This window comes from Alligator mississippiensis, chromosome 11 (genome assembly GCF_030867095.1).
Source record: "Alligator mississippiensis isolate rAllMis1 chromosome 11, rAllMis1, whole genome shotgun sequence".
Taxonomy (NCBI): domain Eukaryota; kingdom Metazoa; phylum Chordata; order Crocodylia; family Alligatoridae; genus Alligator; species Alligator mississippiensis.
Window position 1 is genome coordinate 71,419,029 of NC_081834.1, and position 60,948 is coordinate 71,479,976.

The window sequence follows — 60,948 nt, forward strand, 5'->3', positions numbered from 1 at the left end:
TACGGTGGATGGCGAATTGGCTAGAGGGTCGCACCCAAAGAGTTGTGGTAGATGGGTTGGTCTCGACCTGGAAGGGTGTGGGCAGTGGGGTCCCGCAGGGTTCGGTCCTTGGACCGATACTCTTTAATGTCTTCATCAGTGACTTGGACGTGGGAGTGAAATGTACTCTGTCCAAGTTTGCAGATGACACAAAGCTATGGGGAGAAGTGGACACACCGGAGGGCAGGGAACAGCTGCAGGCAGACCTGGATAGGCTGGACAAGTGGGCAGAAAACAACAGGATGCAGTTCAACAAGGAGAAATGCAAAGTGCTGCACCTAGGGAGGAAAAATGTCCAGCACACCTACAGCCTAGGGAATGACCTGCTGGGTGGCACAGAGGTGGAAAGGGATCTCGGAGTCCTAGTGGACTCCAAGTTGAACATGAGCCGGCAGTGTGACGAAGCCATCAGAAAAGCCAATGGCACTTTATCGTGCATCAGCAGATGCATGACGAATAGGTCCAAGGAGGTGATACTTCCCCTCTATCGGGCATTGGTCAGACCGCAGTTGGAGTACTGCGTGCAATTCTGGGTGCCACACTTCAAGAAGAATGCGGATAACCTGGAGAGGGTACAGCGAAGGGCAACTCGTATGGTCAAGGGCCTGCAGACCAAGCCCTACGAGGAGAGACTAGAGAAACTGGACCTTTTCAGCCTCCACAAGAGAAGGTTGAGAGGCGACCTTGTGGCTGCCTATAAGTTCATCACGGAGGCACAGAAGGGAATTGGTGAGGATTTATTCACCAAGGCGCCCCCGGGGGTTACAAGAAACAATGGCCACAAGCTAGCAGAGAGCAGATTTAGACTGGACATTAGGAAGAACTTCTTCACAGTTCGAGTGGCCAAGGTCTGCAACGGGCTCCCAAGGGAGGTGGTGCTCTCCCCTACCCTGGGGGTCTTCAAGAGGAGGTTAGACGAGTATCTAGCTGGGGTCATTTAGACCCAGCACTCTTTCCTGCTTATGCAGGGGGTCGGACTTGATGATCTATTGAGGTCCCTTCCGACCCTAACATCTATGAATCTATGAATCTATGAGTTCAAACCCAGACATAATGGGGATTACAGAAACGTGGTGCTCTATGTCAAAGAACAATACACATCCTCTGCCAGCAAAATGGGGTCGGAGGAGGGGCAAGCTGAAGTGCTCTGGGTCAAGATATAGGGGGGTCATGGGTAGAGGGATTTAATGGTGGGGGTCTACTACAGACCCCTCAACCAAGGGGAGGAGTTGGACAGGGAATTTTTGGGCCAGCTTGCAGATGCACTTAAGGCAAGAGATGTAGTTGTCATGGGTGATCTAATTCACCCAGACATCTGCCGGGAGGAGCAGTCAGCCAGGTCGGACAATTCCAGGAGGTTCCTGGCCGAGATACAGGACCTACACTTAACCCAGGAGGTGCACAGTCCCACCAGAGGAAATGCCCTGTTGGACCTGGTCCTGGCCACAGGCAATGATCTGGTAAGGGGGCTCCAGGTCCTTGACCACCTGGGTGATAGCAATCATTGCTTGCTGGAATTCATCATCCAGCACAGGGTGTTAAGGGCCTGCAGCAAGGTGGTAGCCCTAGACTTCAAGGGGGCCAACTTCAACGGGTTGAGGAGATTGGTGGGAGAGGCGCTGGGATTCTCAAGGGCAGGGGAACTCAGTGCCCAAAATGAGTGGTCGTTCCTTAAGGAGATGATACTCAGGGCCCAAGGGGTGATGATCCCAACAAGAAGCAAGGGGGGCAAGAGTGCCCAAAAGCCTCCCTGGCTCACCAAGGATGTCTGGGAATGCCTCGTTGCCAAAAAGGCATTGTACACCCAATGGAAGTGGGGGGGGGGCTATCTTCAAAGAAGATTATACCTCCGCTGCTTGGGCCTGTAGGGGGGCTGTTAGGAAAGCTAAGGCAGACATAGAGCTAGGACTAGCGTCCAAGATCAAAGATAATATAAAGTCCTTTTTTCAAATATATAGGGAGGATGAAGAAGGTGCCGGGAAACGTGGGGCCCCTGCAAGATACTCTGGGCAATCTGGTGGTTGCGCCAGAGGAGAAGGCAAACCTCTTTAACAAGTTCTTCACCTCCGTTTTCTTTTACAAGGACTGGGACTCCCCCACCGTGATTCAAGATGGACTCAAAGGGAAAGCCTCAAGACCTAAGGTTGAGGAGGACCAGGTTAGAGTGCTTCTGGAGGGGCTGGACGTGTTCAAGTCAGCAGGTGCAGATGCTCTCCACCCCAGGGTGTTGAGGGAGCTAGCAGGGGTTATTGCAGGGCCCTTGGCACAGCTTTACGAGCACTCGTGGTGCTCAGGCCAGGTGCTGGATGATTGGAAGATAGCCAATGTGGTCCCCATCTTTAAAAAAGGGAGGAGGGAGGACCCGGGCATCTATAGGACCGTCAGTCTTACCTCAATCCTGGGGAAACTCTTTGAGAAGATCATCAAGGAGCACATCTGTAATGGGCCGGCATCAGGGATGATGCTCAGGGGCAACCAGCACAGTTTCATTAGGGGCAGGTCATGTCAGACCAACCTGATTGCCTTTTACGATCAGGTCACAAAAGAATTGGATGCAGGTGTCACCGTGGATGTAGTCTTTCTGGACTTCAGCAAGGCCTTTGACACTGTCGACCACCCCATCCTCATTAAAAAAAACTAGGCAACTGTGGCATTGATGCCTACACAGTCAGATGGATTGCGAATTGGCTGAAGGGTCATACTCAGAGGGTGGTGGTGGACGGGTCATATTCGACCTGAGGGGAAGTGGGCAGCAGAGTCCCCCAGAGCTCGGTCCTTAGGCCGGTGCTGTTCAATTTCTTTATCAGTGATTTGGACAACGGGATGAAAAGCAACCTGTTCAAATTTGCTGATGACACCAATATATGGGGTGAGGTGGGCACGCTAGTAGGGAGAGAAAGACTGCAGAAAGACCTGGATAGGTTGCAGGGGTGGGCTAACAAAAACAGGATGCGTTTCAATACTGACAAGTGCAGGGTGCCGCACTTGGGCAGTAGTAACCAGCAGCACACTTATAAGATGGGAAAATCCGTTCTTGAGAGCACGGAGGCAGAAAGGGATCTTGAAGTCATCACTGACTCCAAGATGAACATGGGCCGGCAATGCCAGGTCACGGTCGGCAGGGCTAACCGGACCCTATTGTGCATCCACAGGTGCATCTCAAGTAGGGCCAAGGAGGTGATCCTTTCCCTCTATGCGACACTGGTCAGGCCACAGCTGGAGTACTGTGTCCAGTTCTGGGCACCCCACTTCAAGAGGGATGTGGACAACATTGATAGGGTCCAGAGGAGGGCCACCCACATGATCTGGGGACAGCAGGGCAGACCCTATGATGAGAGGCTACGGGACCTGAACCTGTTCAGCCTTCACAAGAGAAGGCTGAGGGGGGACCTGGTGACGGTCTATAAACTCACTAGGGGGGACCAGAAGGGTTTGGGGGAGACCTTGTTTCCCCTAGTACCACTCAGGATAACAAGGAATAACGGCCACAAGTTGTTGGAAAGTAGGTTTAGATTAGACATCTGTAAGAACTACTTCACAGTTAGGGCAGTTAGGATCTGGAACCAACTTCCAAGGGAAGTGGTGCTGGCTCCTACCCTGGGGGTCTTTAAGAAGCGGCTTGATGCCTACCTGGCTGGGGTCACTTGAGCCCAGTTTCCCTCCTGCCCAGGGACAGGGTTGGACTTGAAGATCTACAAGGTCCCTTCCGACCCTACTTCTATGATTCTATGATCTAATCTGCAGAAATCCACAGCACCACAGAGGCAATGGAGTCCAAATGCGGGAAAATGATATTTAGGAAAGTCCAAATGCGAGAAAATGATAGTCAGGCAAAGCCAATGTGGGAAACTAAGTTACAGATGGGGCTTTGATATGGCTGGTCAGAAGAGTTGCATTAGGACATTTTTCTGTTGGAAATTGTCAATGAACTGAGAGTGAAATTTTGCATGGGGATGTGTCTGTTTTGACAGAATCTGGTTAAAAAACATAAATTAAGAGTGCTCCTTGTAGAGCTGAATGTTTTGCTTTTCCACTGCAGTACATGTTTCTAATGTTTTTCTTCTATATTTTGGAATTTCCCAGGGGAGCTGGGGTTGCAGGAGGGCCCCAGGCTAAAGGAGAGGCCCACTTACCTCCTGCAGAGCCCAAAGAGCCGGAGGAGACATGCGTGGTGAGACCACCATTGCGGATGATTAGCTGCACGTATATTCAGCTGCGGCCGAGCAGCGTGGACGGGAGACACCTCCCAGCGGAGATAAAAAGTGGCTCCGATGATGTGGCGGGGCAGCTGACGAGCAGAGGCTTGAGGGGAGAGCCCTCACCCAGAGGGCCTGAGCCGCCACTCCTGGCAGCATGGAGAGTAGGGGGCGGAGTCTGGAGAGGCTCCAACAGGAGAGCCAACAGAGTCGGCAATGATGCCAACAATGGAGCAGGCAGGAACATGGGCAGGAACTTTAAAAGAGAAGCCGGCAGCGAGGCTGGCAGCAGAGCTGGTGGAGTGGCAGTGACTCCACTTGGGAACCAGCAGCGGGAAGGAGAGGAGTCAGGCACACGTGTGTCCCGCACGCACGTGTGCCCCTTTACCAACTGACTGACCGGAGGCGGTGGCAGCGGCGGTGGCAGCAGCAGCAGCAGCAGCAGCAGAGGAATCGGCAGCGGGGGCAGCAGCAGCTGATCCCCCGAAGGTAAGTGGGGTGGAGGGACCCGGCGCAGCTGAGCCGGATCTGGAGGGGAAGCCCCCCGGGTCCCATATAGCTGAGCCGGTAGGGAGCCGTGCTCCCGAGCCGTGCAGCGCAAACAGAGCGCGCAAACAGGTGCTCTCTGTAAGAGCACACCGGCGTTTTCGCAGGCGTTCGCACCGGTGGGCAGGCAGGAAGGGCCAGGAGTGAGACTCCTGTATGGGTAGGGCGTAGACACCTCACAGATCTACAAACAGCAGCTCGGAATGGTGTCTACGAGGAGTGCTGCTAGGGCCTCTGCCCAGGGGGACAAGGCTACCCAGGGCTGGCCTGAGGCCTCCACCCAGACCGAGCCCATGGGGGAGCTGAAGTCCTCCTACCTCCTGGCCTGTGGGGGATCCCCAGCAGGGCCAGGGGGGCAGAGATTGGGGGCCCCCACACCTGTCCATCAGGTGCCCGTCTTAGGGCTCTGGAGGCGCAGGTGAGGGAGCTCCGGGAGGAGGTTAGCAGGCTGAGGGGGATCAGGGAGGCGGGGGATGAAATTGACAGTTATTTCCTTTCCCTGCAGGCCCAGGCACCGAAGGAAGAAGCAGCCCGGGAAGTGCCCTCCACAGCAGAGTGGCAGACGGTCACAGCCAGGACCGGAGCAGCTCGCAGCGAACCGGTACCAGCTTCTCCAGTCCGACTGGTGAACAGGTACGAGGCCCTGGCGACCCTGCAGGAGATGGAAGGGGAGGAGGAAACCCTTGGGCAAGAAGAAACACCACGTTCTTCACACTCCGAACAGGTCAAGAGATTCACGAGGACCCAGAGAAGGAGGCGACGAGTGCTCGTCATAGGCGACTCCATCCTGAGAGGTACGGAAGGACCCATCTGTCGCCAGGACCCCTCAGCATGAGAGGTATACTGTCTCCCTGGAGCAAAGATTCAGGATGTGACGCAGGTAATTCAGGCCAGGATCAAGCCCACTGATTACTATTCCATGGTCCTAGTCCATGTGGGTACTAATGATGCAGCCAGGAGAACCCCCGATCACCTGATGGCGGACTACAATGCTCTGGGCGGCGTGCTGAAGGAGTTCGGTGCACAGGTGGTTTTCTCTTCCATCCTACCAGTGACCGGACGAGGAAGACGGCATGAGAACTGCATCCGAGAAACCAACTGGCGGCTTCAGCAGTGGTGTCTCGAGGCAGGCTTCGGCTTCCTGGACAGTGACCCACACATCACGACGAGGGACATGCTTAGCTGGGATGGGCTTCACCTGTCCCCCAAAGGTAAGTGTGTGTTTTCTTCTAGGTTGGCGGATCTCCTCCGGCGGGCTTTAAAATAGGCTCGTCGGGGGGAGGGGAGTACGAGGGCAGGGGAAGCTGTGGACCACCAAACCATGTGGCACCCACAAGGACAGACCAGCCTGAAGAAAGAGAGCATTGGAAACCTGAAAGCCATGGGGAGACCAGCACTACAGAACAGGTAAGAAACAAGAAGGTAAGAATCAAAGGGCCCCTTGGGACTCGGAGCGGGGGGGGCAGCAAAGGCACCAGTCGCAGGGCTCAAGTGCCTATATACTAATGCTAGGAGCATGGGGAACAAGCAGGATGAACTAGCGCTCCTGCTTGCAGTAAACACCTATGACTTAGTGGGGCTAACAAAAACCTGGTGGGATTCATCCCACGACTGAGCGGTACATATTGAGGACTATAGATTGTACAGAAAGGACAGGTCGGGGAAGAAGGGGGGGGGGGGAACGCACTTTATGTCAGTGAGCAATACACATCAACCCTCATCAAGACAGAATCCAAGGTTGAGGAAGTAGAAGGATTGTGGATTAGGCTACATGGGGGGCAAGGAGAAAGGGATTTGGTGGTAGGGGTCTCCTACAGACCCCCACACTAAGGGGAAGAAATAGATGCGGGGCTCCTGAGGCAACTCTCGGAGACCATAAAAGCTAAAGAGGAGGTAGTCATGGGGGACCTAAACTACCCGGACATCTGCTGGGAGACGCAGACAGCAAGGTCCCATCGCTCACGCAGGTTTCTAACCTGTATACAGGACCTCCACCTGACACAGGAGGTACACGGTCCCACTAGGGGGAATGCCATACTGGATCTGGTATTGGCAACGGGAGATGACATGATAGGGGACCTCCAGATCGGTAGCTATCTGGGAGACAGTGATCACCTTATAATAGAATTCAACATAAGACGGCGAGTGGGTAAGGTAACTAGTAGGGTGAAAGTGCTAGACTTTAGGAAAGCTGATCTCAATGCACTCAGGTGATTAGTCAAGGAAGCACTGCAGAGTAGGAGTTTTGAAGGGATGGGAGCCCAAGAAGGGTGGCTGTGCCTTAAGGAAACGATCCTTCGGGCACAAAGCAAGACGATCCCCGAGCGAGGCAAAAGAGGGAAAGGGGCCAGGAGGCTTCCCTGGCTGACCAGAGAAATTCAGGGCAGCCTAAGGGCCAAAAGGGGAGCACATAAAAAGTGGAAACAAGGTGAGATCAATAAAGATGAATATACCTCCCCTGCTCGTGCTTGTAGGGAGGCAGTTAGACGGGCCAAAGCTACCATGGAGCTGAGGATGGCAACCCAAGTAAAAGACAACAAGAAATTGGTTTTTTTAGATATCTTGGGAGTAAAAGGAAGGCCCAGGGAGGAATAGGACCCCTGCTAAATGGGCAGAAACAATTGGTGACAGACAGGGGGGACAAGGATGAACTCCTCAACGAGTTCTTTGCCTCAGTGTTCCTAAGTGAGGGACACAACAAGTCTCTCACTGGGGTTGTAGAGAGGCAGCAGCAAGGCACCAGACTTCAATACGTAGATTCTGAGATGGTGCACAGTCACTTGGAAGAACTGGACGCCTTTAAGTCGGCAGGCCCGGATGAACTCCATCCAAGGGTGCTGAAGGCACTGGCCGACATCATTGCAGAGCCACTGGCGGGAATATTCGAACGCTTGTGGTGCACGGGCCAAGTCCTGGAGGACTGGAAAAGGGCTAACGTGGTCCCCATTTTCAAAAAGGGGAGGAAGGAGGACCCGGGCAACTATAGGCCAGTCAGTCTCACCTCCATCCTTGGTAAAGTCTTTGAAAAAATTATCAAGGCTCACATTTGTGAGAGCCCAGCAGGGCAAATTATGCTGAGTGGAAACCAGCACGGGTTTGTGGCGGGCAGATCGTGCCTGACCAACCTAGTCTCTTTCTATCACCAGAATACGAAACGCCTGGACATAGGAGGAGGGGTGCATGTCGTATACTTAGACTTTAGGAAGGCCTTCGATACGGTATCCCACCCCATACTGGTGAACAAGTTAAGAGGCTGTGACGTGGATGACTACACAGTCCGGTGGGTGACGAATTGGCAAGAGGTCTGCACCCAGAGAGTCGTGGTGGATGGGTCGGTCTCGACCTGGAAGGGTGTGGGCAGTGGGGTCCCGCAGGGCTCGGTCCTTGGACTGATACTCTTTAATGTCTTCATCAGTGACTTGGACGAGGGAGTCAAATGTACTGTGTCCAAGTTTGCAGATGACACAAAGCTATGGGGAGAAGTGGACACGCTGGAGGGCAGGGAACAGCTGCAGGCAGACCTGGACAGGTTGGACAAGTGGGCAGAAAACAACTGGATGCAGTTCAACAAGGAGAAATGCAAAGTGCTGCACCTAGGGAGGAAAAATGTCCAGCACACCTACAGCCTAGGGAATGACCTGCAGGGTGGCACAGAGGTGGAAAGGGATCTTGGACTCCAAGATGAACACGAGCCGGCAGTGTGACGAAGCCATCAGAAAAGCCAATGGCACTTTATCGTGCATCAGCAGATGCATGACGAATAGGTCCAAGGAGGTGATACTTCCCCTCTATCAGGCGCTGGTCAGACCGCAGTTGGAGTACTGCTTGTAATTCTGGGTGCCACACATCAAGAAGGATGCGGATAACCTGGAGAGGGTCCAGAGAAGGGCAACTCATATGGTCAAGGGCCTGCAGACCAAGCCCTACGAGGAGAGACTAGAGAAACTGGACCTTTTCAGCCTCCGCAAGAGAAGGTTGAGAGGCGACCTTGTGGCTGCCTATAAGTTCATCACGGGGGCACAGAAGGGAATTGGTGAGTATTTATTCACCAAGGCACCCCCGGGGGTTACAAGAAACAATGGCCACAAGCTAGCAGAGAGCAGATTTAGATTGGACATTAGGAAGAACTTCTTCACAGTTAGAGTGGCCAAGGTCTCGAACGGGCTCCCAAGGGAGGTGGTGCTCTCCCCTACCCCGGGGGTCTTCAAGAGGAGGTTAGATGAGTATCTAGCTGGGGTCATCTAGACCCAGCACTCTTACCTGCTTATGCAGGGGGTCGGACTTGATCTATTGAGGTTCCTTCTGACCATATAATCTATGAATCTGTGAGACGCCATGAGTAGAGGTGGCAGCAATGCCGGAAGTCAGACGGGTGAAGGAGCCAGCGGAGGCCACAGCAGCAGCACCCATGGTAGACCTGACAGCAGCACCGGCGGAGAGACCACTAGCAGACGTGGGGAAAGAGCAACGTCAGGGGCACGCCGGGACTGAGAGTAAAGAAGGAACCAGCATTAAAGCTTAGGAGAGGAGGTAAACGGGGGCGTGGCCAACAGGGCCTCGTCGGGCCGCCCCGGAGTGCGGCCAAATACCTAAAGAGGGACTGGATAGGTGACCTATGCGGCCCACTGCAGCCCTAGGAAAAGGCGGGGACTCAATACCCAAGTGGGGTGAGCTGCCGGGGCTGTGGAACCCGGGCCCAGGGGAATCCACGCGGCCCATAGACCAGAGGCGCCCTTCGGGGCCTCCTGGCCCAGTAGCTTGGGGACATCAGTTGTCACAGTGGTGGGATTGGCATGTCACGTCACAGGGTGATCAGTATAGGGCGGTAGGGAGTCAGATTGGAGGGACCAGGTCCAAGGACTTCAATACCGTACACCAAGGCCCAAAGACTCAGGCACATAGCTGGCTAGCCGTGGGCAGGGTTTGGGGAGAGCTGAGAACGCCAAAGAGGCGCGAAGATCGCAACCCAAGGTGGCGAGTGACTGGGGTGTAGGGGAGGTCAGAGCCCTGTGAGTGCCCGTATGGAGGCGCAATGACCCTGGAGGCTGCCCTGAAGGGGAACCCCTCCACTGAAATAACATTGCAAGTCATGGCAGGCGAGTTAAGGGGATCCCCTGACATCAGCAGGGGTATCCTGTGGGGTCCACCCGCAAGCCCAGGACAGGCACGGTCCATAGTCCGGGATAAGGCTGCACAGGAGTGCCTAATCGAAAGGAGGCGGGCAAATGGAATAAGTAAAAAGAAATCAGAAATGGACTTAAATGTGTTCACTGAGCTGAAGCAAACTTTTTTTACTTTTGTTCCATTGTGGAAAAGTCTTCTGTTGTTGTTGCTATTTTCATTCTGCTTCACAATGAAGAAAAATGTTGAAACATCAATATTTTTCAAAAGGGACAATCTGGTCCCTGCTCCGCTCTTGTTCCCCAATGCGGCAGATCTAATGTGTGGATAGCAAGCAGGATATGGCAAGGCAATAAGAGAAGGTGCATTCAAGGGAAGGAAACACGAGGACCGCAGGCATATAAATGCATCGAACTTGCAAACCAGAGCCATAGAAGTGCGATTGAGACAAGTTTGGATGGGGTTCTGGACAGAGACTGTAATTCGTTCTGCCAACCATCAGCACGTGAAGTCTAACCACAGCCAACATGTTGAGGGGAAGAGAAAGGGAGAACGAGACTACAAACTGATACAGTAATCCAGTTTACTTCTTCATACAAATCTTTGCTTGCTCTGATCTTTTGGCCTCACTGTAACACTGAGATGGACTCCAGATTGTACTCAAAGGGTCACAAGACCCTGGTGTAAATTTAGAGAATCCCTTTTTTTTATTAATGAGCCACTTTTATATAGCTAAGGTCAAGATGCAACCTATCATATGAAATTCCTCTCTCCTCTCTCTATTATGGCCAATGGTAGTAAGGAAAAAAAAAAAAAATACCTGGGGACTCATAAACCAAAGCGAACCAAAGCGGGTAAACTCTACTTTCAGACACACTTTCACAGCTCCCAGGCACTGACTACTGACTTGCCTGTTTTCCTGAAATCGAGCAAAGATGCACAATATGTTTGGTAGCGTGCCACGTGAAGCATATCTAGACTAAAGCTGGGTTGACAACTGATGTGTTTTCCTGGTCTGGTAGCAGGTCAAAAAAGAAAAAAAAAAGAAAAAGAAAAAAAGGCTGAACACAAAACAAAAACTGTATGTTTGGGGAATGACCCGGAATTAGTTTTTAAGGTTTTTTGACAGAAAAAAAAAAACAAAAAACACCTTGAAAGAATATCGGTTTGGGGTTCTCTGAAACATTTTGTTCAACCAGAATTTGAAATACATTTCAGACCAAAATGTCATTTTGAATAAAACATGCCAAAAGGCTTTATTCTAATAACATCTTAACTAAAAATTTCAGTTTTTCAGATTAGTGTTAAAGGACATTTCAGGGAATAAATTATGATTTGCAAAATGTTTTACTTGATCTGAATATCTATTTTTCATTGAAAAAACTTCAAACAGATAACTCCACCCAAGAAAAACAAATGGCCACCTCAGCAAAACACTGCACATTTCTGTTAAGTAGCAAGGGAGGATTGGGGCAAAAGGTCTTTGCTACTTAAATGCTGCATTTGATTCGGCTCACCTTCTACCAGCACTATCATAATTTTCTTGTAGGTCCCACTTAAACAAGACAGAGCTGATAATGGGCCAGTTTCCATTCTTGCATTAATGTAAACCCACAGTAGTTGTATCTGTTTTGTTGGATTGACTGCGGCTTGAGTGAGAGCCAACGCTGGTCCAATGACTAACCGCGATACAGCTCTCTCTTCTGAAAAGCTTAGTGTTTTATAAACCGATTTATCAACTGCATACACTGCACGACTAGTAGATCACATGATGTATCTACAGCTACACACAGAAAGAAAATGGATAGCCCAGCCCTGAAACGTAGGATGTTTTTGGCAGCAACAGAGCTAAAGCTGTCACTCAGTGACAAGCACGATACATAACCCCATTTAGTGAGAACGCAGTTCTACCTCCCCCTGCAGCAACGTTTCAGAGAGAAGCATTGTGATGGAGATGTCATCAGTTGAATAATGCACAGAAAAGTCTCAATTCTCTTGTTAGAAAAGGACTTGCTCAAAAATTTTGAAACTCCAGGAAAGATCCCCACCTTAATGAATCACCAGAATTTCAGCTACCATCTACTTTCTTTTGCTCTTTTGTTTTACCTTTGGACTTGCCCTTTCGAGTTGCTGCATTTCCCTTGCTGTAAGCTGCCCCTAGCCTTCCTTGGGAAGGGTGGGATGCAACTCAAATAAAGAGGCTGTAAGCAAACACACGCTTGCATTTTGCCTTAGAGAACTCAAAATTGAGGTTTTGGTGGTCCGATGCATACATCACTCAACAAGGTATTTTGGGCTTGTCAGTTTTCTCTCAACCTGGGCAGTGAACCCAGCGTCCCTCTGTCCTGAAGGCTCTTATTGCTGCAATGTGCAAGTGAAACTTGATTAGATGGCCTAATCTGATTAAAAAAATAAGGGGTATTTGGGGTGTCACGTGCTAAGGCGCTCACTCGAGGCAGTGACAGTCTGGCTGTTGGGAAGCTCCGAAAACAGGGCTGAGTTTTTGGGCAGGGTGCTAAGACCACCCACAACTTCAACTTGTAAGATGTTGGTATGCCCGGGGCGGATGGCGGGGGAGCCTGATCCTGGTGGCCAGACAGCCTCGGTCCCTTCCCTGCCATCCACCCAGAGGCACGTGCGCCAAGCAAAATGTCTTCGAGTGCCACACTTTGGCACCCGTACCGGGAGTTGCCTACCCCTGTCCTAAAAGTTGTCAGCTCCTCTGGGTTGGGCAGGGTCTGGAGACAGATACAGATATAGGCAGTAACTCATTAAGCCAGGGGTTTTCAACCTTCTGGGGCCATCGTACTCCCGGTGGCTGGTTGAGAAGGCAGGAGTCCCCCAGCGTCCAGACGAGTGGGGGGGGGGGTCCCCCACGGCCGATGGGCGAGAAGTTCCCCCGGTTGAAAACCCCTGCATTAAGCTAAGGCTGCTGCTCCCCTGCTCTGGGCTTTCCTGACAGAGGCTGCTCGGTAACATGAAAAGCCTTTATTACCAACGCAAGCAAGGAGATGGAGTCCACCCACTCCGTCAGGGCCGGACTAATGCAGAGGCAAACAGGGCACATGCCTCGGGCCCTAAGTGAAGAAGGGGCCGGGATGAGCTTATTTTACCTATTAGAGTGAAAAAAAAAGTCATATAAATATACAGTATTAAGTAGGGGGCCATGAGTTTGTTTGCCAGGGGCTTGCTAAAGGGTTAATCTGGCCCTGCACTCCTTGTCTCTCAAACAAGTGATGAGCCTTTAAGGGCTAGAGTCCCCTGTCAAGTAGAAAACATCCTTTGTTTGTAAGGGCTCTCAGAAGCACAAAGGCAAGCTTAGGAAAAATATTAGGGGACAGATTTCTCCCAGGGCTGAGCAGCACCTGGAGTTCGGGCCCTAAATGTTGCCAATTCCTGAGAGCCTTGCAAGATAGGGTGGCTTTTGCTCCCCACCCTTTAGAGTCGCAGCTCCAAGAGTGTGAGAACGTCCTGAGGTTTTCAGATGTCTCCTGCACTGAAATCCATTCCCAGCCCTGGGGGCAGAGGCTGGCAAACTCCTGAGCCCAAACAAAGCAGGCAAATCAAGACAACCACGCAGTTAGTACTCGTTAAAGCTGCCTTTACACACACATGTATGCTACTAGGCACACACGTATACACACGTGCATACACACACACACACACACCTGTATACATACATGCATGCATGCGCATGCACACCTACACACACGCACCTTTTGCTCTGAAAACCATAACCAGACACATGCTTGTGTTATGCTTTAGAGAACCCAATTGAAAGTCCTCCGACAGCCCAAAGTACACAGCACTCAAAATGCTACCTCGGGCTTTTCATATTTCTCTCAGCCTGGGCAACGCAGCCAAGTCTCAGGTCTATTTAGGCCAATCCTCAGTGTTGCCACATGCATTTGAAACTTTGTTGGCTAAGGCTTACCTCCCCACAATCACCACGTGTGCGCAGTGCCCGTTGCTCACTCAGGTCAGTCAGGACAGATCACCAGCCATCCCACAAACCGAAGTCTCTGGTCAGAGGGCAGAAGTGAAGCCCAGACCTCCAGCTCGTTACGTGAACAGAGGAAAATAGCATGTGTATACCCCAGACTTGCTTGCAGCAGGGGAATTTGGGGAGCCTGGTTGTTGGGGAGATGCTCACAGTGGCTTGGACCTACAGGCTCATCAGCTCCTCTGAGCAGGGCAGTGCTGGAGCCAGATACAGGTGTAAGCAATAAGTGGTTAGGGTCAGCCTGCTGCCACCCCTCTCTGGGATCCTCCCCAGAGGCTGCTCTGCCAGCACGGAAAGCTTTTGGCAATGCAGCAAGGAGCTGGAGTTACCTTGCTCACTGCCTCTCTCAAATAAGTGATTAGTGTTTAGTGGCTAAAATACCCTATCAAGGACAAAAGCCCCTTTAGTGTGCAAGGGCTGCTCAGGGCTCACAAAGGCAGGCTTAGGAACACATGATATGGCTTTGATTTCTCAGAGGGCTGAGCAGCACCTCCAGGTCTGGCCTTAAGTGTTGCTAATCTTTGTGATACCTGTAATATGTAGTGGGCTTTCTTCCCCCTTCTTACAATGCCAGCTCCTACAGGCCCAAATTATGTGCGGTTTTCTGCCTTCACTTGAGCACCCACACACTTCCAGCTGTGGGTGCAGGCAAAAGCTGGAAAACTTTTGAATCAGAAAGGGCCAAATGAAAAAGAAAGGTACAAACAGACAACCACAAGTCTAGGGTTTGCAACATTTTAATTTTGGTGGTGGGTGTACGGGCAAGGGAGGGAATGAGGAGCTGGCCTCACCGCCTGCAAGCACACACATGCTTGTGAGATACCTGAGAAAATTCAAAAGAAAAAAACAGAGTCAGAAGTAGATGACACTCAAAGTGGTACCTTGGCTCTTTTTTGGATTTCTCTCAACCTGGATAATGAAACCAGTGTCAGCTCTGTCCAGTCGGCTTATCAGGGAGTGCCACCATGACGAATGGATACTTTGCTGACTAAGGATTTGTCACCTCAAATTCTCCCCCCCACCTTGCCCATTATGCACCTAAGTCAGCAGAACATGCCCACAAACCAAAGCCCCTCACCAGAGGGGGCAAGCAAAGCCCAGACCTCACACTGGGTCCCTGGACCGAGGTGAACGGTACCCACACACCACAGAATCATTTGCAGCAAGGGAATTGAGACTGAAGCACAATTTGTACCACAACAGGCACCAGCCCAGCTCTAGTGTATTTGGGGTGTCATGCATTTTCAGTCCTCTCTCTGCCAGCATGGAAAGCCTTTGCTAATGCAACCAGATGCAGTTCACTTGCTCACTGTCTCTCAAATAAGTGGTTAGTATGTATTTCATGACCAGAGTACCCAGTCAAGCAGAAATGTCTCTTAGTTTGGAAGGACTAGTCAGGGTTCAGAGAAGCAAAGGTAGAAACACTGTGGGTACATCCACACATGCTGGCACGTGCGCTTGCAGCAGCTCAAATAGGAGCAGCACAAATTGGAGCTGGGGATTTTTGCTTCCATGCATGCACCTGTACACGCACTTTGGTGTGGGGCAAGTTGTGCCACTTGGGGCAAAATGACCCTGCCCAGGTCCTCCCAGATCTGCAGCCAAGGAGAATTAAAGCCAGGGGCCAGCACCTGTGCAGCTCATCAGATACAAAGCGATGGGAGTTTCTAAGGGCTTCGAGAAGTTTAGGGCCAGGACTGGGGAGTGTCATGGGTCTGATCTCTCAGAGGAGAGATTGGCACCTGGAGTTTTAGCTGCAAGGGTTACTAAGTTTTATGCAATTAGGTTATTTCCTCTTGCAGCCTCAGCTCCAGGAGAGCTATGACTATGTGAGGTGCTCAGCCTTCACTTAGAGCAAGGCACACTTCAGGCTGGAAAACATGTGAGCCTTCAAAGGGTCAAATCAAATGACTCAATAATGACAACTATAGATGGACAGCCAGAGTGCCACAGTTAGACCTGGAGCATTACAAAGCAGGCAGCTAGAGAAGTTACAGATACCTGCTTTCTGTGTACACCCCCACATATATGCAGAGTCCTTTGGTCACCTAAACAGGATCATCAAAATTCATGCCAGTCAAGCCCCTGCTCAAGGGGCATAGGCAAAACACAGACCTTCTTTGCCGTGAGATAAATACTAGCTGCACAAGAACAAATTATTACAAGCAAAAATCAGCCTGGAACTGTTTGTACCCCAACAGGAGCAAACCTAACTAATCCCTGTGGACTATCACGCACTCACACTGAAGCACTTCCACTATCACCCCTGGGAGAGGGGAAGCACCCCTTCCTGGCTTGGATTTATAAGTGAACTGAGCTGCTCTCAGAAGAGCAGCATGTGCCTTCAGGTACAGGTGAAAGCAAAAGGTGGTTAGGTTCTGCCTCATATGCCTCAGCTGTGTGGTTTCGTGCCCAATGCTTTTCTGTTCTGTCCTTCGTAACACAAAAGGTGGTGAGTTCACCAAGTCACTGTATTGTTCAAAAAATGATTCATGTTTAGCGGTGAGAATCACCTTCAAGGTACAAAACAGACTAAGATGAAAAGGCTCCAAGGGGCTCTAAGAAGGCCGAGCCAGACTTGGGAAAATTTTATATGTTTGATTTCTCAGATCAGCACCTGGACTTCTGACATTAAGTGTTTTTGCCCTATGTATGTATGTATTTATTTATTTGATTTATCCCACAAAAGGCTCAGGGCAGTTTACAGTAACAGCAAATAAGTCTTTTTATATATATATAAAATGCCTAGCACAGAAGTTCAGTGCACATAAACCTCTTCCAAAATGGCTGAAACCAGTTTAAGATAAATCTGGATGGATATAGTATCAGACATAATTGATTTAGGATAAATTGGTTTATTGAACTTGTATCCCAAATCCCCTCCATATATATATATATATATATATATATATATATATATATATATATTATATATTATATATATAAATGACTTATTTGCTGTTACTGTAAACTGCCCTGAGCCTTTTGTGGGATAAATCAAATAAATAAATAAATGGGGGGGGGACTAGAGGTGCACCGATACACTGGTCCAATATCAGATTGGAAAATTGGCTGTATCAGAAATTGGCCCAATGCAGCTGATAATTTGGCCAAAAAATGCTCCTACGTGTGCCCACCCATGTGCCCCTGCATGCCTCCACCTACATGTGAGGAAGAGCTGGAGCTGTGCCAGGCATGCAGTGGTGGTGCTATGGGGGGCTATGGCAAAATTTGGGGTAGCTGCAGCCCCCTCCATAGCCCCTGCCCTGAGCCCAGCTCCTGCCCCAAGCCCAGCCTCTGCCAAGAAGAGCCTGGCACAGCCCCAGCTCATGTCTGCAGCTGCAGCCTGCCCGCCCTGCCCAGCCCTGCACATATCTTGGGGGTACACGCTCCCCCCATGCCCTCCCAGGAATGCACAGCAGTGGGAGCTGCCCCCCCACCCCCCCACAATGAGCTGTGGCTCCATCCCGTGCCCTGGCCCACCCTGGCTGGGCAAAGCCTGCCCCTGCCTCCTCCCTCCTTCACCACAGGGGGCATTGATCTGCCCCCCCACCATACCCCTCCCTGTCCAGCACAACAGACTTACCAGCTGCATGCAGCTCTAACAAAAGCGGATAGGTATTGGCCGATACACCTCCTTAAAAAATCAGCTGTCGGTACCAGCACCCCTAGAAAAAAAAAAAACAACACTTATTGTTAGAACTCCAGATGCTGATCTGTGAAATCAAAAGTATAAAATGTTCCTAAGTCTGGCCTGGCCTTCATATAGATATAGATATATAAGACAACTCCCCAAACACAGATAGAACTTGGAGGTTGCCTTTGGTTATCCTTAGGGGTCAGAATGAGACATAATGGTGGAAGTGGTCCCTTTGGTATATAGGGCCCACACCATTAGGACTCAATAGATCAAAACCATCCCTTTGAATTGCACCCAAAAAGCTATTGGAAGCCAGTGAAGGCTCTGCAGCACTGGAATATTTTTTTCCTGGCATAACACTCCTCTCAAAAAGGTGGGCTGCCATGTTCTGCAACAGCTGCAGATTTTGGAGGGTCTTCAAAGGCAGTCCCACGTAGAGCAAACTGCAGTAGGGCAACGTCTGTGAGCCCTGCTTCATGTACTGGGCTTTCTCCCTCCCTCTCGGAGATAACTCTCCTAGAGTCCAGGGATTATGTGAGAGTCTCAGCTTGCATGTAAATAAAAGGAATTCTCTCTCTAGGCATGCACAAATGCTGAAAAATTTCTGAATCCTAAATGTTCAAAACTTAATAGAGCAAATAGAGAAGCACAAATTTGGTTCTCTTCATAAAAATATTTAATTTAACCAATGAAATCTAGGGAGACAAGTCTTTGCCTAAAAAAAAAAATGCAAACTACATACTTTACTAAATAGGGGCTTCTGTTGCAGAAGAGGCAACCATCTTACAATAATAATCATTGCTGTTGATGTTACTGTATCTTCCATCCCTGGGGATCTGGAAGTATGTCCTAAGCCCAAAGCTCTCATGAAGTTAAATGCATCTGCTTCTGGGGTGTAGCACTGGTTGTTTGACTACACACAGCAAATCCCCATCAAAGAGCAAACCTAGACCAAGTTTAAACCTGAAGGGGATTTTTATTGAGGTGAAATCTGGGCAGCCTACTGTGGCTCCCACCCTGACTTTTCTGAAAGGGTGTCAGGCGGTGATTCTTAAAAGCCATAAGTAATTGAAATATGAAGGATCCAGGTTCAGGCAGTAGCATACTTTCATCTTTATGGGAGAGAGAATTAAAACAATAGCTTTAGAGTTAAGGCTCATTGTACTGTTTAATGTATCTTCACATCCCATCTTTGCTTTTTATCACTATTACTCCTACCGCAGTATTGCACAAAGACCTCAGTGCCATTCAGGCTTTCATTGTGGGCTAGGTACTATATAAATAGTGAGTGGGAATCTGGCCTGAGGAGCTTACAGTTCAAATAGGGTAGGGAAAACAAAATGTGGTATCCTAGTACAAAAGGTGGAGAACAAAGGGATTTGAGGACTTGCCCAGGTCAGAGTGGAGGCCTGTGGCAGACCTGCGGGTTGCATCTATCACACTGCTTTTCACTTAAGTCTGAGTTTTCCCAAACACGTTCCCACTGACGTGATCATTCTTAAGCATGTGCTGCCCCGTCCCTCAATATCCAGATACTTTCCTTGCTAGTCCCTAACCCCTTTTTCACACAAAGGCTGGAGCTGGCCTTCAGCAAAGGTCCCTTCTGCTTTACAGATAGGTGAGGAGTTTGCTCACTCCTCATATGGAAAAAAAAAGAAGCAAAATCAAGGTTAGTAGATAATCGGTGTTTGATTTCAAGCCCCTAGCTGCCCAGGCTAGTGAAAAGAGAAGTGACCTGTAAATCATTCCCAAATCACTTGTAGATAAACTGTAAACTAATTTTTTATCAGCATTATTGATGCATAGGGCATATTTCACAAGGGATTTATATACAACCCTGTCACCACTTTACACATCACCGCATTTATAAATCACTGAACAAACAGTGGTGCATCCAATAAATATTTTATGAATGTTTGCCAACAGTTTCTCTTACATAATGTGCTATCCATACATTGCAAATACTGAGTAAGTTCTTTATAAATTGCATTTTGCATACTATCTATTATGGCTCAGAAATGCACTCATTCTTTTGCCACCTAGACGAAATTTGTCAAAGGACTGTTGCATTTCACTTAGGGTTTAATGGCAGGCAATTCTTGCCTTCATCACCAGCTATTAAATAAACAGGCACTTTCATTCGTTTTCCCGCACTGCTTCTCAAGCTTAGCAGCAGCACCTCACTAGCCTCCTTTTATTTATCAAGTCTAACATCAGTGTCTGTGGTACTGCCTCTTTGCGCTCCTTCCCTTGGCTGGAGCCACCTGCTCTCTTTTGCATAGATAAAAGATCTTTGACAGCAGAGACCATCTTGTTCTGTTTTTGCACAGGCTGTTGAACAGGGGCCTGGTTCATGACTGGAGCTCCTAGGCAGAACAACAACAACAAAAAAAAACAACTAATACATAAGAGTCTAATCACTCCAGGCTCAACTCATCCTTTTTCTACTTCCAGCTGTGAAGTTCATGCCCTGGCTGTCTTGAGTCTTTGGCAGCTGGGGAATAGCTAGGGAGTGATGCCCTGATATTGGGGCAGTCATAGTGACATCAATATTAAGGCCAGGAAAGACCATTATGATTGTCTACAGGGCAGAGAATTTCATCCCATAATTTCTGCATCAGCTGGGTTACCACTAGTTTTGGCTTCACTAGAACAGGTCAGAAAACCTTTGATGGAACAAGAGTCCTTGGAAGATGCAAGTCCATTTAAATTGAAATGCATAGCAAAAATCAGGTCAACGGTATCAGAATGTATAGATAAGGTGATAACAAGAAGCAATTGTGTTCTGAAAGCCGAAAAATGGATGGGATCCCCAAGTAAAGGGACAGCAGCTTTGAGTAAAAAAGATATTTTCCCCATGCTTGATGCTGCAACAGAAGTAATGTAGTCATCTTTCTGGTAGACAGCCTTCTCCCTCTTCTTTCTTCCTCCATGACTTGGAGGAAAAATGTGTTAGTGTGCATCCAGGCCCAAGTTAGGATGGCTACATTACCTCCACAGTAGGACATTACACCTTGTTGTGATCTGTATTTCCCTACTGGCTTGATCATCTTTTTGGATTCATAAAGCTTAACATCTACTAATAAAGTCCCCTGGCACACTACTGCGGTGCTGTAGATATGTAGCCCCCTCACCCCACGCATGGAATATTCAATGTTTGAAATGACTGTGGTGTGCTAGACTCCCACGCTGGGCTAAAGCAATCCCTTTTTAAGTCAAAATCCCAAGAGAACTTTGGAAGAACAAGTTTTTTCCCGCTTCATGAGTGTACTCAAGATCCCTTAATTCCTACCGCGCTAAAAGTACTCTCCTAGCAAAGACGAGTGCTTCAGATCACTTGAGTTATGTCCCAGTCCTCCCCAGAAGCTCTCATTGAGATCAGCAGCCCATTGTGCTAGGCACTATACACACAGTCAGAGGCCCTCCCTGCCCTGAAGAGCATGCAGATTAAATAAGAAGAACAGACAAAAGATAATAGGGGAGACTGAAATAACATGGTTCTCCCAAAGTCTTGCAGCAAGAAAAGAGAACACAAGTCTCCCATGCAACACGTCTAATCTGAGATTACAAATGACATCACGAAATTAGGCATGTTAGAAGTGACACTGTTTTTCACACGAGTGAGATTAGAAATGACATTCACATTTCTAACATGAAATTGAAATACTAGCGCTTAATTGAAAAACAAAAGCCAAAAAAAGGAAAAAAAAATGTTAAAAGCAGCAAATGTTTTTGTGTGTTTGTCGCAGGGCACCTCGGTACCCCAGCTCCTAAGAGAGGAGAAACTGCCAGGGAGAGAGCCCTGGCAGAACCAAGTGAGCACAGCTGCGGGTTGCCGGAGCAACTAAGCGGAGCCAGCTGCCTGTAGGGGGCAGGGCCTGGCCCTTATAAAGCTCAGGGCCGAAGCCAGGCTGGCAGTTCTCTGCCAGCAGCCTGGGAGGCAGGAGTTCTGAGAGTGAGGATGTGGCAAGTACAGTTCATGATAGCCCTGGAGGCTTGAGCTATGATGATGAGTTATGGCCAGACGGCTTGCATTTGGGTTACAGCCTAGGGGCTTGTGGTTTTGCTTTGCGTTTGTATTATTACACCCGGAGGCTTGGGCGAGGCTGTAGGGGTTGGAGGAGGCCTTAATCACAGGGACCCCAGAGAGTGTGGGGTGCCCTAGCACCAGGAGGGCGCATTATTGTTCATAGCGCCAGGGAAGGCGCAGCTCGCACGCCAGTGTATGAGCAACTGGCGGCGAGGAGCGCGGCCAGTGGGTCGCGGGCGCAACCCGTAGGTTGCAGACGGGGACCTAGACCCCGGATTGCGTGTGGGGGAACATAGACCCCGAAGGCGCAGCTCGCACGCCACTGAGCGAGCAGCTGGCGGCAAGGAGCGCGGCCAGTGGGTCGCGGGCGCAACCTGTAGGTTGCGGACGGGGACCGAGACCCCGGATTGTATGTGGGGGAACATAGCCCCCGGCCCCAGGAAAGGGGCGGTCTTACTGAGTAGCCCAGTGTGGGCACGGCGAGCCCCCAGAGAGGGGGAACGCCCTTGTATGTTACTGAGTAGCCCAGTGTGGGTGCACGGGCATAGCGAGCCCGGCCACAGGCTAGTGCGGCGATACCCCTCAGACCAAGGCAGGGCGCTGCGGTTGCCCCTGAGAAGACGGGGAGTAGCAGCGCAGTGAGCCAGAGTCAGGGAGGGTAGCCGTGCGGTTGGCCAGGGAAGGGCTGGGGCCCGCTAGAGAGTCCCTGAGCGGAACCACACGGGCAGGGCACGAGAGAGGGAGCCCAGAGTGGGCCACATTAGAGAGGAGGCCCGGGAAGCGGGCGTAAAGACCGAACAACGTCCATTACATCTGCGAGGCTTGGGGCGTGGTATTAGGGGCTGGTAGGAGCCACGCATAGCCCATAAGGCTAGGGCGCTTGGGTAGTGCCCAGTGTATGGGGAGACCCACAAGGGGTCCAGGAGCTGACAGGCCCGAGGAAACACAAGGCAGCCTCCCTACTATATATTCCATCAAGACATGGTGGGCGAGAATGGAGGGTGCCCTCGGGCCGGAGTAGCGCGGTGAGAGGGCCACAAGGAGATCACGGCCCGCCGCGAGGACCCCACCGTGACAGTGTTGAAAAAGAAAAAAAAGAACTTAAGATCAATAAGCACTTAACAAAAAAACCATGGCCAGCCCCCTCCCTCCCCAATACTACCCCCCGCTTTTTGCCCATGGTTTCCCTTCCAAGGAGCCGCAGGCAGCTATGCTGAAGACAACGTCGTCCCTCAATATCACATCCTCAGCAAGTCCACATTCACAATGCTGTGCTCCGCTTCTGAGCTCTGTAACAAAATCATCTCTGCCTGTGGCCGAAATTGTAGCCAAGTTGCCAGAACCAAGACCTTTCAAAGACAGGGTTTTTTCTGGGTTCACAGTAGTGCTCGAACACTGCATGCACGTCTGCAAACACCCCTGGCACATCGGTGTAGATTTCTAGGGCTTTATCCCCAGTGCAGTGAAGCACGACTACAATTTGATGATCTTCTGCCTCTTCCTCAGCCTTTGTGACTGCAAGGGATAATTGCAGCTTCTGTTCCCATCTCCTCCAGTTCACCCCAAGATTTCCAATAAAGGATAATGATAGTGGAGGTTGGAAATGCTCCATTTTTTTTCTCTTTGAATGAAAACTCTAACCCCCTTCATCAGGCTGCTGGTGACTCCACCGAGAGACAGGTCACTTCTGACACCACATAGTGCTTAATCTGTGCCATTGGGTTCAGGGATGGGTAACACACTCACACCTCTGTGCCTCTGGGGTCCTGTCCTCGAGTCACCATTCAGCAGAGCCCAGTGGGGTGGGAAACAGAGCTATAGCTTTATTAGGAACAGGATTCAGCAACTCCTGTGCTCACAGCTTGCAGGGAGAACCACCACCCACCACCACAAACCGCATGCACAGGGCAGCTGGGGGGGGGGGGGGAACTGAGCCAAGAAGCTGTCTCCATCTTTGGTTTGCTCTTCTCTCACTGTAGATGGCTGGAGCAGCCGAGTGCGCGATTGTAGCTATGAAGTTGTGGTCTCGACTGAGTTCGAATTTGCTGGTCTCAGCCTGCTCCTGGGAGATGGTGCCATATCCCCTATTTACATGGAGCAGCTGATGAGCCTGGCAGTATCTGATCACTCATTGGCCATAGTTGTAATAGGGCAAAGTCTTCATGTGGTGAGGAACCTGTGTGAGAGGGAGAGAGAAAAGGGGACAAGGGAAAAAAAAAAAAAGAGAGAGCCAGAAAGAAATGCTTAAATATCATGCACATAGTGGAATGGGGTTTCGGTTATGTTGGCCTCCAGGCATGATCACAGTATATATTTTAAGAATCACAAAGTGTGCACAACACCTTTTGGATCCCTTATGAGGGCCTTATGGACAGCGAGTTCTGCTTAAAACATGGATTTTGCATTCACAGCACTTGCAAGCAATTGTGCAAGTCACTGGGGCTCTCCAAGTCCCACTGTCATCTGTGGTTTGACTGGCTGGAGGAATTCACATCTGTGAATTATCTCATGTTAGAAATGCGCTACAGCAACTACCAGGTAACACTTGCAGCAGATGAAAGAGTCTGTATAACTGCACTAGCTGCAATGGAGTGGTGCCCATCTTCACTTGGTATGGATCGTCCTCAGCCTTGAACAGTCCCCCTGAAGGCAATAAGGCCCATCCTCAATCCTGCTTATTCTTTTACTTAAAATTGCTTTGTACCACACCTCTGCTTGAAACTTCCACAATGAACACAGCCACCCCTGAAAAAAAATAAAAACCAAAGTTGTAAAGGTTAAGCCTAAAAGTAAATATTTGTAGTAAAAAAAAAGTTTGCTAGAATTCTCTTCCTACATACCTTTTCAGGTCATTCTCCTGTCTGCAGGAGATGAGAAGATCAAGATGAAAGAAACCTGGTCTTTGGGAGGGAAAAAACCAAACCCTGAACGCTTCAAGGTATACGGGTAATCAGCTTTTTCCAGAACTACCAGAAAACCCAAGCTCGTTCTAGCCAAGGACATTGGCTGTAATTTCATTTTGTAACCAACACCTCTTCATTTCAAGGGCAGAAAAGGGAAAATGGAGACCACAGGGATGATTTATCATGGGTTCTTATTGCTTGGTGAACTCACCTAGGGAGGTAGGAACAAGCTATATATATTAGAGACACTCAGGCTAATGATAACTTTTCCAATGGTAGAGCAAATCCCTCTGCTGCTCAGAGCTAGTAAGTGGTGAGTTCTTCCTTTTTCTCTGAAAGCTGACTGGAGGGATTCCAAGACTCCCCGTAGCTGGATTTTAAATGAACATTTTTTCACCTTACATGGCACCCGAATAACAGGAATGCACAAGACAAGTTGCTCAGTGGACACTGGCAGAGCAAACTCCAATCACTTGTGGAGCAAGTTCAGCCCTGGTATAAAGAGGTACAATTCCTGTTTGATTTCCTAGGATTTGTGCCAGTTTACACCAAGCCTTGGATCTGTCCTTCACCTTCAAAGGCAGCTCTCTGGTGCTATAAAAGCCAGAGACTGTACATCTACAGAGCTTAGAAATTGAGGTCCTGTGCTGCATAGTAATAACCCACAGTACACTAACCACCTGGGTCCCTGTGTACATCTACTCCAAGCAAGAGTAAGAAGGATCAGACATCCCAAACTGGCATATAAATGTGTTTCCCTTGTCAACCATTTCTCAGTGCTTTTCCACACCACCTCTTGCTCCACACAACATGATTTCTCAGGGTCCCTCTTAGCAGACTAGTGGCAGATAAAGCAAAACAACTAATTGCTCACACATCCGATCACGCTCAAAGCTGGTCGAGATTGGGAATATCTGCCAGGATGTCACTACACTGATACAAGAGGATGGACACGCTGACCTTGTGCCAAAAGTTATTTGCAGGGGCTAAGCCCCCTTGTTACCTGGTGCAACCATAGGATAAAGACCCTCTAGTCATCCTCCTAGAAGGAGCAGTGCCCTGACCTGTACAAATGGAGGTTGTTTTCCATGCTCCAGGTCTAACTCTGGGTCCCTTCTCCAATTCTGTTCCTTACCTGCTTCCCATCAGGGCCTAAACACCTACTGGAGAACTGGCCAAAATAAAAGTTATTCTACGTTCAGGAGGTACCTTGAGAAATGCTTACACTTCCTGGGAAAGCTGACACTTGTAAACATAAGCCCCCCACCCCAGCACCAGGCACTACACTATATTCAAGATCCTCGGGGTGTCAGTAGTGTTGGGCTCTCCGGTGTCCCACCAAAAAGGTGTGTTCCTCACTTTCACCTTCCCACTCCAGCCTAAGGAACAGATAGGGTTGGTTATGTTAACTATAAGCATTTACAGAAGAGAAAAGATTAATATCAAATCTAATACACACATCTACATATCTGCATTACATAGGTGAAACAACACCCATTCAAACCCATACCCAAAATATTTTCTGTAAGCCCAACATTAGTGAATAGTCCATGCAACATGTGATCCCATGTACAACGGCCCTGTCAATACATGTGCAGTCACAAATTGTAGACTTGAACCCTCAGCTCCACCAGGAATTCAGTTCACTCCCATAGAAATAAATAGCAGCACTGCTGTTGCTGTGAATGGTCACCAGACAGAAGTGCAGGGCTCCTCTGTTTCTTTAAATGGTAACCTCCATTCAGATGGCAGCGAAATGATTCCTGCCTGGAAATCAACTTCTTACAAGCACTAGGAGGCTGAATGCCTCCCCACGTTCCCTTTCCTTGTGAAACTAGGGCTGCTTAATAGAGACTGCCTCCCTTTACCGGCGGGTCCCCTGCTCCTGCAGCCTGAACTCTCCCACAGCTCCGACCCAGCCGCAAGCGCAGGCTCCCCGTGGTGTCAGACTCTTTCCTTTCCCAGGGCACCTGAGTCCTGAGTTTGCATGGCTCCTCTCCAAGATAGGGGACTCAGCTCCTTAATGAGCCGGGCAGCTGTTACAGAAAGTTGCTGGGCTGCTACTTACTGAGGGGACTAGCTGTAGGACTACTTGTATATAAAGAAAGGGTCAGAAGTGTTGGGAAAAAAAAAAATCAGTCAGCCTTGTTTTCCCAACTTGCCAGTTTAACAGCCCCCATCATCTCACCACTGAACTTCTTGCTGTCATGACCCAAAGGGTATGATTTTGTGCGTGCTTCGGCACTGCAGAATTATTTCCCGCCACGAGGAGCTTTCTTTGCACAGTGCAATTCTCAGTTGCATGGAGAAAACCCCAGTGCAAAGGAGTTCCCGCCATTCACATGCAAATTTGTTTCCCACTATTGGCTGTTTCTAAATTATTCTCACGTGGCAGCTAGCGATTGGCTTGCTAGCCGTATAAGAGGCTTGAGCAGTTTCCGCCCAAGTTGGAGATCTCCGGGGAGGACTTCATTTAGGAGGACTCCACATCCATCTCATGGAGAACTCTAAGCGTGCTGTGGAGCTTAACGAACCCAGCGTGCCTTAGAGGAGGATACAGGGGCCTGATCAACCTCTAGCCTCTCCCCGTCGCCGCACGATCTCTCGACGTACCCTTCCCTGTGCACTTTCATGGAGAGTCACCTTTCGGACTCTTATCATGGTATCCAGAGCTCTTTGAGTTATTTCGTCTGGTTGATTAAATGGGCTCGCGGTTCTAGAGCTCTCAGCCAGCCTTGGACCAGAGTTTGCGGTTAGAACTCTTGTTCGCTCTTCTTCTTTCCTATCTGTAACTGCAACGCAAGCAAGTTTTCCTGCCTGCACCGTGACCATCTATGGTGTAAGTAAAATAATCTTTAATCAACCGGTACGCGTCCGTGCCTAATTCTAGTCCGCCATGTCGAATTCCCCGACCCATGTGCCAGGGCTGCTGCCCACAGCCCACCGCGCGCCCCCGAAAGCCTCAGCCCGCTCCCGGCCCGCACACTTGCCACCTTTGTCTTCCCCCAAAATAAACTGAAAATCCCCCACCTCCCTCCTGGATCAGAGAAGTAACTAATTTTTGACAGACAAGGCAGTGCCACTTCTGCCACCCAACCCCCAAACCTTCACTTCTCAAACAGAGCATATCCCACATTTGATGTTCCCACTCGAATAAAAGAGTTGTCTCACCAAGTTTCCATAATAACAATTAAATCATAGATTTCTTTACAGGCTATGACTTTTCAAAGTGCAAAAAGCAGGTAATCATAATAAAATAGCACTTAACATTTTAACCCCACTTGGAACAGAGTTTATTTGAAAACCCTTGATACAGAGAGGCCAAAATGGAATAACTCATACTGAGATACATAAAGTTTTCTTATTAGCAAATCAATGGCAAAGACAGGAGAAGATTCCTGGCTTAGTATCTGCCAGTCCCATCATACCACCCTGAAGCTTATGGTTTCATAGTTTCATAGTAGCTAGGGTCAGGAGGGACCTGAACAGATTGTCTAGCCTGACCCCCTGCCATAGGCAGGAATGAATGCTGGGTTCACAAGACCCCAGACAGGTGATCATCCAACCTCCTCTTGAACTTGCCGAAGGTAGGGGTGAGGACCACTTCCCTGGGAAGTCGGTTCCAGATTTTGGCCACCCTAGCTGTAAAATATTACCTTCTGATCGCTAACCTAAACCCATTCTCCATCAGCTTATGGCCATTGTTCCTTGTCACCCCAGGTGGTGCTGGGGAGAAAAGGGCTCTACCTGTTTGCTGTTGATCTCCCCTGATGAGTTTGTAGGCAGCCACCAGGTCACCCCTCAACCTCCTCTTGCTGAGGCTGAACAGGTTCACGTCCCTCAGTCTCCCCTTGTATGGCCTGTCCTGCTGCCCTCTCACCAAGTGGGTGGCCCTCCTCTGAACCCTCTCCAGGTTGGCCACATCCCTCCTGAAGTGTGGCGCCCAGTACTGGATGCAGTACCCCAACTATGGCCTGACCAAAGTCGCATAGAGGGGGAGGATCAGAAGCCTGTATGTATGCTGTGGATTCCTCCTCCCCAAATGCAGCACCCTACATTTGTCTATGTTGAACCCCATCCTAGTCTTGTCTGCCCACTTTTGTAGTCTGTCTAAAACTAGTTTCAGCCTCTCTCTCCCTTTGGGTGTGTCCACCTCGCCCCAAATCTTATTGTCATCAGCAAACTTGGACAGCGTGCTTTCCACCCCCTCGTCCAAGTTGCTGATGAAGATGTTAAACAGTGTGGGCCCGAGGACCGAGCCCTGGGCTACCCCACTGCTTACATCTCACCAGGTTGAGTACAACTCATCCACCACTACTCTTTGGTTGCGCCCCATCAGGCAATTTTTTACCCATCCAATTTTTTGCCTGCATCTAACTGTGCAGGCATCAATGCCACAGATGCCTAATTTATTGATGTGAGTGGGGTGAGAGACAGTGTCAAAGGCCTTCTTAAAGCCATTTATTGAAGCTGTTTCAGGTATGATACTCTTTTAAAATTTGGCTCTGGAACACAGTGAACAAAGTCAAAAATTTGCTCTGACAAGAATAAGACAAATGTAAGGAGAGCTGCTTGGCCAGGTATAATCTATTAGAGTATCCGATTGAGTGTTTGGCTCACAAGCTCCATGACAGCACAGTCCCATCGACTGAGTCAAGTCACTGCACAAAACGTAGGGTGACAAGATATTTATCACCAGACAATGCACCTGTACTCATCTATTTACAGCATTTGCTACTAAATGGATTTTATATCCTCTTCTGAAAACTGTACCATGTATTAATATTGACTTAGTTTCAACTGATGCTTCATTTACTTAATGTAGTGAAATGCATGTACTTTTATAAGGAAATATATCCCCTATATATGCTATGTCGATGACAGCAGTCTCTCTTTTGACTAAACTTGTATGATCAACAAGGGACAGTTTAACTTTGCCCTAAATGCTATTGTGTAAGAACATACCCTGTATATTAAAGTGTTGCAGAGTTGATCAAGTCAATAAATGAATCTGTTCTTTGAAGTGAGCCATGACTCTATTGACAAAAAGAAGCTTATTACATTAGAAGCGCTTTAAATGTTCAAGTAAGGTTTTGGGCTAATGGACTGGATTCATTAACTGGAATTTATGTCTAAAGCCTTCACCTCTGTAGATTGTCTCTCTAAACGGTATAAACACTATAGTCCTAAGGGTAGCGCACTGGAAACAAGTATTCCTTTACACATGGCATTTCTGTATAGTTTGTATCCATGGGATTAACAAAAGTTTCAGAAGGCCAAATTTAGGGACACAAATTTTCGTTTCCAGAGCAATGTTGACACTGGAGAGGTTAAAGGCTCACTATCCATGTTGCTGAATAGCGGCTCCACAGAAAATAGCAGAACTCAGGCGATTTTACCCGAGAGCAAATTAAATCCTACAGCCATATCAAACATGGGCTTCCCAAGGTTTCATTGCTGTTTGATTCCTCTTGCAGGCTCGGTAGGGAGTTTCGGTTAAGCTACAGCTCATCTGCGCATTCGTGCTTACGTACATGCTTACTTTGTTGATTATGGGCGACCGCATTTTATCATGAGCTGCCTTTTATCTGTGTGCTTACAGCTCTTTCCTGAACAGGGATGGACTGAAAAACTGGGGCTTCAGAAGCATGTACGGTGGCATAGATCCACTGAAGTGGAGTTATGCTGGGTATAGCATTGCTTTTCTAATGAAAAGGAAATTACACTATCACCCTTGATGAGCATAACGAAGTCAGGCTTCTTTAAACATTTTCCACTTTTTGGAATTAAATTTGGATGTGGGTTTCCCCAGAGGATGCATTTTTAACTGAACATCCGCTAGCCGGGATTGTGAAATCTGCCACCTGGTCCAAAGGTTAAGGACATTACAGTAAGGGTGAAAAATCTGCTGTTACCAAAACCTAGAAGCATGAAGACAAAATCTTTAGCAACCAGACAGGACCTGATTAAATGAGTTAGAAGGCAGACACAGGGTGGTGTGTGTGTGTGTGTCCACACATTGCCACAAATGTTCCCCAACCACCACACAAAATCACCAGTTTGCCACCCAAGAAAGCCACCACGCTTCTTCCCACATTTAAGAAGGTAACAAATCACCATATTTTTACAATTTTTTTTCATACAAATGTTCCTAAATCACCCCGGTTCCAGAGACAGATCCCAAATCAGCACACCATTGTCCGCAAACATCCCTGTATTCCCACACACCATTTCCACACCAAGTTGCTGTAGGATCGCACAAAGTCCCCAGTTTTCACCAAAAAAAAGTACCAATATTGCCACACAATATTACCAAATCACCCCAGGTGTCACCATACTTCCATGCATAATGAAGAGCACGGTAAAACCCCACTGAACTGCAGGCATGTCCTCATCATCTTCCACAAAGAGCATCATACTCCCACGCACACTTCTACGCAAAGTCCCCAAATCACCGCACAAGATTGCCAGTTTCAAACGAAAAAAAAATCACCATGTTTCCACACAGTATTACCCCATTACATCTCCATGCATGTCACAAATCAGTTCCCAAAACACCCCAGAATCAGCACATCAGAGGAGCCCTTCCAAAGTATTCCCCCTAATTCTACCATGCAGTACCGCATCACAGCAAAAGCCGTGATCATGTGCTGGGGCTCAGAAGAATTAGTCTACTGTGCACTAGCATCACGTAAAAGGCACGTGGGGAGAATGAGTATTGTCTTGTTTTCTCCATTTGACAGAATGGAAGCCAAATTTGACAGAAAGCCAAATTTTGGAGAGGTTGAGCAACAAGAGCCAAGGTCAAGAAGCAAACCTGCCAAGCTGGACACTGAACTCGGATGTCCCAGTTCCAGCCCAGCGCCCTAGCTGTACGATTGTAAGAGCTGCACAGAGCGTCAGTTGAGTGAGGATGAGCCAGGCGGACAAACCATTTTCAGCGGGGCACATCTGTCATGTGATAGAAACATTAGGCCTGCATGAAGCAGCTAGTATTCACTTCAGACTCGGTTGATTTGGGGGACAGCGATTCAATTCGGCGATTTGAATCACTGTCCCCAACTGATTTGGCTGAATCCGATTCAGAGATTCAGCAGCAGCCAAGTCTCCGAATCACCCAGGCCCATCCCCCATCCACTTTCCCAGCCCGGCAATGGCTGCCCTGCCTGCCACAGCTCCTGGCACTTGGAAAAAAAAAACAAAAAAAACAACAATTCAGTGGGTGCTGCTGCGGGGGGGGGGGGGGGCAGCATCCCTGCTGCTCCCCACTGCCCTGTGCTGCATGGGGGGCTCTGCACGAGCCCCCCAACCCCTCTTTGCTCCTCAGCCCCCACCATGGCTGCCTCACATGCCCCAGGTCTGGCCCTTTAAGGAAAAAAAAAAAACAGCAGTTGGGGGATTGGGGGGGACTAGGAGAGCAAGCAGGGGATGGGGCCTGGCACAGAGGTCCCCCTCCATGGTCCCCTTCCCCCTCCACACCCCTGCTAACCAGCTCCGAGTCCACCTCCAGCTCCCTACTGCATCCTCCGGGGACTGCCCAAATCATCACAGATCTTCAGATCTTTTCCAAAGATTTGGAGAGCTTCAAATCTGCCTATACATTCATCCTGGGGGCGCAGAAGGGAATTCGTGAGGCTTTACTCACCAAGCGCCCCAGGGGGTGACAAGAAATAATGGCCATAAGCTAGCAGAGAGCAGATTTAGACTGGACATTAAGAGGAACTTCTTCGCACTGAGAGTGGCCAAAATCTGGAATGGGATCCCAAGGGAGGGGGTGCTCTCCCTTACTCTGGGGGTCTTCAAGAGGAGGTTAGATGGGCATCTGGATGGGGTCATCTGAACCCAGCACACTTTCCTGCCTATGCAGGGGGTCAGGCTCGATGATCTATTGAGGTCCCTTCTGACCCTAACATCTATGAATCTATGAATCGACTTGGACTTTTTTATTGGCCCCCCATTCGATTCGGACTGAGAGATTTGGCCACCGAATAGGGCTGAACCTCCTCCAAATCGAATCGGCACCAGAAGCTTCACACAGCCCTAAGAAACATCTGGCAGGGGCTAAGGGGTGACGGGGGAATCTGTAACACATGACTGTTTTGGCACGCATTACCAATGACCCTAAAGAATGCGACCTGAGCACAAGACAGTAAAAACTGGAGTGACACTGCAATTTCATCAGGTCAGCAGGACCTGTAACACCAGCAGCACAGCAAAAAGAACTCTGCTGGTAAGCAAACACATGCTTTATTCCCCCTACCCAGTGACAAAGATGAGCCCACCTGGGAATTTTCTAACTGTCCACCCCTCCCACCAAAACAGATTTCCCCGCAGGAACTTCCAATCTTCCACTAGGGAACAATTTTCCCCCTAAAGTGGCTAAATTTATATATATGTGGCTATTAGAGCTAAATAGAGATTGGCCACATGCCATTTTAATGTAAAACACCAGGAACATGGCAGGCATAATTCTTTCAAATTGCTTCTTCTAAGATGAACAGTGGAGTCTTAACAAGCACAGTAGAAACCTTCCATACGAAAGATAATCATCTAATATGCATCTAAGGAAAAGGCCTTCAACTTTGCAGAGAAATTCACGTCTTTCTTAATAACCTGGCAAATAGGGATCCTCCTCCTTTTCTCTTCTATTGAAAGTCACTCATTTACAAATAGATATATAGATGTATAGCCATTTTCTGCTGCTGAAACAACGCATTAGAAAAGACAGTTAGCTGCCTCTAGATACTACATCAATGTCCTGCTTTACTGAGCGAGGTGAATACAAAGAGAATATGCACTCCATCCGGCCCTTGGCGTCCCGTCTCTATCTTGCGTTGCTGTGCCTGGAAAAATTATTCTAAACCAAGCCCAGGTCAATTGTGCACCAGAGATGTTCACGTTAAGTAAGGTAGGCAAGATACTCCTTGAAATGACATGGATAGAAATCTGGAGCATGTAAACCCTGAATGCTGATGCAAATCTCAAGTCTGACAGCACAACCTTGTCTGCTACATCCAGTGTATTTTTCTCCTGCACTTCTACATTAAAGCAGAGAGAAATGGCTTGAGCAAGTCTTTTTCTCTAGTAGGAGCTCTCACAGGCTATTGAGTTTTACTAGCACTCGCAGCAGCGGAAGTGGTATTATAAACACAGATCCAGCGCAGAACCACTGCCCACCGAGCACTGTTGTCTTAAAGCCGGTTAGAATAAACTGCATAATTCCCACTGCCTGGAGTCCTGTCTACACTAATTTTCCCCGCACCAATGGGAGGAGAGGGTATGGCAGAGGATGAAAATGTAAGGGGGTTCACTGTGAATATAGAGTAGCTGTGTTTGGCAGGAGGCAATAAATACTTCATTAGGATTAAATAAATTGTTTGGGCAGTCAAAACAGATCTATGGATTCTGGAGTTGTCGCTCTTTCCAAAATTTTTGTGACGTGCATTAAAATGTAAACGCTTCTTACCATACACATTTATTACAGTTGCTAGAGAAGGTAGTAACAGCGAAATAATGCTCTAAGAGATCCTATGGTCAAACCTATTCTTGAAAAGAAAAGCAGTGAAAGGTCATGTTTCTGCATGTTTAGGGCCTGATTAGTAATTCCAATGAACTTGAAGGACCTGGACCAAGGTACTAATTGGGCCCTGGATCTTTCCTGCTGAACTACTAACACATTATTCCATATTTGTATTTCTCTGGCACTTTGGCAACCAGGTTGTCCCAAAAGGACTAGAATTAAGTGTGAAAGCTGCTGTGATTTCAGAGAATCATAGTAGAAATCAAGTGTCATCAGTTTAATACTCGAGACGTCCCTCTACAGGTGGGGGTTGGAGTCTCCTTTTGCAGAGGGATGGACTCATTGCAACAGACCTTGTCCATCTAACAACTAGGATCCTCGTGTGCTGCAGCAGCTTTGTTTGCTGCCTGCAGCACATAAAATGCACAGGCACCACCGACTGCATACGTACAGTATATTCTGGAAAATGTGAGATGTGCATAGGTGAGTCCTGGTACTACAGATGAGGGCAAAACAGAGTGACTCCTCCAGGAAAGAAAGCTGATTTTTTTCTGTATTTTGATCATACATCCAACTTGCGAGTAGCCCATTGGCCATGACATTCCTCCTCCCCCCGCCCTATTCCTCCAGTAGCAGTTACATATACTGCTCTTAAAGCTACCTCTAGATACTTGGCTGATGCTGCTTCCTGGGAGCCCGCATCTGAGACATTACGGAGAAGATCCCTGAGCTCCTCCAGCCCATTGCCCACTACCCTACACTCCTTATCCACGTGGGCACAAATGACATGGCTCGGAGTGCTCCCAGCTGGGTCATGAAGTGCTACAGGGATTTGGGAGAAGGGCCTAAAGGGGTGGGGGCACAGGTGGTGTTTTCATCCATTCTCCCAGCTTCAGGCTACGGGATGAGGAGGGAAAGGAAGATCAAGGCAGGGAACCAAAGACTCTGGCACTGGTGTCATCGGGAAGGCTTTGGCTTTCATGACCACTGCCCGCTCTTTGGCGAAAGAGGCAGCGAGCTGCTGGGAAGAGATGGCCTCCACCTCTCTGCCCTAGGGAGGAGGCTCTTCTCAGCCAGACTGGCAGACCTGCTCCACTGGGCTTTAAACTAAGCCCGCTGGGGACGGGGGGACTACCACCACTGCTGGCCCACTGAGCAACCCTTGCAAAGCCAGCAGTTCAAGGCACTTAAGGGAGCCCAAACCTACCCCAGCCCTGGTAAAATCTGTGGGCAAGGAAGGAGCCCCCCAAGGGACACTTGCCTGCTTGTACACAAAACCAGGAGCTTGGGGAATAAGCAGGAGGAGCTCATCCTCCTGCTCAATGCAAACATTTATGATGTCATAGGGATAATGGAGACCTGGTGGGACTCCACCCATGATTGGACAATGCGTATAGATGACTATACCCTGTACAGGAGGGATCGTGTAGAGAAAAGGGGGCGGGGGTGTAGCTCTCTATGTTAAGGAAAGCTACACGTCCCTGCAAGCTGATATTGGTGACCTGGGTGGATGACTAGAGACCCTCTGGGTTAAAATCCATGGGAAACACGGCACAGGGGGCACAATGGTGGGAGTCTACTACAGACCTCCCACCCAAAGTCCTGAGCATGACCAGGAGTTTGCCCGGGAACTGGCCGAGGCAGCGTGCTCCAGGACCATGGATGTCATGGGTGACTTCAATTACCCGGACATCTCGTGGGAGGATCGCTCAGCAAAATCTGAGTGGTCACAAAGCTTCCTCTCGTGTGTGGATGACCTCTCCCTGACTCAAGAAGTCTATGGGCCAAGGAGATGTAAAGCGCTGCTCGACCTGGTACTGGCTCCTGGAGATGACCTAGTCGGCGACCTAGTGATTGATGGGAAGCTGGGTGACAGCGACCACAAGCTGATCACCTTCACCATCCGCTGAAAAGATGGCAAGTCAATCAGTAACACGGAAGTCCTTGACTTCAGCAAAGCCGACTTTGACAAGCTCAGGAGGCTTGTCAGTGAGGCCCTAAGGGAACATGACCATGGGGAGAGGGGAGTTCAAGAAGAGTGGATGCTCCCCAAGGGAGCGATCCTCAATGCACAATCTAAGTTTATTACATCTCGGAGGAAAAGCAGCAAGAGGGCACAGCAGCCCCCCTGGCTCTCCAGGGACCTTGCAGACTTCCTGAGGCTAAAAAGAAAGGCCTACAAAGGATGGAGGATAGGAGTCACCTCCAAGGAGAATTATTCTGCACTGGTCCGGTCCTGTAGGGAGCAGACCAGGAAAGCCAAGGCTGCAACTGAACTCCAACTAGCTTTGAGCATCAAGGACAATAAAAAGTCCTTTTTTTCAGATATGTGGAGAGCCAGAGGAAAAGCAGGGGCAACATTGGACCCCTGCTGAACCAGATGGGGCAACTGACAATTGACGCCCAGGAAAAAGCCAACCTATTAAATAGGTACTTTGAGTCGGTCTTTCATCAGCCCAATGGGACGCCCATGCCCGCTATGGGACAGGGAAGTCCAGATGAAGGTGATCCCCTGCCCTCCATTAATGCTGACTTCGTGAAGGAACATCTTGAGAAGCTGGATACCTTCAAGTCAGCCGGCCCTGACAATCTTCACCCCAGGGTACTCAAGGAGCTGGCGAGCATCATGGCCCAGCCTCTAGCGTGGATCTTTGAAAACTCTTGGCGCTCTGGTGTAGTGCCCGAAGACTGGAAGAAGACCAATGTGGTGCCCATATTCATGAAAGGGAGGAAAGTGGATCCGGCTAACTATAGGCCCATCAGACTGACTTCTATCCCGGGGAAGATCTTAGAAAAGTTTATTAAAGAGGCCATCCTTAATTGGCTGTCCAACGTCAACATCTTAAGGGATAGCCAGTACGAGTTTGTTGTGGGTAGGTCTTGATTGACCAATCTCATTTCCTTCTACGACCAGGTGACCTATCACCTGGACAAGGGAGAAGAGATTGATGTCATATATCTTGACTTCAAAAAAGCCTTTGATCTGGTTTCCCATGATCACTTCTTGGAGAAACTGGCCAAATGTCGCCTTGGGTCCTCCACGATCCACTGGCTGGAAAATTGGCTCTGGGGTCGGACCCAGAGGGTAGTAATTGATGGAAGTCACTCATCGTGGTGTCCTGTGACCAGTGGGGTCCCCCAAGGCTCTGTCCTTGGACCCATACTGTTCAACATCTTCATTAATGATGTGCGCACTGGAGTCAGAAGCGGACTGGCCAAGTTCGCCGATGACACCAAACTTTGGGGCAAAGTATCCACACCAGAAGACAGGCGGGTGATCCAGGCTGACCTGGACATGCTCAGCAAGTGGGCGGATGAAAATCTGATGGTGTTCAACGCCGATAAATACAAGGTTCTCCACCTTTGGAAGAAAAACGCGCAGCATCCTTATAGGCTCGGCAGTGCTATGTTGGCTAGCACTGTGGAAGAAAGAGACTTGGGGGTCATCATTGACCACAAGATGAACATGAGCCTGCAATGCGATGCTGCAGCTAGTAAAGCGACCAAAACGCTGGCTTGAATCCATAGATGTTTCTCAAGCAAATCCCGGGACGTCATTCTCCCCTCGTACTCGGCCTTGGTGAGGCCACAGCTGGAGTACTGCGTCCAGTTTTGGGCTCCACAATTCAAAAAGGATGTGGAGAAGCTTGAGAGAGTCCAGAAAAGAGCCACGTGCATGATCAGAGGTCAGGGAAGCAGACCCTACGATGACAGGCTGAGATCCCTGGGGCTCTTTAGCCTGGAAAAGCGCAGGCTCAGGGGTGATCTGATGGCCACCTATAAGTTTACCAGGGGTGACCACCAGTATCTGGGGGAACGTTTGTTCACCACAGCGCCCCAAGGGATGACGACTAGGTCGAACGGTCATAAACTACTACAAGACGATTTCAGGCTGGACATAAGGAAGAATTTCTTTATTGTTCGAGCCCCCAAGATCTAGAACAGCCTGCCGCCGGAGGTGGTTCAAGCGCCTACATTGAACACCTTCAAGAGCAAACTGGATGCTTATCTTGCTGGGATCCTATGACCCCAGCTGACTTCCTACCCTTTGGGCAGGGGGCTGGACTCGATGATCTTCCGAGGTCCCTTCCAGCCCTAATGTCTATGAAATCTATGAAATCCCCTGCATAGGAGGGATTGAGTGGACAAAAGGGGCAGGGGTTTAGCTCTCTATGTCAAGGAAAACTATGCATCCCTGCATGCCAACATTAGCACCCTGGGTGGATGACTGGAGACCCTCTGGGTTAAAATCCATGGGGAACACGGCACAGGGGACACAATGGTGGGAGTCTACTACAGACCTTCCTCCCAGGATCAAGGGCTTGAACAGGAGTTCGCCCGGGAACTGACTGAGGCTGCACGGTCTCTGGAGGGCAGGCTGTATGAGGAGAGCCTTTTCTGCCTGTAGCAGGGGGTCAGACTTGATGATCTGCTCAGGTCCCTTCTGACCCTACCTACTATGAAACTATGAGAGGCTGAGGATCTGGGACTCTTCAGTCTGGAAAAGAAAACACTCAGGGGGGACTTGGTGGCAGCCTACAATTACATAGGAGTTTCATAGTTGGTAGGGTCAGAAGGGACTTGAGTAGATCATTAAGTCCGACCCTCAAGGGGGATATACATCAGGACCTGGGAGAACAGCCGTTCACCAGAACTCCCCAAGGGATAACCAGGTCTAATGGCCATAAACTCCAGGAAGGCCAATTTAGACTAGACATAAGGAAAAGGTTGTGGAGCTTGTCCAGGGTATCAAACAGACTCCCCCCAGAGGTGGTGCAAGCACCTACTCTGGAGTCTTTCAAAGAACATCTGGATATTTTTCTTGCTGGCATCACTAGATCCCATCTGACTTCCTGCCTATGGTGTGGGGTCTGGACTCCATCTCACATGGTCCTTTCCAGCCCCTAATGTCTATGAAATCTATGAAAAAAAATCTTTTTTCTTGGGTCTTTCAGCTAGATTGTAGGCTCTCTGGGACAAGAACCATCTTAGCTCTGTGTTTGTACAATGGGGTCCTGGATCACTAGTGGGGACCCCAGTTCTTATGATCATTCAAATAATCTCTAGACTCCCATGCCTACCTCTGTACAATACCCATTAGTTCATGACTGAGGGAGGGGAAGCGAGCCTTGCACTGAACCCTTAAAACTCAGCTCAGGCAGCTGCAGGCCTGGGAGGGGGTGCCCACGGTCCTGACAAAGAATGTCCCATCACCCCCTGCCCCTTCTCTTGCCTTCACCTGAAATACCATACTCAAGCCTGAAAATTAGACCGTATGGAGGGCTCAGGCTAAACCTGTTTCCATTGCCTAATTGTGGGCCTGGGTAGGTAGGCTTTATTTCTTAGAGGTGGGTCCAGGCCCTCCCAGAGGCAGTGTCACACAGAGAGAGATCCCTTGGGTAAGTAGGTGCCCTGCCTTTGACAGAGCAGGTTGATTTCTCATCAGCAACCTTTCTAAACAAAAACAGTAATTAAAAATATGCAGCTGCAACTACAGACAAATAGGTAGCTCCAGTTCTAATTCTGCCCTTTATCAAGAACCAAACCTCGTCTGGATTCTTACAAAGCTCACAAAGCCGCCTAATAACTAAAAAATATACAGCAATGAAACAGCAATATGAGGTTGTACCCATCTTGTTGGGAAGGCCAATTTTATTGTAAGGACAAACCTCACTCCTACAGACTTCAGCAGAGGACTCTCAGGATCAGGCCCTGTTTCAGGCAAATGCAGATTATTCATACCCTGGCTCACTAAACTTTCTCGAATATTTATCCAAACATCAATGACATCTGAGCCAAATTGACATGACAACTCATCTGGTTTATCTCAAAGTCCAATTATAAAATATCCTCCCAAGATATCTGATGAACCCATGTTTACCTAGATATAATATTTTTCATCCAAGGATCTCAAAGTACTTTATTATGTACAATCAGGGTTCAAGTAATGTCTTGAGACGGTCCATTATTTCCAGAGAGTCTTAAGACATTCAGAAAATGTAACTTATCTATGATGGTCCCCCCTGCTAGATATGCACTGTAAATCCTAAAACACCCAGAGAATATCATGTTGTTCATTTAAAATCAACATCAACACCAAGTGTTATTTTTAGATAGCCTTTAAATCTTTTGATTAAGCATGGAGGAACATGAGATTTGCTCAATTAAAATATATTGACCATTACTGACAAGAAAGGTGAAAGCCCCTCATACAATTAAAAAAAAAAAGCAGCCAGCTCAGGCCCATAAAAACAGCAGAAGGGCAGAATAAGAGGAGACTACTGATAGAGATAATCTTTTAAAACAGCCATAATTTGTCTTATTTCCCTTTGAATTAAAATAACTTAGATGACCTCCCCTGTTCAAGACTCTGTGCAATACTTCTGGCTCTTCCTGGTCCCTTCTCTAATTACCCTGCTTGGCAATCATAGCTTATAAAAGACCTAAATAGGTCCAAATACTTAGCAGGGTGTTTCCAGATAGCATGCTATGAGACCCCACTGGGCACCAGAGAGACAAATGTTTGGTGATAACATTTCACATGGTTATGTGTTGTCTATGCTTCTAAATGGCACCAAGAGATAGGGAAGGGTGTTGTGAAAAGGGCAGGTTTATGATGATTTACATTACAGTAGCATAAAGCTCCCAATGAAGATTAAGGGTCCATTGTGTGAAAACCAATACAAAGCACCTTGTCCCTTCCCAAAAAGCCCACACTCAGAGCAGGCAAGGGATCGGAGGAGACACTCAAGCAGAGCAAATGCAAGAATTTGCTAACAGTCCCACAGCAGTTAGCAGAGGAGCTGAGAATACCACCCGAGGCACCTGGTTCCCCAAACGTAGTGCCTATCAGCAGATCCCAACTGCATCCATTTTGTTACAAACCTGTGTGCTTCCTACCAAAGGAGCTGAAAGGTACCCAAGTATCACAAGGCTTTCCCATAATCTAGTTAACACATTATTTAACCAGTCATAAAGAAACGGGAAATATTGAGGACTGGAGCAGAAGCACGTTCTCAAAGTTAGACTCCACACACCTCTGATCTTTGTAGTGCAGGCTAATTTTCTGGTAGTTCAGGATCAAGATCCAGACCCACATTTTGTAACTTGAGTTCGCCACTAGGAAATGGGAAAGAACAGGAAGGCAAGAGGTTTGCTCCTGTGCTCAGAGTTGGCTTAATTTTGGTCTTACAGATATTGGCACTACTTTAAGACAGATTAAATTAGAACACATTTTAAACAAGTAATGGGGGAAGACAGAGCTCGTGAACAGTTGGTCTTACCGCAGTGCCAGTCGCAAGCATACAAAATGGGTCAAGGCCCCCAAACACATGAAAGTTGTAAAAATAATACATTTGGAGTCCTATCTTCTTGTCTTCTGCTTTTTCAGACTTCAGTGTTGACATTTCTTAGCTTTTCCGCAACACCACAAATGCTAGAAACTTATTTAAGAAAAGATAAACGGTGAGATTCGCAAGTAATCCTCTCCTCTAAGAAAAGAGGTTTAAGAAAAACACCAAACAGCATAAGACTGACTTAAAATTAGACAAGCTGGCAACTCTGGGTGCTAAAGAAGCCAGAAGCAGCTTATCTTTTCTTCTGTATTTCTAGGGAGGAGGGAACTGTGAGACTAGGTGAAGGCTGGGACAAGAAATTTCAGAATACAAGAACTGATTAACTTCCTTGTTGCAATCCTACTATTTAAGGGTACAATCCTGAAGACTGCTTATTCTACTGGCAATTAGGACTCACACTAGAGATGAAATCTTTGTCTTTAATTATTCTACCGTGCATTTAAATTATTGTAAAGGGGATACAAAGGTTGGGAGAAGCTCAGTCCCTTTTTTTCATTTAGCACAGATTTAAATAAGCTACATAACAAGGTTGGAATATGTATTGCTAAAGCAGATGGATTCGTTGTGTGGGAATTTAATGTTCCTGAATGGCTCCCAGACTGACAGCCCTGGAGCCTGGAGTCCTTGCTGTAGCCACCAAAGAGGTGCCACAGCTATGTTATCCCCTCCACAAAGCATTTCAATCTTGAGATGCAGGAATAATTAATTCAGTCCTAATGGTTGATGTAGCTGCCAACATATTTTGCACTTGTCCCAAGCAATTTATACCATTATTATTAATATCATTTGTTATGTGAGTGTACCTCTAATCCTTGTGAATGAACCCTTGTCAGGTGCTGTACAAGCAGAAAAATATGAAGACCTGTCAAATGAAAAATGAGCTAAAGCAGTAAACTCCTTTTATGCAGCCCAGAAAAAATCAGCCAGTGTTGAAACTTTCACTCACTAGCCGCCATGACGAGATTCAAACTGACAAAGTAGAGGGAAAAATGATCTGCTAATTACTCATCACTTCTGTCCCGTCTCACAAAACTGCATCAATGCGCAACAATTGGAGTACCTCCCTCTACCATACATTCCTTCCATGTGATTCCATGCTATCTCTGTATTTAACTGATGTGTTTATCTGATTGTGTTTAACTGATTTATGACCCAATTTCAAAAGGTGCTGAGTGCCTCACACAAAGCTCTGAGATGTTTTAGCCCCTGCTGACTTTAAGAAGGGACTCAGTGAATTGCAGCATATAGTCGACAGCTCCTAGAATCGAGCACTGTGCCGGGTCCTTCGTTCTCCCTCGGATAGCTTTCTGTTCTGTAACATCTGCTGAATCATTTGATGAGTTGATAATGCTATTTATGATATCTAAGGTGTTTTACAAAAATACAACTTTGCCTTGGGAATATTTTTATAGCAATTCATAAAAGGTAAATGAGTGTTTCTCCCCTGAACAACATATCCCCATGATTTTCAGAAGATCAGAATAGTTTCTTAATTACTGTGTTTCCCTTTCTGCCATGGCAAACTAATTAAGAGGGCTCTTTCGTACCTTCAGTGATCCCCATGGTTAATGGGATACTCATAGAGGACTGGATGTCTGCAGAGAAGTCTCAGAGCTACTGCAGAGTTTCAAAAATGTGACTCAACTGCTTGCTGGCAGGGATGGAAGCAAGGTGCTGCTAAAATACGAGCATGAACAGCATGCTGATCTCAGCTGAAAGTAAATGCATCTGAATTTCCTATGCTGTTTGTGAAGTCTTGCAGAAGCCCTGGCTGCATGGGGCTCACCACACAATGGAGGAGGTGACTCTCAAAACACTGGTCAGAAAAGGAGAAAACACAAAGCTGTGCTTAAGACAAAGAAAGCTATTTTACATCAGGTTGTGCACGAGTTTTCCCTAAGAAAAAAGATTTGAGGGTGAGAAAGGGAAAATTGGGGAATCCAGATGTTTTAGTATGGGGGGGAAGGGGGCAAAATATGGCCTGCAGGTCAGATTCAGCCTGCCAGGCCTTTCTATCCAGCACCCAGTGTGCTTAAAACATTTAGAAAATTAATATTTATCTGCCCCTGGCTGCCTGTCCAAGACGATCCCCCCGTCCCTGCTGGCGCAGCCCAACCTCGTTCCATCAAGCCCCTGCCAGCCCAGGGCCCGTGCTCCTGCCATCCCATCCGGGGCACTAGCAGCACTGACCCTGGTGCACCAGCACAGGCCCCGCACTTCCACCCAGCTGTTGCTGTGCTCCACGCACCCGCTTGCTGCCCTTTCTTCCTGCCTTCTGCAGCCATTCCCTGCTCCCCTCTCCTCCCCTCCCAGCACCACGTGGTTCCCAGCTTCAGCGCCAGCACTACAGGAGCAGCTGGGATGTGGTGCTGAAGCAGCCTGCGGGGGGGGAGGGGGGCAGATGGGGAAGTGCCAGGAGAAGGGCAGCAGTGGCAAATGGGGGAGAAGTGTATGTGAGCAGCAGCACAGGGCCGGTGCCTGTGCCAGTGCCCTGGGGCCAAGAGCAGAGAGCCCGGGCTTGGAGCAGGAGTGGCGAGGGCTCTGCCTGTTGTGGGGGGCTGTGGGCAAACCCTCCCCCTCCACACCAGCCACAACCCTCCCCAGCCACCCTCCCCTCACACAGTCAGATCCCCCGACAAACCCCATATGCACCCATAGCCCACACCTCCACACATCCCCACATGCTCTCCCCTCACAAAACCCACACCCCGCTATAAACCCCACCCCCGGACAAATCTCTACTCACACATCCACACTCTCCCACAATGCACAAGAGTAAGATTTCATTTTAAGCTATTATACTATCACAAACACATGTAAATCAGGACAAAAACTATTTTTTTTAAATGAAATTAATGAATGTTGTAGTACATGTTTGATTTTTAGAATATAATTTGGTAATTCTCTGGTTCAGAGATGACAAATCCCCTTGCTGAAAGCAGTACTTCTGGGGGACAATGGTAGGGACTTCTGGTGGCAAAGGTCAGAGATTAGGGGACAGGACTTCCAGTCCCAAATGGTGACCATGGGGCGGGGCACCTGTCAAGGGGCAGGGCTACCCATGTGGCCCTCGATGTCTTGCCAAAACTCAGTCAGCGGCCCGCCACACAAAATAATTTCCCACCCTGTTTTAGTACATTCCCTCAAATAGAGAGTCTGTTTTCAGCAACTGGATACGTAGACCCAATCCTGCCACATGATCTATGTGGTTGGACTCCCTCACCTGCCAGGAGTCCTTTTGATTTCATCGGGATTTGGCACACACGTAAGGAAGCTGTGAAACACTGTACAGTCAAGAACTTTGTTCACTTACTAGCTCAACAGGAAAGAGCCTGGCTGAAGAATGATGGCCTGGTGGTTAAACTGCCAGATTGGGACTCAAGGGACTGGAAATAAATCCTTGGCTTTCACACAGACTTTCTGCGGTAAATCAGTTAAACTCTCTCAGTGCCTTGGTTCTGCATAAATAAAGCTAAGAGATGCTCAAGCATCATGTGATACCCAGATGCATGAAGCGGCAAGATAGGACAGAGAGATGATTTTACCTCTATATCCAGTATTCACCAGGCCAATACAGACATGTTGTCAAGAGTGAATGCTGCATGCAGGGTGCTGCCTTGCAGAGATGCGTCCAAAGCACCATACTATAACTCCTAAAAGTCGCCTGATTGAAAAGGCAGTTAAAGGACACCTTAATTCCAGTTTTAAAATACCTTAAAAGGGAAACAACCCTAAAAGGACTCTTTAATCTGTCAGAGGTGTACCATACTAGAATAAATGAATAGAAGCTGGAGCTGAACAAATCTAAAATAGAAATAAGATAAAGGATTTAAAACTAGTGAGGAGCATGCTACCAAGAAAAGTCACAGATTCATCATCTCTTAATGCCTTCAAATCAAGACTGGATGTCTGTCTAGACTAGAAGATATACTATAGTTAAAAGTATTTTATATCGTGTGTGTGTCTTCATATATACATAATGCACATATGGTTCAGCATAGAGATAACTACGAAATGTAATGGCCTAGGACACACGATTTAATCTCAATGACTGAATGGTTGCTTCTGGCTTTAAATTCTATGAATTATTTCTTTTCCCCACCCTTGGTTGTCCTACCTATTGAGATTACAGACTGTTTAGGGCACAGAATGCCTCTCAGTCCTCATACATAGCATCTTGCCAAAATAGGGTTCAGTCAGATCTGAGACCTTTAGACCCACCTTCAAATATTATAACTAGAAATGAACATTATCCATAGCCAAAGCAAGAATGCAATAGAAATCCCAATAAATCTTTTCAGGACATATTAAATTTTGGAGCAAAGGATTTCCTATAGCCTTGTAAAATAAGAGGGGAAAATATCATATCGAGCTGCCTTAAAATAAAATGAAAGCCAAAAAAAAAAAAAATAGGCAGCAACAGTGCAGTAGCCTGTTCACAGGATCCTTCCTACAAAAAAAGCTGGCAGGTTCAAGGATCTTCCTTAAAGTAATAGGCCAAAGCTCAGAGGTAGGCAGAAAGAGAGGCCAAAAAGGGAGAGGGAAAAAAAAGAAATGCTTCAGATGATAAAACATCAAAAGGATGCAAAAGTGGAAATAAAAATTCAGAACCGACTCATTGGAAGAAGACGGGTGGCAAGCTAGCTCTTTCTTCAATATTCATGCCGTTGCTTGATGTAAAGATGATGATGGCATAGTCTCAAGCCAATGCTTTTGAAACCAAACAAAGCAGACCTTGCATCTACCTGATTAGCAACCAACACAAGGAAAGCAGAACAAGTACCTAAGTGCCTACCTGAGCAGAGGAGAATAATATCACTGCATACAGAAACAAAGCCACGGCCTGATGCGCAGGGAAAACTCACCGTGACATTGGCTTCCAAGGAGACTGGGATGTATCAATATTGGCTCAGTAAACATAAATACACAGAGGGAAAGCTTGTCTTCTTTCCCGGGATCTGAAAGCACTGCAAATGCTCAGTGGCATCTGAAGAGCAAAATTCACACATTTCTAACTGAAAGCTATGTATCCCTATGCACCAAATGCAGCAGTTTGCACTTGGATCTAATGAAAACAGTGGCTCTTTCCTGGAAATGATTATTTCATTTTAAAAGGAAGGTGTGGGACAATATTTCTGGAGGAAAGGTGTTAGGTAAGACCTCAGCACATGAAACTAATGGTCCTTATCACAACAACCCAATGGCCTGTTAGGTATGTGTAGGGCTTGACAAACCTATTTGAATCAGTTTTACTTCCATAGATGGTGAAGGCTTTAGGGTAATGTCTGTCAATATGTTTGTCCAGCATATATAACCATGGGACCCTTCTACCAGGAGGGCCTCTAACACTAGTGTAACACAAATGCTTAAAAAAATAATATGGTACCATGTCAGACTTGATGATATGTTCAGGTCCTTCTGACCCTAGAAACTATGAAACTGTAAGTCACAATCAGTGCGTTGAGATGCATGTGCTCAAGTTTGATAAAGTATCTCTAGTTTAAGGCACTCAAAAACCTGCCCTGTTACTCCCAGGTACTGAGAATCTGCAGTACTAATTGAATGCAATGTGCCTTTTATTTCCTTTGCAGGTGGCCTCAACCCTTGTTGTGCCTACATATGAATTTAGATGCCTAATTTTAAACAGCAAGGACAAGATTTTTGTTTGTCACTAGGCCCTGATGTACCCACGTTTTGCATTAGTGTAACTATTTGTATTAAGGTTGTGATTTGTTTTCAACAAATTGTGCACATCTACATGTGCATATTAATGTGAAGCAATAAACGCTGGAGCTTATGCTGCAGAGTTTATTGTTGCAGGTGCACAATTTGAACGCTCACCCGGACTGCAGCACATTGAGCCAGGTTGGAGCAGACCTGGATGGCAGGGCTCAATTGGCTGTGGACAGGCTAGCTGGGGCACAAGGGTGCTTCAGCACAGGGCTAGTCAGCAGTAGAGCACCCTCATGCCCCAGCTAGCCAATGCAGCATCTACACATGCATTGCTATGGAGTAAAAAATGCCGCAGCAGGATAGTATGTGTATTTACCTGCTGCAAAGTAAATTCATTTACTCCAGCTTAACAGGGGCACACATAGATTCATAGATGTTAGGGTAGGAAGAGACCTCAATAGATCATCGAGTCCGACCCCCTGCATAGGAAGGAAAGAGTGCTGGGTCTAGATGACCCCAGCTAGAAGCATATCCAACCTTCTCTTGAAGACCCCCAGGGTGGGGGAGAGCACCACCTCCCTTGGGAGCCCGTTCCAGACCTTGGCCACTCTAACTGTGAAGAAGTTCATCCTAATGTCTAGTATAAATCTGCTCTCTGCTAGCTTATGGCCATTATTTCTTGTAACCCCCGGGGGCGCCTTGGTGAATAAAACCTCACCAATTCCCTTCTGTGCCCCAATGATGAACTTATGGGCAGCCACAAGGTCGCCTCTCAACCTTCTCTTGCGGAGGCCGAAAAGGTCCAGGTTCTTTAGTCTCTCCTCGTAAGGCTTGGTCTGCAAGCCCTTAACGATACGAGTAGCGCTTCTCTGGACCCTCTCCAGGTTATCCGGATCCCTCTTGAAGTGTGGCGCCCAGAATTGCACGCAGTACTCCAATTGCGGTCTGACCAGTACCCAATAGAGGGAAAGTATCACCTCCTTGGATCTATTCGTCATGCATCTGCTGATGCACGATAAAGTGCCATTGGCTTTTCTGATGGCATTGTCACACTGACAACTCATGTTCATCTTGGAGTCCACTAGGACTCCAAGATCCATTTCCACTTCCGTGCCACCCAGCTAGTCATTTCCTAGGCAGTAGGCGTGCTGGATATTTTTCCTCCATAGGTGCAGCACTTTGCATTTCTCCTTGTTGAATTGCATTCTGTTGTTTTCTGCCCACTTGTCCAACCTATCCAAGTCTGCTTGCAGCTGTTCCCTGCCCTCCGGCGTGTCCACTTCTCCCCATAGCTTTGTGTCATCTGCAAACTTGGACAGAGTACACTTCACTCCCTCGTCCAAGTCGCTGATGAAGACATTGAAGAGTATCGGTCCAAGGACCGAGCCCTGCGGGACCCACTGCCCACACCCTTCCAGGTCGAGACCGACCCATCTACCACGACTCTCTGGGTGCGACCCTCTAGCCAATTTGCCACCCACCGGACTGTGCAGTCATCCACGTCACAGCCTCTTAACTTGTTCACCAGTATGGGGTGGGATACCGTATCGAAGGCCTTCCTGAAGTCTAAGTATACGACATCCACCCCTACTCCTGTGTCCAGGTGTTTTGTAACCTGGTCATAAAAAGAGACTAGATTAGTCAGGCATGATCTGCCTGCTCCAAACCCGTGCTGGTTTCCCCTCAGCATAATTTTTCCTGCCGGGCTCTCGCAAATGTGAGCCTTGATCATTTTTTCAAAGACTTTGCCAAGGATAGAGGTGAGACTGACTGGCCAATAGTTGCCCGGGTCCACCTTCCTCCCCTTCTTGAAAATGGGCAGCACATTGGCCCTTTTCTAGTCCTCTGGGACTTGGCCCATGCACCACGAGTGTTCAAATATTCCCACCAGTGGCTGTGCAATGACGTCAGTCAGTGCCTTCAGTACCCTCTGATGGAGCTCCTCCAGGCCTGCCGACTTAAAGGCATCCAGTTCTTCCAAGTGACTCTGCACCATCTCAGGGTCTACGCATGGTAGTCTGGCACCTTGCTGCTGCCTCTCTACAACCCCAGTGAGATCCTTGTCCTGCCCCTCACTTAGGAACACTGAGGCAAAGAACTCGTTGAGGAGTTCAGCCTTGTCCCCCCTGTCCATCACCAATTGTTTCTGCCCATTTAGCAGGGGTCCTATTCCTCCCTGGGCCTTCTTTTTACTCCCTATATATCTAAAAAACAATTTCTTGTTGTCCTTTATTTGGGATGCCATCCTCAGCTCCATGGTAGCTTTGGCCCGTCTAATTGCCTCCCTACAATAGCGAGCAGAGGAGGTATACTCCTCTTTGGTGATCTCTCCCTGTTTCCACTTTTTATGTGCTCCCCTTTTGGCCCGTAGGCTGCCCTGGATTTCTCTGGTCAGCCAAGGAAGCCTCCTGGCCCCTTTCCCTCTTTTTTCTCGCATTGGGATTGTCTCCCTTTGTGTCCAAAGGATCATTTCCTTAAGGCACAGCCACCCTTCTTGGGCTCCCATCACTTCAAAACTCCTACTCTGCAGTGTGTCCTTGACTAATCGCCTGAGTTCATTGAAATCAGATTTCCTAAAGTCTAGCACTTTCACCCTACTAGTTACCTTACCCACTCGACGTCTTATGAAGAACTCTATTATTAGGTGATCACTGTCCCCCAGATGGCTACCATTCTGTAGGTCCCCTACCATGCCATCCCCTGTTGCCAATATCAGATCCAGTAAAGCATTCCCCCTAGTGGGACCGTGTAGTTCCTGTGTCAGGTGGAGGTCCTGTACACAGGTTAGAAACCTGCGTGAATGGTGGGACTTTGCCGTTTGAGTCTCCCAGCAGATGTTTGGGTAGTTTAGGTCCCCCATGACTATCACCTCCTTAGCTTTTATGGTCTCCGAGAGCTGCCTCAGGAGCCCCAAATCTATTTCTTCCCCTTGGTGTGGGGGTCTGTAGCAGACCCCTACCACCAATTCCCTTTCTCCTTGCCCCCCATGTAACCTAACCCACAATCCTTCTACTTCCTCATCCTTCGATTCTGTCTTGATGAGGGTCTATATTGCTCATTGACATAGAGCGCAACCCCTCCCCCTTTCTTCCCCACCCTGTCCTTTCTGTACAGCCTATAACCTTCAATATGTACCGCCCAGTCGTGGGACGAATCCCACCAGGTTTCCGTTAGCCCTACTAAGTCGTAGGTGTTTTCTGCAAGCAGGTGCGCTAGTTCATCCTGCTTGTTCCCCATGCTCCTAGCATGAGTATATAGGCACTTGAGCCCTGTGACTGGTGCCTTTGCTGCCCCCCAGCTCCAAGTGCCAAGGGTCCCCTTATTTCTTACCTGCTTATTGCTTACCTCTGCTGTACTGCTGGCCACCCCATGGCTTGCAGATTCCCAATGTTCTCCTTCTTCAGGCTGGGCTGTCCTTGTGGGTGCCACATGGTTTGGTGGTCCACAGCTTCCCCCACGCTCATCTTCCCCTCCCCCCGACGAGCCTAGTTTAAAGCCCGCTGGAGGAGATCCGCCAACCTAGAAGAAAACACACGCTTACCTTTGGGGGACAGGTGAAGCCCATCCCAACTGAACATGTCCCTCGTCGTGATGTGCGGGTCGTTGTCCAGGAAGCCGAAGCCTGCCTCAAGACACCACTGCTGAAGCCGCCAGTTGGTCTCTCTAATGCAGTTCTCATGCTGTCTTCCATGTCCGCTCACTGGTAGGATGGAAGAGAATACCACCTGTGTACCGAACTCCCTTAGCATGTAAAAGTGTGATGTTTACTGCACAGCTCATTAGTCTAATGCACAGTAAACATCTTGTGTGGATGCGCCAAGTAGCTACACTACTACTGCACAGCCCGTAGTGTAGGCCCAGTTCAATGGGTATAAATACGACTGTTAGCAGAATAGCCTACTCCACTTCCTACACTGGAATACATTATACTTGTCTAAGATTACACCATATAAAATGGGGAGACTGTGGCAGAGAAGATATATACCTTAATCTCTACTAGTATAATTGCATTTGTCAATATTTGGTATAGTATCTTGAGAGGATCTAACTGTTTTGGTATGTTCAAAATCAGCTTCTAATTTCTAATTAGCCTAATGCTCATAATTTTTTTAAAATTCAGGGATGGCCAGTAATGGTAACGGTCTGCTCCCAGGTGCACCACAAATGTAAAAGGGCCTCTCTGCTGGGTGATGTCTCTAGAAACAGGGTGTTTTCCTGGGGGGAAGAGGTACGCAGGAGTCTGCCATGTCACTCCTGCATCACCACCCACATTTATGCCGTCACAAGCTCTGCTCCACCCTTAAACCCACCAACATTTCATGCCGACACTTTTCATATGTAACTTCCTGTTTATACAATAAGAAACAAAAGGTGTAGAACTGAAGGCAAGGAGCCTTAAATTTACAAGGTCTTGGGAGCACCCAGGAATTTTGGCTGGATTTGTAGAAGAGCTCAGGTCCCATTTAGGCACCTAACTAAAAGTGCAGTAAGATTTTCCAAATGGCTCAGCAAACTGCAGCTGGATTTTCCATACCCAACTTGCAATTTTGCCATGAGCCAATATTTAAATGGGAGCTAAGCTGAAAGTCTGACCTTTCCTAAGGGTGCTAGGCACTCCAAGCCTTCACATACATTTTATTACAGCTACTTCCATAGCCTCTTTAGCGACAATGCCTACACCTGCAACAAATATTAAGGACCCTCCAAGATTTACTCTGTCCTTTGTCAGGGAAACCTCTCATTGGTCTAACCTTCAGGTCATCTACCTGACATGGTGCCTAAAAGCATACACACAAACCAGGCTCTCATTCATCAAAATGTTTTCTTCAGAAATGTTTTACTGATGAGCAGCTGTGTTCGTTTTCTCCTTAGTTGGTTCCTGTATGCAGATACAGAGCTACAGGTGAAGCTGCATCCTTTTTACCCTTGGCTTTGATGCATTCAAAGGAGAAAAGGGAAGCCTACGCAGAACTGGGGGGAAAGAAAAACCAGGGAGACTCGCAGTGTAAAAGAGGAACAAGACACCAAAATGCATCATGCTTATTCTCACAATTTCAGCAGATGTTAATTATCTAGTAAATCATGCTATCTTCAGCCCCATCTGGAATAAGGTTGCCAATGAACCATGCCTGCAGGGTCCACCACCTTTACCCCATTCCCCTCCGAGCACCCCCATTTCTTTGTCACTCTCCTCCAGTCCCATTTCACCAAGCCACTATTCTCTCCTCAGCCATCTTTGCTAAGGGAAGGAAATTCATAACAAAATTAACAGGATCATTTGTTTTTAAACCCTCCAAGTTATTCCGTCTTTGCCATTTCCTGTTTTCTCTATGCTCCAGGATCCTGTAAAGACAAGTCCTCACCTTGTACACATTAGTGGCTCCACTGAAGTCAAGGGCACACGAGGAATTAGGACATTCGACTCCAAGATCTTTGGGCCAGAGAGTGTCCTAACATGAGCCTTATACAGAACAATACATGCTGTCAGGGCTCAATAATTAACTAATAAATGGCACTAGTACTGACACTTCCTTTCAAAATAGTCTTACAGGGAACAGATCTATAGTTTCTTAACAGGTTTTTTTTAACATTACAGTCCTTTAGTGCTTTATCTCCTCCTACTAACGAAAGGAGAAGGTGGATGAGCATAATATAATGTGACCGATTTAGCATGTATGCTAGACCGGATCCAATTCCACTGCAAATAAATGGATCAAAGTTTGAAGAGGCGTGGAAAGTGGGCCAAGCTGATCTTAGAAAACTGGTTGTGCTCTAGATGGAGCTCTGTTAACTTCAGGAGGCCAGCAAAAGCATTGCGGGACAGACTCTGCACACAGTTGTAGCCCAAATCCAGAAAATCAAGGTTCCGGCAATCTTGAAAAACTCGGACTGGTCCCGTTTTCAGTGAGTTGGACCTCAAGTGCAAGAACAAGAGTTTGCGAAGGCCCTTAAATTGCTCTGACTGTAACACCTGCTGCTTGTTGTAAGAAAGGTCCAGATTGCAGAGATTGGGGCCCAGGTGAAATGTTTTGTTGTGCAGATGAGTATTTTTGTTGGAGCTTAGAATTAGTTCCTTCAGCCTTCAGATCCCCTGAAACACATCCTCCTCCACGCAGCTGATGTAAATATGGCCAAGATAAAGCCAGATGAGCTGATTCAGGCCCCAAAACTGATTTGATTTAAACTTCTGGATGTTGTTGTAGTGCAGCAATAAGCCTTGAGATCCTCCAGAAATATTCCAAGGGGTATCTCTGAATGCGTGAGAATCACAGTACACCATCACATCTGCAGTTCCTGGGGCAAGTGCGCTGAGCCTCCGTGAGCATACCAGACAGCACCGTAGGAAGTAGCACTAACACCACACTCATGCCTCTCAGCTGCTTCATTAAACAGAAACCTGCAATATTAAAAAGACGACAAATGTGCATTGTAAAACTATTAAAATAAATAACCAGGAGATTACTTACATCAGTGGGGCTTCTACTGGGGCATTGGAGGTCCAGTGGATTTGGAGACAGCCTGTTTGTCCCTTCCTACATTGTTTGCTATGTAAATGCCTGCTATCACTTCACTTCCTAGCCTGCCTCCCCCTCCCCCCGTACCCACACCACCACAACCACTGTGGTTATTCAAGTACTTGTGTGTGATTTATGATCCCAAAGATGGGCCGAGAGCCTGTCTGCTCTTCCCTTGATCTCATGTACATCCTCACACCATGTAGCGGATATATCTTTATCACTGGATGCTGAGGATTTAACAATAAACTTATCTGTCAGGTCACCGTTCTGAACTCACCGCAGGGTTTGATAGGAAACTCAGCCCCTGCTTTGGTAGTTCAACAAGAAGTAAAATATTTCTTAATAAACCCAGCTGCTTATAAATCTTTTCCAGCCTGCACCCCTCCCCCTTCCAAAATGAGTATAAAAAGGAGCTACAGTGATCAGCTGACATATAATAAAGTTTGACCTACATTTAAAACGTGCCTTTATTGCAAAAGGAAAGAGTAGATGAAAATCTTACTAACCAGCATTGAGGGATCTTTTTCATGTGGAAAAAAAAAGCATGCACTGTAAACACCCATACACAAACACTATCATAAAGCATACATGTGTATTATCTATATTGTGTAGCAGACGTAGGGGACCCCGATATCATGAGGATGCCTTCATTAATACACACATCTCACAACTTAGTTTTCAAGGTCGTATTATATGTTCATTATATGGATGTAAACACATCTACTGATATTCAAATATCTATTATTTTGTACGTGTGTCATTTTGATGTATTGCATGTGCAATACATGTATGTGTGTATATATACACATGTACACACACATACACCTATATAGAAGTATGAATATGTGTGTATATGTATGCACACACACTTTTATACCAATGTTGTGTGACCCTGGTGGCAGCACTACCTGCAGCCATGTCCAAGTTTTTGGGATCCTGGGGTGTCAATAGGTCTCGGTCTACTCCCACTCTGTCTACAGGCTGGGAGCACCACTCACTGAAGCGCTCTCCTGCGGTGCTCCCCGCACCAGACCACACACTAAGTAACTATTTACAATACTTTATTGTTCACAATAACAACTCGGAGACTGACAAATAATAACTGAGAGACTGACAAATTCGACATCCCATAAATAACAAACTATTGTTCATTATTGAGCCATTATAGCTATATTATTTGTGCAAGCTCAATATCTATTAACTTGTGTGAGCTATTGAGCTAGTAATGGTAGCTCATTATTGAGCTGTTTTCAATAAACTCAATTATGATACTCATCATCTAACAAAAGCAATTATGTTATCAACTTTACCACTCGGCAACTTATAACAGGTATGTATATATGCTTAGTCAGCCAGGTCTCCACAAAATCCCTCTGCCTGCAGCAAAGTAGCCCACTGTGCAGCGGCTGCAGCAGAGCCCCAGGGAGCGGTGCTCGCTCTGCCTCACAAGAGGGGTGGCGATGCCGTCATCTGGACAGAACATGGGGGGCCTGTCAGGAGCGTGGCTGCTCCAGAGACCAGGGTTTCTTGCCTTGTCCAGTCTTTCCTGGGCACCTGCAATCACTCACACAGCTCCCCAGACACTTCCCAAGGCAGCTGTCCTGTGGTTGGCACCTGGAGCACCCCTCTCAGTGGTACGTTATTGAGCTCTCTGCTGGAGCTCCCGCACAGCTGCTTTCTGCTGCTCTCCCAGAAAACCTCCTCTAGCAACCCCTGTCCCTCATTCCCTCCAGGGACTCCCTGCACCAGGGGATCTTAAGAGTGGGAGGGGAACCCATTTGCACAACCCCTGCTCCTTCAGTAAAGGCAATTCTGGGTACTCGGTAGCTCCTCTGCCCGCAGTAGCAGCCCTTCTCCCCTTTTTTTCCCGGGCTTCCTGCCCTGGAGTTCCAGCTGTCAAATCTCATGCACGCATCCTGTGTGCACAGCCTGCTGGCAGAGCCTTGTCCCAAGAGGGCAAACACCCTAAATGAGCTTGCACACTCCAAGGAAGCCCTTCAGCACCTTTACAGTTGCATTAAGATCAGCAAAAAGCGTTACATTTCAAGAGTCATATTTTCATCTGGACCCCCCTTGCTGTTCCTCACTGCCGCTGATTTGAAAGCTTTGCATTTCAGATGTCAGGCTGATCCTTCCGCATTGTCTATGCTGCTTTGGGAGAGCAGTCAGATTTTGCACAGTCTCTGAATAATTGTGGCAAGAATTTCAGAAATTTCAACCTACACACACACACACAAACACACACACACACACTTTCTCAGAGCAAATCGTAATTTTGGGACCCCCCTGGCTCAGTCCAGAGCTGTATTCCCACCCATCATTTGGCTGCATTCTTCCATCAGCAGCACTCTTTAAAGGCCTGTTATCTTCTCTGTAAATAGTCATTTTATTATTTGTCTCTCTCACACACACACACACACACACACCCCTGTGCTGCAGTTATTAATTCCAATTTTAAACCAAGAGCCAGTAAGTGAAACCATTCTTAATCTAAAAAGCCCTTATGTGTCTCTCTCTTTCACTTCAATGGTTAGGTCTCTAATTTAAATCCTGATTTTTCGCTCTTGCCTGTGCACCAGCAGCGGCCAGCTAGAAATATGTTCCAGCTGCTGCAGAGTTGGGGGGGGATGGAAATTAAAACTGTCACACTTGAAAAAAAATAAGGCAAATGACTGCTGGAGATCCACCAGCTCTACTAGGGATATTTATTGACAAACCAAGTCAGCCTTCCCAAAACCCACAAAATCACCCCGCTCTTGCCTACTTCCCACATGCTGCAAACTGTTCACAATCCTTCCCAACAACCTGCATAATCTCAATACAGGTTTATCTAACGTGCACACAATCCCAAAGGAAATCCCATACATGTGCACATCAGACGGATACAGACACCTATTTAGAGGTGTATGGGCAAGTTGGATCATGAATGGACTTGCTGTGGTTGTCAGCTCCGTGCATGAATTTACAGATTAATTACATATAAAACAACTGCGGCAGAGGTGGGGGGGTGGGGGGAGGTGTGTGTGTGCTTGTGCAGTGGGGGGGATACGCAATCAAAAAATATAATAGCAAAAATGCCTGGCAAAGGACTGCACTGCTGCTGTTCAGACTGGTCCCTGCTCTCCATCAGCTAATAATCCAGATGAAAAAATGTACAGCACACCTGCAGCTGTACTAAGAAGGCAGCAACAAAAGTTCACTTACCCATCCTTTTGTCATCCACAAGTGTATCCCCTTTTTTCTTCTCCCTCTCCCTTACTCTTTTTTTCTTTTTTCTTTTTTTCCACATGGGGCTCCTTTCTTTAAGCCATCACAACCTTCATGCCACAGCACAGCTGCCACTCACATCACCACCATCCGACCGGCATGCCAGTAACCCACACAAAGTTTCCTAGAGGGGACAAGAAAGAATTTGGTGGATGAGGAAAGGAAGGGACAGGGGAAGGGAGTAGAGGGGGGTGGGGAAGACAGGACCAGGGATGGGGAGGGTACAGCAGAGGCAGGGTGGGGTGGGGGGGGATACTAAGCTCTGAGAGCCATTGTGCAAGGCATCAGAGAAGCATCACCATTAATTGGCAACCTGCATTTAAGAGCTATAGCACAGCAGGTAAACCAACTTCTCTGGGAGGAATAAAAATTAAATCTTCCCGTACCTAGCACCCCTTATTCTGCTGCCCTTTGCTCTTCTCAGGCACAGCAATCCATTCTCCAACTCTTAAAGCCAGCAGGTCTCCTGTGCTGTTTAAGAGCTATGCCGGACAGGTTTATCCATTTAGCCGGTTGAGCTGGAAGTGTTTTGTACCTGTGCTGAGAGGCAGCTCTTGTCGAATTCAGCAGGCTTTCCAGAGAGCGAGGATGCTCCAGAGCGTGTGGGTGTTAATGTTTAGTTTGTGATGCACCGAGTGCCCTCCACTGGAGAGAACGGATCACACATTAAAGGCACAAATAAGTGATCCTGCCATTACTTATGCACGTTCCTCTTTCAGAAAAAGAAAATTAAAGACACAGTATTGCTTCCTGACTCCCTCACTTCATTTTCCTGCCCAGATTATTAAACATTTATTCCATGGATTTTCCTGCAGTTACTATAACAGACCAAATAAAACACCTCATCCTTGCATATTTAGCAAGCTGCATGCCTAAACCAGCATCTTTTTCTTGTGCGAATTATAGGCTCTTTTTAATTCCTTTATTCATTGCAGGGGGCTTGGTGTGGAAGGGGGATGCGTATAGATGAATAATAAAAATGGTGTTAAAGGTACTAGGTGGGGGCTGTAAAATATACAAATCTAGCTTCTGCATAAAGGGTATTTAATTAAAAGTGCTATATTGAAATGTAAACAGACCGAAAATGGCATTTTTTAAAACTCAGCTAAGTGCTTTTTGTCAGGCAAATAATATAAAGTTCAACATATAATTGTAGCAGACTTCCCATATGGGCTCACCAGATCGGCTTGAGACATTTCCCCTGGGCTAAAAACAGTGTCGGTGAACTCGGAACAAGTCCAAGGGTGGAGGTGGGGAGCCCTGCCCTGCGGAGAAGGAGAAGCCGATTGAAAGAAGAGGTTTTCAATCCCCTCATTCGCAGGAAAGGGGGATGGCCGGGGTTGGGGGCCAGCCACTCTCAGCCCTGGCTGCCTGGTTTGCAAGCCAGGGGGGACTGCTGGAGGGAATAAAAGCATCACCCTAACTGGCGTGGGGGAGCTGACAGTGATTCCAGGAAATGACACAGGAGGCCTAAGAAGAGCTGGGGAGAGCTGACACAGCCGAGGCAGCAGAGACCCCTCTGAAGAGCCTCGACAGCCCTGGCAGAAGAAGGCAGCAGCAGTCGGCCGTACCTCCAGCCCTGCAGCAGAGAGGGAGCTGCGGCCAGGAGCACAGGCAGCATCCTTATCCAGAGCAAGGAGCTGGGCCGGTGATTGGAGGAAACCCCTTACCTTCCCTGGGGAAGCGGGACAGCAGCAGGCAAGGCGCTGGGATCTGGAGGAGCAGGAGAGCACAAGGACGAGGGTTCCTGGGAGCTCGGGGCGCAGGCTGGTGCTCGGAGCAGGACTGGGGAGCCGCGAGGCATGTGGGGTGCCCAGCCAGTCATCTGGAGCAGGGGTTTGGAGTAACAACCCCTGAAGGCTGCCTGTGCTGCTGACCCTCTGCCACTGAGTGCCCCAGAGGGGACTCAGCCCTGTCCCTTATTGTACAGCTGATGGTCATCGCATGGAGACCCTGAGCTTTGTGCTTGGGGCATGCTGATTGCTGCAGGAGCCTACTCTGTTGCTTGCCTTTTTGGTAGCCACGGAGGGTCACCCTTCAGCCTCTTTGTGGGGTTGGGATTTGATAGAGTTTGATTGCTGCAGACCAGAAGAGCTGAACTTATTGCAGTCTGTCGCTTATTGGGAAGCCTGTTGGAGCTGCAGGGAGTGAGCACCCTGCTCCCTTGTGGTGGTACTTCAGCAGCAGCTGAAAGCTGCCAGTTCCCCTACCCGGGGGTCTTGAGTCAAGGGTTGACTAATGCATTCGGGTTTGTTTTGTGATTCTGGTTATGCCACTGAAGTTCACGTGCAAGTCACCTTTCCTATTATTCTTGTTTTGTAAATAAAGTGTAAATAGTTAAATCAGTTAAGTGTTAGACCTTCTTGGGACCACGGGGTGCTCTGTGGGGAGCAGGGGCCAGCAGGGAAGTCAATTGGTGCTGGCCAGAAGCCCTGCTCCACTCTCACCACACCACCCCTGATATTGGGCAGGGTGGCACCTATTGGGCCGCCACCGGGGTTACATAATGCAAGGCTGGAGAGGCACTTACAGACACCTTTTTCCAAATTCAGAAGCAGTCAGGTCTCACAGACAGAGCACTGGCCTGGGACTCAGGACGCATGGTTTCTACTTTGATTTTCTGTGCAACCATCACTTCTGTAGTGTTTCATCTCCCAACCTTGATCTACCTTGCTTATTTGAGGGCCTGATCCAACTCCTACTAAATTCTTTGGAAAGATGTCAATGGGCTTTGAATCAGGGGCATACGATTCTTGATACATGGACCCAATTTTCCAGACGGTTCAGCCCTCAACGTGTAAATATTTCCAGAAAATCTGGCCACTTACTCACATGCCTAAGTTGGATCCGAGCTCTTTAGAAAATCTGTCCTCATTTGTAAGTGCTGTGGAAAGTCTGAAAGTAATAGCCTATGTGTCTAGAAAGCACTTAGCACAATAAACCTTGATCCTATCTGAGGTCTCTGTATGCTACCACTATTCATTCTACCAGTATTAACAAAAATAAAATCCCATCATCCTTCAGGGCCAGATTCCATGCCTGTTTTTTCTAGATTTCTTATTCCTTTATCAAGCACAAAGGTTACTGGCTACAGTAGGAGTGTTTCCTTACAAAAAAAGGGAGGGTTTAATATTGCAATCAGCTTTAAATGGAATCAAGGTCACCAAACAGTCTCTGCTTCCTCTCTCTCAACCAGTCTCAGTCAACTTCAGGAGTCACGCCTGCCAAAAGAGTTCAGTATTTGGCTTTCATTGACTAGGGCCAAGCAAAATAGCTCACCACCAATAAAACAGAGAAATAGGCTCAAGTCAGCATTTTTCATCCTGTTCCACAATCCAAACATCTCACTAGTGGGATATGTCTTGATCCAGGTTTTCCTTTTAGCTTCTTATAATAATTTGGGGCCATTTGCATATAATGGTTCACGGTTTTGAATTTGGATTCATCTGCATGACTAACTATGATGGTGATTTACAATCATCAAGATCAAGTTATCAAGCTAGTCGCATGTCAGAGGCAAACAAAACCAACTGGGTTCAAGTTTAAATTGTAATGAAATGATTATGAAAGCAACATGTCAACATGATCAGCATCATTTTTGTTCTCATTCATATATAAGCCCAGTAATATTTCCTAATATAAACAGTGCCAGAGTCTGGGATCCTGGGACTTGGAATAGATAGTTTGCTAAGAAGTAGTACATGGAACAACTAAAGCTGAATTGAATCAGGTTTTATCCACCCCTCCTACCCCCGCACCGATCAAGGAAGATCTAAAAAGACTGAAAACATTTCCATGTGGTTTTCTTTCCCAGGCTTCTGTATCACTTCCTTTTTTATGAGACAAAGTGCCAGAACTGTCCTCATTCTAGACGCTCTCAGGTGGGCAAGAAAATGGCTATATTTGCTGCTGTAAAATTTGATGAACTTTCTCTCCTAAACTTTTGATTTTTAATTGAAAAGCCATAACCCCCAAAACTGAAATCTTTGGCGGTTCCACCAGTGCCCACTCCCCAAAACGTTTTAGTCAACAACAACAGTCTGGGTTTTTTCTTGGTTTTCTCACAAACCATAGTGAGAAAACTAGTTCAATAGTCAGGAAAGTGTACAAGACTGGAATGAAAATGTCATTTGAGAT

The 60,948-nt window shown here is 47.8% G+C and overlaps 1 long non-coding RNA gene across 1 annotated transcript; it reads right to left on the reverse strand.

The window, feature by feature from the left end:
• Positions 1–14,634: 14,634 nt before the first annotated feature.
• LOC132244231 (uncharacterized) lies at positions 14,635–57,423 on the reverse strand. Its single transcript, XR_009455814.1, has 6 exons — positions 57,198–57,423; positions 56,749–56,935; positions 52,390–53,423; positions 50,568–50,726; positions 17,492–17,573; positions 14,635–14,728 (listed from the first exon to the last, which is right to left on the reverse strand). It is a non-coding gene; the product is annotated as an uncharacterized LOC132244231 (long non-coding RNA).
• Between the last annotated feature and the right edge of the window lie 3,525 nt (positions 57,424–60,948).